Genomic DNA, 72,089 nt, shown 5'->3' on the forward strand with positions numbered 1-72,089 from the left:
ACTGAAGCCAGGAAATTAAGAACATCAGGTGTTTCTTGTGGTACAATTACTATATAAAGCAGGAGATGTAGTGCTTCAAGATAATCCTTGCACTGAAATATAAGGCATATTACTCACCCATATAACCTATTTCAGTCCACTTTGAGCAAGTCTCCCAACACGTCCTTAAATTCTGACTGCTCTCTCCAGTCTACGTCCATCAACAGCCTAATTATTCGACAGTTGCCTGCGAATTGGATTTGAAACACTCTTGAATATGTCACTCCACATTGAAATGCCAGACGTTTATTGAACGGCCACTTATCCGGAGTGAACTTCAGTCTAATTACGTTTCTAGAAACACATCAATCAAGCTATTGAGCCAGTTAATTTACCGCTGCCGCCTGGATCCCAACTCCCTCCTACATATTCTCACTCAGCACGTTTCAGCCAAGCTTCCAACACACATTGAAACTCATCAGGTTTGAGACCAGTCTTTCCAACACACGTTCCCACTCAACACATTTCAGCCCAGTTTCCAACACCATGGTGCCAGGCTGATACAGGATATAGTACAGGATTTGGGAAAGGCTCTCTTTCTTTGTTAAGAAAGTTTTTGTCTTAACATGTGCTGTAGCCTATGTCAAAATGGTGCTTCAAGGCCTAGGATTTCAGTCAATGCATCTGGCTCTGTGACAACTAAAACCATTACTAAACAATAGTGTAACAAAAACATTGCAAAGCAATCCCATACTGTTGACATAGACCTGGTGTTTTAGACCTAATCAAAGTTTAGAGGATAAAAAACCTTATATTGTCTTTTCCCTTTCAGCATAACTGTGTATTTTCAAGGTGGTACAGGACAAGCTTAGCTAGCAGCCCAACTGTCTCTCAATGTCTTTTCATTTGCACAATGCTTATGTCAAAACTTCGTTCTTTTTTAGGCTTCTTGAATTCTCTGCTATCCTCCTTTGCATAAAATACCCCACAACCCAATTTGTCATGAATCCCCTCATTTGCCGTCTCCTCAGCAGGGCAGATTATGCATATTTTTCATTTGGACAGACGGAGATGGAGCCAGGTGTTTGGCACCAGCAGAGTGTTCAGGTGTATCGCTGCGGTGACGGGACATGACGAGCGGACGTAGATGAAGGATGAGGCGTGGAGAATATTTGGGAGAGGTGTGGATGGAGAGCCCTGCAGCCCAGCTCCCTCTAGAATACCCCTGCTGGTCTGGCAAAACTTTCCTTTCACTCCTAATCAGTTCCTTTCTTGCTATAATCAGCTTATGTTTCTTAATTAGCGTGTTTAAGCTATAATGAATTAGGAGGAGTTCACAGTTGTTCTATTGTGCTGATAGCTTTAAGATAAAAAAGGATAGCTTTAAGATAAAAAATTTAAGGAACACTGAAATCACACTTTGGGTCTCGATGAACGAAATATAAAAAATCTTTACAGTATATTGTGTCATTTCTGGAGAACAAAATGACGTAACAACGGTCAGCGGAATCCAAAATAACCAATCGATTGAGTGCTGAATTCAAACTCCCCCTGAAAATCAAAAAAAAAGTGAACAGTTGAAATCGCAGGCTGTTCCAACTTGCGTGAATTTCATCACGACAACTCCTAATGTGACTCAGTAGTGTGTATGTCCCCCACGCGCCTGTATGCACTCCTGACAACGTCTGGGCATGTTCTTGATGTGTCGACAGGTGGTGTCCTGAAGGATTTCCTCCCAGACCTGGATCAGAGGCCGGGCATTTTCCTGCACCAGGAGGAACCCAGGGCCCACTGCACCAGCTTAAGGTCTGATGATGGGTCTGAGGATTTAATCCCAGTACCTAACAGAAGTCAAGGTACCGTTGTCTAGCACGTGGAGGTCTGTGCGACCCTCTAAGGATATGCCACCCCAGAACATCACTGAACCACCGCCAAACCGGTCATGATGATGTTGCAGGCAGCATAACGTTCACCATGGCGTCTCCAGACTCTTTCACTGGCGAATGCCAATCAAGCTGCATAGTGCTGGGCTGTGAGCCAATTTCCCATTAGAGGACGTCAGGCCCTCATGCCACCCTCATGGATTCTGTTTCTGACAGTTAAGTCAGAAACATGCACATCAGTAGCCCGCTGGAGGTCATTTTGTAGGGCTCTAGCAGTGCTCCTCCTCTTCGTCCTCATAAAAAGGAGCAATTACCGGTCCTGTTGCTAGGTTGATGCCTTTCTAAGGTCCTTACCAGGTCTCCTTGTGTAGTGGCTCGTCTCCTGGTATCTCGTCCGTGCTCAAAAATTTACTGGGAGACACAGCAAACCTTGTGACGGCACAATGTGCCATCCTGGAGGAGCTGGACTGCCTGCGCAACCTGAATGCGCTGCAGGTAACACCTCATGCCACCTCATGCTTATAGTGACAAGGACACTAGGGAAGTACAAAACACGAGAGGAATCAGTCAAGAAGGATAAGGAGAGAGCAACTGTCTGTGGCCACCACCTACAAAACCATTCCCTTTTTGGGGGTTGTCTTGCTGTTGCCTCTCCAGTGCACCTTTTGTCACTTTAATTTGCATCAAAACAGGTGACATTGATTCACAATCGCTTATACGTCCTAACTTGACAGATTGATATCCATGGAGTTTAATTGACTTGGTGTTATACTGTGATGATTACGTGTTCCCTGAATTTCTTGGAGCAGTACCAGTCAAAAGTTGGGAAACGCCTACTCCGACTTTATTTGATTTATTTTTTTACTATTATACTGTATTGTAGAAAGTAGTGAAGACATCAAAACTTTGAAATAGCACATATGGAACAATCTAATAAAAGAAATTGACATATATATATATTTTAGATTATTCAAAGCCTTTGCCTTGATGATAGCTTTGCCCACTCTTCACATTCCCTCAATTAGCTTCATGAGGTTGTTGTTTCATTAAACAGGTGTGCCATGTTAAATTCATTTGTGGAATTTATTATCTTCTCAGTATTGGGATGTGTATACAAAGGGTGAGAAGGTAGGGTTAGTATACAGAACAGGGGAGCTATGTTTGCTAGGCTACCTGCCAGCCTTATAATGCAATATCATCATGTTATATGTAAATGTGGGATTTGAGTCAGTGTATTGATATCTGTTTGCATTTTATAAGATCAGGTACCTAATTATGTAAAAAAAAAAGATACGAGGCCTGAACATATAGCCTATATTTTATTACAGTTTATTACAGTTTTTCAAAAGCATCATCCATCTCGATGTAGCCTCTGTACTGCCCGTCAAAAGACAGGTGGCTTTCTCGAATGCCTCCAGCTACCCTGGCAGACACTAAGAGTTGTCTAGAAAACAAAAAAAGGAATAATCTGATTGGAATGTAGAATAGTCTCATTTGACACTAATTTATATAGAACATAAATGTAGAAAATACAATCTTAATTGCAATAATGCACGAACACTAGACATAAACAAAGGCTATGACTCAATCTAGCTAGAATAGCTAATGTTAGTAGGAAAACACTTGCAGAACAAAAAACATTTACTCTCCTGTCCTCTGGTTTAGGCTGTCTTTCCCAGTTTGTTTTAGGAATACTGAATAATCTCCAACACACTTTGGGCCACGTGAGCGCTGAAACTAACACAAAAATTTTAACAACGTAATTTTCTTGGTGGGGGATGACTGACAACCAAAAACTGTCCACCAACTGGATACGAAAGACACTATCATGTCACCATTGCGCTACACACAACCAGTCAGAGTTTGTTCTGATATTGCTCATGTCGTCATGTTATTCTTACATCGCTGTATTCTGGCTCTAATATTTATGGATGGACATTGCTATTCAGCACATCAAAGTATGAAGTTCTTATCCTCCAACTCTTCAGGGGGGTCATCACTTACAGCAGTCATTGTAGCAAAATAAGCTCCCTCTAACTACTTATAAGAAGCTAGCCACAATTGCACTTAGCCACACAATTGGGTTCATAGCTTTACCTTTTTTGGCCTTCGAAAAAATATACAGTTTGGTCCGGAAATATTTGGACACTGACACCATTTTTTCATTATTTTGGGTCTGTACACCACCACAATGGATTTGAACTGAAACAACCGAGATGCAATTGAAGTGAAGATTCAAGGAGTTGAACAAAAATATTGTATGAAACGTTTAGGAATTGCAACCATTATAAACCATTAATAAAATTCACTTTTAATACTTTCTTGAGAATCCTTCACAGGCAATAACTGCTTGAAGTCTGGAACGCATTGACATTGCTGGGTTTCCTCCTTTGTGATGCTTTGTCACGCCTGTACTGCAGCTGTCTTTAGTTGTGGTGTGTTCGTGGGTCTTTTTGCTTTAAGTTTTGTCTTCAGCAAGTGAAATGCATGCTTAATTGGGTTGAGATCAAGAGATTGACTTGGTCATTTCAGAATATTCCACTTCTTTGCCTTAAAAAACTCCTGGGTCGCTTTCGCAATATGTTCTGGTTCATTGTCCATCTGTAAAGTGAATCATCGTTGTGGAAGATGGAAAATCTTTGTGATTTATCAAAATAAAACTTCTCAGAGTCTGGTATAACAGTTGATTATTTAAAGTTTTATTACGTGGCGCCACGGGAACAAGCATCATGACAAAAAGAATACAAGTACAGAGACCAACACAGAGTATGACATGACAGATTGTTCTAATTATGCATTTCAAGTTTCAAGCTTATATTATCTTCCAACAGAACAGATGACCGAATTAGCATTTGCAGAATGTACATACAAGGAACAGTAGCCACTATGAGGTAGTCTAAAAATGCAAGGTTACACAAATAGCTCCAGGAGACACAGAAAATCATAATGTTGGTTGCCCAGACAACCCATCCAAAGACTGAGATATATCAATCTGGACATTTACTATATGAGGACTTAAGTTAACTATGCTTTTCCCAATAAGGAATAGAGCTCTGTTCACCTGTAGGATGTAAGTAATAATAACCCCCTGCTGTTTAAGAGCTTCCTCCTAGAGAACAGTTTCTTATGGCGGTTTTATGGCACAGGCAGAGGTCTGTTTCTCTTACTGCTAAAAGGAGCCAAGGCCCTGCTCAGCCGACATTCCATTCATCACTCCCCCTGAACACAAGACACTGGCCTTATAAGTTGGATACAGAGAGAGGGACAAGTCTTTCAGTATATGTTTAATTGATCAAACATACAGAATACAAAACCCACCTAATAAGATAATGAATAAAAAGATGATAATATGACTTTGTCTGAAACTTAGCAGACAATATATCCCTATGCACTTCAGAATTCATCTGGCTGATTCTGTCTCATGTCACATCATCAATAAACACTAGTGACCCAGTGCCATTGGAAGCTATGCATGGCCATGCCATCACACTGTCTCCACCATGCTTTACAGATGATGTGGTGTGCTTTGGATCATGAGCCATTCTAAGCCTTCTACATATTTTTTTCTTCCAATCATTCTGGTACAGGTTGGTCTTAGTTTCATATGTCCAAAAAATGCTGTTCCAGAACTGGGCTGGCTTTTTAATATGTTTTTTGGCGAAATCTGGCCTTTCTATTCTTGGGGCTTATGAATGGTTTGCACCTTGTGGTGAACCCTCTGTATTTGATGATAATGTGCCTACCTCAGATGGCTGGAAGCTGTGAAGGGGTTTTTCTTTACCGTGGAATGTATTCTATGATTATCCACCATTGTTGTCTTCTGTGGACATACATGCCTTTTCTTTCTCAGAATGTACCAAACAGTTGATTTGGCCACTCCTAATGTTCCTGCTATCTCTCTGATTAATTTTTTTGTGCAGCCTAAGGATGGCCTGTTTGCACTGATAGCTCCTTTGACCGCATGTTGTGGGTTCACAGTAATAGCTTCCAAATGCAAATGCCATACATGGACGTCACTAGAAAATCACGGATGGGTGGGCTATGCCTTGTTTTTGTTTTTTTTTGGGAAACATCTTTTCATCATGTATTTTTAGAGAAACAACGGGTGTAAAATCTATCAAAATAAGGTTATTTTTGGTCAAAGTTGGCTAAAAGTATACCTGTCTCATAGTTTGCGTTAGACACTGATCTAATATGAGTTACATTCTATCTAAATAAAGAAATGAAGGTCCATCCATCACCAACAAAAGTCACAAAAACATCTGTACTATGTAGCCAAAATACTTTTGTATCACCTTACAGTATATTCTGTTTCTAAGTGAGATTTTTCTGAATCATTCTGAATCATTTCTAAAACAGATTGTAATTAGCCCATTCATCTCAAAATAAAGTCATTAAAAAATGTATCATAATTAAAAAATTCACATTTAACAATCGGATCTCCCTTCCTCTGAACAGAATACATTGCAATAAGTTAACTTCATACCCAAACAAACATGAATATGTAAAACGCATATGTGAAACGCACAGAACTGTGTTTTTGATGATTATTAGTGACATACAAATGTTAACTAGCATGTCATTAATGGAAAATGTAAATTTTTAGTAGTTGGTTAGTGTTGTTGCTAAAAAATACGACCCCCAATTATTGGCCACCTTACTATTTTGGTGAATTACATTATAATTTATTTTTATTTCTATTACAAATGACAGGTCTTAGTCTTCCCTGAAGTGTCTACTAGTGTCTACTAGAAACTTGTAGCTTTTGCCTTCCGGTAAAGAAGCAAAAGACTGATCACTTTGATATTACATGACGTCTGGTCTGTCGCGCAAGTCGAATTTCAAGGACTGCAACTTGTCTAAACAATTTCCATACATGACATTTTTATGATAATTATTTTTTTTTACCTCCATACATTTCTATAAAAATGTATGGATGGCTGAAAGGTTATAGCAAAACGTACCATTGCTTTGCAGTGCTATTACATTTTGAACTTGAGAGGATTTACTTCTCTGACCACTAGTAACATTAGCTACTATTTACAGAAGACACCTCGCTTCAGATGAGCGAGTTACGTTCCATGCATCAGAGTCAACTGAACATGCTGGCAAATGAACAAGATTCCTAAACAATTTCTATACAATTTGTAAAAAGTTAAAATGTGATGGAAAGGTTGACGAAAAAAGAAATCACTGAGAAAATATAGTGACTGATATATTGATTTAGTTGGAGGGGTTAATTAATATTTTAGGGGGGCTAAAGCTCTTTAACTGTAACTTGAATAGATTTTGGTAAACAATAACAATACTTGTGTCAGTGTCCAATTATTTCCGCATTATTTCCAACTGTATGTCCCTCATTTAAAATAATGGCTTTAGATAAAAACATTTTAAACATTACACATTTCGACTAGATAATGCTAAACATTGTTGGAATGCTGTTAAATAGTGGCTGGCTTTGTATGCTGTATGTGGCTAGCTTCGTGTATAAGTTAAGAACTGTCTTCTTAACTTATAAGAAAGGCCAACATATTCAAATACACTGAGTACAGGAATGGGACCGTGGTACTAACCATGGTACATTTACATCTGGATCTGGATCTACTATGTAATATTGGGTAAAGAAAGTTATACCATGGTTATCTTTAGATACAGTGGTAGAAGTGTATAGAAAAAAAGATTGGTGGGTGCACTTTTATACCCCATTACACAACTGCATGAACCATCATACTTAAATACTAAAACCATGGTACATGATTCCAGATTATGCTGTAGAATTATACTAAATGGAAGTACCCTGGTTCATTTTTGTAAGGATAAGTTATTAATCAATGGAAATGTCAAATGTATTTGAAGAACCCTTGCCCCTCGAACATTTTATGGATTCAATCCTGTGAAAGAAATCCACACATCATGGGATTATTTTGTGCTGGTTTTGTATAGAATCACTCTTCAGTCAGTTTGCTTTGTTATCAGTCATTGTTTTCTGACATTCAGTTAATTCCAAGATGATGTCTTATTTTCAACATTTCAGGAAAACATATGATTTATTATCTTGTAGTGTTCTTGTAATTACATATTCTGCTTTCTATCAATAGGTAAATAACTGGCTTTAGACTGCTAGGCACTAACTCACTGCAATGGAGAAAAATATAAGACAATTTGTCACAGTTAACAAAAAGAGATGCAGAGCCTCAAGCAAATTATGTTTAATATGTTTAGTGTATTTATAGATTTAGTAAAACAAGATGAAAAGTACAATAAGCACACCAATTTCCAGAGTGCCTTTTGAAACTATCACATAAATAGGTATGTATTGGATCATACTGCATTAAATAGAGAGGCAAAATATGTTTTATAGAGCTCAGTAAGGCACTAGTAGGCAGCACTCAATGAAAGCAAAACATTGCAAATAAACACAGGTGTTGGATGCTCATAAAAGCATTCTCAGTGTGGGACAAATTAAGCCCTTAACAAACAGTATGTATTTAGTATTATAGTATTTAGCTGGAGATATCTGAAAATAGTGATACTTCAGTTGTGGTAGTGGAGTCACCCAGATTTCTTCCCGCTTTACCCATATTTTACTAGGTTGAAAGAGAACACCTTCTAATTGTTTACAACAACATCTTGTGAGCAAATATACAGTCTATGGCAATGAGGGTTAACTGCCATGCTCAGGGACAGAACAACTGATTTTTTTACCTTAGGGGCTCAATAATCTTTCAGGTTTTGGTCAGATGCTACAACCGATTGGTTAACTGCTGCAACATGCAGTGTTCTACCAGAACATCGTTGCACACAATTCTGCATACAGTAGTACAATACACAATAGGTCATCTGGTTACCAGTGCTAGTGGTACTGCAGCAATCCAAAAGGGAACATTCCATAAACGACTATGCCATGTTCAATAGGGGTCCCAGTGTATGGGGGAAAACCTTTAAAAGGGCATGAATGTCTATACTTCATGCAGAGAGGACTGTAACATGTTCAGTATAGGGTTTATCTCTGTGTGTCAGAACTGTTAAGTACTTAGCATAGAGTGGAACTGTGCAGTGTCAGTAAGCCAGAAATACATCACCCAGAGGCCTTGTCTGGAGAACTTTTCATGACACATTTCAAGGAATATAACGATTAATGCTACTGCTTGGTGGGAGGGAATGTAAAGCATGAAGTCACTTGGGTTGGATGGAAATTTTCATAGCTGGGCACAGTTCATCAAAAAATGAACTTCGATAACTGTTAATCAGTTAAATTGTTAAAAATGTAACAGAAGTTAGCAATAAACGTTAATATTTATTATTAATAAAATTGCTCTAAAAACACCTAAAAACATCTAACAAGTGCAAATAATTTCCATTGGATTCCTGACTTCCTGACGAAGTCAAATTACATTACATTTGTCTTTTTCCATCAAGGCAAGGCAACGTTAGGTGATGTTGAATTTACTCCATTTTGGGAAGGTCTCGCTCCAGCATAAAAATCAGTATAGCCAATCCATTTCACAGATACTAGAAAGCCATTCTTTGTTGGCCAATCACAGATGATCTTTACAACACATGAATAGCTGCTTGCAGGTATTACGAGGGTTCCTGTGTGATTTCCCCCCACTCTTGACCATCTTGAGATTACGTGTAGTCTTACTGCAAAAAAATACATGTTTGACTTTCAAAATAGCATCTAGATAATCAGCACAACAAGGACTGAATTTGATCTCGTTCCCCACACCGGAATGATGCAAAATTTGGCTTAGACTCTAGAGGGTTTTAAAAGTATATTTATGAAGTTTTTGGGTTAGCGGACTTCAGTTAATGGAAGTTAAATGTAACAAAGGTTAATTAGTCTGATAATGATTTACACAGTTAACTTAAACGTTAAATCGTTAACGAAAATGTTAACTTTGTAAATTAACAGATTAACAGTGTTGTGCCCAGCTCTGGTAATTATACTGTATATTACGGTGTCTGTGTGTGTACATCATTCAGTGACACAGGTGACCTACTACAGTTGTGCTCATAAGTTTGCATACCCTGGCTGAGATTGTGACATTTTGGCATAGATTTTGAAAATATGACTGATCATGCAAAAAACTGTCTTTTATTTAAGGGTAGTGATCATATGAAACCATTTATTATCACAGTTGTTTAGCTCCTTTTTAAATCATAATGATAACAGAAATCACCCAAATGGCCCTGATCAAAAGTTTACATACCCTTGAATGTTTGTCCTTGTTACAGACACACAGGTGAAAATGGCAATTAAAGGTGAATTTCCCACACCTGTGGCTTTTTAAATTGCAATTAGTGTCTATGTATAAATAGCCAATGAGTTTGTTAGCTCTCACATGGATGCTCTGAGCAGGCTTGATACTGAGCCATGGGGAGCAGAAAGTAACTGTCAAAAGACCTGCGTAACATGGTAATGGAACTTTGTAAAGATGGAAAAGGTTATAAAAAGATATCCAAAGCCTTGCAAATGCCAGTCAGTACTGTTCAATCACTTAAGAAGTGGAAAATTCGAGGATCCCTTGATACCAAGCCAAGGTCACATGGATCAAGAAAGATTTCAGCCAAAACTACCAGAAGAATTGTTTGGGATACAAAGAAAAACCCACAGGTAACCTAAGGAGACATATCTCTGGAAAATGACAAAATGACGTTGTTTACAACGATACTTGAACAAAAGTGAGCTGCATGGTCAAGTTGCCAGAAAGAAGCCTTTACTCCATGAATGCCACGAAAAAGCCTGGTTACAATATGCCTGACAACACCTTGACAACCGTAGGATGACAGCAAGTGACCTACAAAAAGAATGGCAAACAGCAGCTGGGGTGAAGTGCACAGTGAGGACGGTTCGAAACAGGCACCTAGGGGCAGGGCTGAAGTTGTGCAAAGCTAGAAAAAAGCCCACAGGTAACCTCAGGAGAAATACAAGCTGCTCTGGAAAAAGACGGTGTGGTTGTTTCAAGGAGCACAATATGACGATACTTGAACAAAAATGAGTTGCATGATTGAGTTGCCAGAAAGAAGCCTTTACTGCGCCAATGCCACAAAAAAGCCTAGTTACAATATGCCCGACAACACCTTGACATGCATCACAGCTCCTGGCACACTATAATTTGGGGTGACGAGACCAAAATAGAGCTTTATGGTCACAAACATAAGCGCTATGTTTGGAGAGGGGTCAACAAGACCTATAGCGAACAGAGTACCATCCCCACTGTGAAGCATGGTGGTGGCTCACTGATGTTTTGTGGATGTGTGAGCTCTAAAGTCAAGGGGGAATCTTGTGAAAATTGATGGCAAGATAAATGCAGCATGTTATCAGAAAATACTGGCAGACAATTTACATTATTTTGCAGGAAAGCTGCGCATGGGATGGTCTTGGACTTTCCAGCACAATAATGACCCTAAGCACAAGGCCAAGTTTACCCTCCAGCAGTTAAAGCAGAAAAAGATGAAGGTTCTAGAGTGACCATCGCAGTCTCCTGACCTTAATATCATCGAGCCACTCTGGGGAGATCTCAAACATGCAGTTCATGCATGACAACCAAAGACTTTGCATGACTTGGAGGCATTTTGCCAAGACGAATGGGCAGCTATACCACCTGCAATTTGGGACCTCATAGACAGCTATTACAAAAGACTGTACACTCATTGATGCTAAAGGGGGCAATACACAGTATTAAGAACTAAGAGTATGCAGACTTCTGAACAGGGGTCAGTTAATCTTTGTCTATGTAGCCATGTTTTGTTTTATGATTGTGCCATTCTGTTATGACCTACAGTTGAATGTAAATCCCATAAGAAATAAAATATGTGTTTTGCCTGCTCACTCATGTTTTCTTTACAAATGGTACATATATTACAAATTCTCCAAGGGTATGCAAACTTTTGGGTTGTAAGTGCCCTATGAACTCTGATTACATTAACTTACTTGCTTTCTGACAAGAAGCTGAGATAGTGCTAATGTTCCAGTCACCAAGCCAGCTGAATCTGTATGTACTTGGGAGGCAAATTATAATAGTAATGTTAATAATGCATATTTGCGGAGTCCTTGCCCATTTTCCAAAAACATCTGAAACCCTACCTTAAAAAGATAGTTCATTGGCTTTGGTAAAGGTGTTGTCTGGGTGGGGAAGTTCTGGCATGCTTTTATTACTGCCATAATGTCATTACGTACAGTGGGGAGAACAAGTATTTGTTACACTGCCGATTTTGCAGGTTTTCCCATTTACAAAGCATGTAATTTTTATCATAGGTACTCTTCAACTGTGAGTGACGGAATCTAAAACAAAAATCCGGAAAATCACATTGTATGATTTTTAAGTAATTAATTAGCATTTTATTGCATGACATAAGTATTTGAAACATCAGAAAAGCAGAACTTAATATTTGGTACAGAAACCTTTGTTTGCAATTACAGAGATCACACGTTTCCTGTAGTTCTTGACCAGGTTTGCACACACTGCAGCAGGAATTTTGGCCCACTCCTCCATATAGACCTTCTCCAGATCCTTCAGGTTTCGGGGCTGTCGCTGGGCAATACAGACTTTCAGCTCCCTCCAAAGATTATCTATTGGGTTCAGGTCTGGAGACTGGCTAGGCCACTCCAGGACTTTGAGATGCTTCTTACAGAGCCACTCCTTAGTTGCCCTGGCTGTGTGTTTCGGGTCGTTGTCATGCTGGAAGACACAGCCACAGCCCATCTTCAAAGCTCTTACTGAGAGAAGGAGGTTGTTGGCCAAGATCTCGCGATACATGGCCCCATTCATCCTCCCCTCAATACGGTGCAGTCGTCCTGTCCCCTTTGCGGAAAAGCATCTCCAAAGAATGATATTTCCACCTCCATGCGTTACAGTTGGGACGGTGTTCTTGGGGTTGTACTCATCCTTCTTCTTCCTCCAAAAACGGGGAGTGGAGTTTAGACCAAAAAGCTCTATTTATGTCTCATCAGACCACATGACCTTCTTCCATTCCTCCTCTGGATCATCCAGATGGTCATTGGCACATTTAAGACGGGCCTGGACATGCGCTGGCTTGAGCAGGGGGACCTTGCGTGCACTGCAGGATTTTAATCCATGACGGCGTAGTGTGTTACTAATGGTTTTCTTTGAGACTGTGGTCCCAGCTCTCTTCAGGTCATTGACCAGGTCCTGCCGTGTAGTTTTGGCTGATCCCTCACCTTCCTCATGATTATTGATGCCCCACAAGGTGAGATCTTGCATGGAGCCCCAGACAAGGGAGATTGACCGTCATTTTGAACTTCTTCCATTTTCTAATAATTGCGCCAACAGTTGTTGCCTTCTCACCAAGCTGCTTGCCTATTGTCCTGTAGCCCATCCCAGCCTTGTGCAGGTCTACAATTTTATCCCTGATGTCCTTACACAGCTGTCTGGTCTTGGCCATTGTGGAGAGGTTGGAGTCTGTTTGATTGAGTGTGTGGACAGGTGTCTTTTATACAGGTAAAGAGTTCAAACAGGTGCAGTTAATAAAGGTAATGAGTGGAGAAGAGGAGGGCTTCTTAAAGAAAAACGAACAAGTCTGTGAGATTCGGAATTCTTACTGCTTGGTAGGTGATCAAATACTTAATAAAATGCAAATTAATTATTTAAATATCATACAATGTGATTTTCTGGATTTTTGTTTTAGATTCCGTCTCTAACAGTTGAAGTGTACCTATGATAAAATTACAGACCTCTACATGCTTTGTAAGTAGGAAAACCTGCAAAATCGGCAGTGTATCAAATACTTGTTCTCCCCACTGTATACTCTACATCTTTTGGAAAGTAACATCTTCTCAAGTGAAATCTTTGCTTGGGTAATGCAATATATATATATATATATATATATATATATATATATTCAGGTGCACCAGCCTGTGCTGCTAATGCAGTCTGGAGGATGGAAGAACCTCTAACATGGTTGAGCTACACACGAACATGCTTTCATCTCTGACATGACATCCTCAAGCATGACCTCTTTCAGAGGGGAGTACAGTCTGTTGGGGCTGAGTCCCAAGTGACACTTTATTACGTTTGTAGTGCACTACTTTTGACTGGGTCCCAAAGGCTATATATAGCACAGAAGGGCGCCAGTCAAAAGTAGTGAACTATAGAGAATAGGTTGTCATTTAGGAAGAATCCTAGATCCTCACATGGGCTTTTAGCTGCCCCTGTGATCTATTATTGCATGTCATTTGTCGTATCAAAACGTCTGGATTTGATTTTTCCTGTGAACTTATAATCATTTCCTGGTGCAAACTAATGGAGCTTTGTCTGCAGGCAGGCTCGTCTCTGCTCAGCGAATGCATGGCCCCTATATTATTGTGTAAGCCCCCTGAATTGAAATATCCCTGGCTTGAAATATTGACTTTAATATCTCATTTGAAAAATTCATGAAACCTTTGATGTTAAATCCATACTCAATTTAACAAAATGCCACTGGAATATGCAGAGAGGGGGTTGAAGGCATTATTGTATGTGTTTTTTTTGCTGAGAAATTTCGTTTTATAGCTGTAATACCAATCTCTCCTGTGTTTTCTTTTTAAGTCCACAAGAAATGAGAGGGGAAAAAAGAACAGAATGTAAATGTGAGCCATTAGAGGAGAAATGAAAAGAGCTCTATTGATTGGTATGTTATTCCTCTGCTATTTGCCTCATTTCCTAAATGCACTGTAATAAGGGCTCAGCTACAACCACTAACAATACCCACTAATGAATGGAACTTTAAAGAATTAGTGTGAGTGTGAGCACATGATGATGATTCACAGATGTTGCCAGCCTTTCCATCAGTGGGATGCAGTATATTTCTTTCAGTTTGTAGTCTGTGTTGCCTATTTCTTCACCATTTCCCAAAAGCACACTCATCTCCTAAAATAATGATGACGCAATCAGAACAATATTATGATTTTTATAAGGGAAAAAAACTATGTGGTGCATGTCAGCAGCTGTAGGGAGGGCAGACAGGGGTAACCTCTTAAAAGATCATCATTTTAGAATTCAAGATCATCTTGATTACAATCAAGTGGCCTTTAGAATATCCGGGTTAATACGGACCTGACAAAATCAAATTCTAAGACTTTCAAGTACTTTTTTAACACCATTTTAATTTTTAAAGGACTCTCTGTACTTAACAAGAATCTAGACAGTAAACCAGCCCATGTATTCACACTCATGTATTGAAGTATTTTTCTTTGATTTCTTTTACTTCATTTGTTAAACAATCAATGTATTTTCAGTTAATGAAGATAGTCCAAATCAATAATTTGAGAAACATGGCTCTACTATACATGGTTCAAAAGCTAGAGTTAACTTACAATAATTGTTTTGCAAGTTTAGAGTGAAAAGAACGTCTTCACGATAAAAAAGTGCTAACCACTCAATGGAATTTTGCAGAACTTGTCTTCATTTTCTCACGATGGAGCTAGAATGCAACCCAGTTAATGAAAGAGAACAAAAAGGCTTTAACACTATCAGTGAAGTCATAGCACAGGAAATTAGAAACCAAGTCTATTTTTGTCCGGTCACAATAATGCAGGTGCAGGACACAGGTGGAGAGGTTCTTCCAAAAAAGTTAGTCAACTAATGTGACTGAACATAGAAACAGGAAAACTAGAACTAAAACACACAGTGGCTGGCCGTTACAAAATGCACAATTCTGCTTAAATTAACCAATACACTGACAGAAAATATCCTCTATACAGTTGTGCCCAAAAGTTTGCATAACCTTGGAGAATTGGTAATATACAGCTCTGGAAAAAATTAAGAGACCTCTGCAAAATTATCAGTTTCTCTGGTTTTATTATTCATAGGTATATGTGTTTGAGTAAAATTAACAGTTTTTTTTAATTCTATAAACTACTGACAAATTTACTCCCAAATTCCAAATACAAATATTGTCATTTAGAGTATTTATTTGTAGAAAATAACAACTGGTCAAAAAAAACAGAAAAATATGCATTGTTTTCAGACCTCAAATAATGCAAAGAAAACATTCATATTCATTTTTCAACAACAAAATACTAATGTTTTAACTCAGGACATTTTCAGAAATCAATATTTGGTGGAATAACAGCTTTCATGCATCTTGACATGCTCTCCACCAGTCTGTCACATTGGTGTTGGATGACTTTATGCCACTCTTGGCACAAAAATTCAAGTAGTTTGGCTTTGTTTAATGGCTTTTGACCATCCATCTTCCTCTTGATCAAATTCCAGAGGTTTTCAATGGGGTTCAGGTCTGGAGATTGTGCTGGCCATGACAGGGTCTTGATCTGGTGGTCCTCCATCCACACCTTGATTGACCTGGCTGGGTGGCATAGAGCATTGTCCTGTTGGAAAAACCAATTCTCAGAGTTGGGGAACATTGTCAGAGCAGAAGGAAGCAGGTGTTCTTCCAGGATAACCTTGTACTTGGCTTGATTCCTGCGTCCTTCACAAAGACAAATCTACCCGATTTCACAGTAGGTGCGAGACACTTTAGAGGCATGCATGCCTCTCCAGGTCTCAGTCTAAATTTCATTGATGAAGGGCTTTTTTCTAGCTTTGCACAACTTCAGCCCTGCCCCTAGGAGCCTGTTTCGAACCGTCCTCACCGTGCACTTCACCCCAGCTGCTGTTTGCCATTCTTTTTGTAGGTCACTTGATGTCATCCTACGGTTGTCAAGGTGATGTCAGGCATTTTGTAACCAGGCTTTTTTGCGGCATTCATGGAGTAAAGGCTTCTTTCTGGCAACTCGACCATGCAGCTCACTTTTGTTCAAGTATCGTTGTAAACAACGTCATTTTGTCATTTTCCAGAGATATGTCTCCTTAGGTTACCTGTGGGTTTTTCTTTGTATCTCAAACAATTCTTCTGGCAGTTTTTGCTGAAATCTTTCTTGATCTACCTGACCTTGGCTTGGTATTAAGAGATCCCTGAATTTTCCACTGCTTAATAAGTGATTGAACAGTACTGACTGGCATTTGCAAGGCTTTGGATATCTATTGACTATTTACTTTTTATACACAGACACTAATTGCAATTTAAAAAGCCACAGATTCCCCTTTAATTGACATTTTCACCTGTGTGTCACCTTGTGTGTCTGTAACAAGGACAAACATTCAAGGGTATGTAAACTTTTGATCAGGGCCATTTGGGTGATTTCTGTTATTGTTATGATTTAAAAAGGAGCCAAACAACTATGTGATCATAAATGGGTTCACAGTTTTTTTGCATGATCAGTTATATTTTCGAAATCAGTGCCTAACTTTCACAATTTCTGCCAGGGTATGCAAACTTATGAGCACAACTGTATATAGGTAATATCGATACTTTGCATGGAAATATTAATTGACAATGCCAAATAATCATTGGTAAGCACATACGGTCAAGAGATTTCAATGGGTCTTTGTGGATAAATAAGAGGAATTCCCCATGCAACACAAAATTACCTATGCCACACTGTAAACCCTAATGTATTTCTTACTCTAATGTTTCTACTAAGTGTAACTCAGAGTTAGAGAAATTTTCCTAACATGCTTTGCTTCAGGTTGATATTTTGAAATTGTTTAAATTATTTTTGCATATACACTGATTGATTAATAGATCTTAGCTACACAAACATCAAACACATACATTTGTCTAACCCAGCTAACACGTTATGTAACCAGGACCAACCGTGACGTTATGGATTGGTCATGACATTACCTTCTCACAAAGTTGTGGCAACGTTATCCGAAGGTAATTGCATGACCACATAATTGGTAGTCTCACTTACCTACTGAACACATCTCAGGAATGTAATTACACGACCTACTGACAAGGTTACTACTTATGTACCCGTTTGGTAACGATCCTATGTTACTCCAACGTTATCTGAAGGATATTAATGACCACATAATTGGTAATCTACCCTACCTGCTCAGGATATAGCACTAATACGACATACTTAAATTGTAACAGCTTTTGTACCAGTTTGATAACAATCTTACGCAACCGGGAAATGTTAACTCCTATTGTCGTTGCTACAAGTACTTTGCTTACAATGTCATTCCTTGCCACCACATCGGAAACCACATACTCCAAATATTTCTAGGTTCACCTGAAGATCTTCTGAGAAACAAGAATTCCCCCCTCCCCGCAATTCAAATTAATGCTATATAATCTCCCACAACACCAGATGGAATGCATACACAAATTGTAAACTGTGCATGCGCAGATGTGCCACAGATCGAGCGTCCCGCCATAGTTAGTACTCCTAAATAGTACAAAGCCTTGCTTTCCGGTGTATCTCCATTGCTTTGCGAATGACTCCACAATGATTTAGTTGGAAAGAGTATAACTTCACCTTCATTCGGGTATTGAAATCATATTTAACCAGTGTTGCCAACTTGGCGACTTTGTCGCTTAATTTAGCTACTTTTCAGACCCCCTTAGTGACTTTTTAAAAAAAAAAAAAAAGCGACTTTTTGTGGTGTTATTGGAAACTTGTTCTTACTCTTCTCAACGAGCAGCGGGTGCCGCCATGGGCCCCTCCCCCGTCTGAAAGCAGTCACAGGCGGCCCAATCCTCGCACAGCAGATCCTCTGAGCTGCAGTCAGAGCAGGAGATGTTAACTCCTCCGCATCCAGACTGAAAATAAATTGCGCTTGCGCTCCGCCAGAGTGTCTCTTTTGGGTAACTTTTGCCGGTCCCAAAAAAAGAAGAAACGACCGAAGAAAGTTAATTTGTAGTTCTATACATATTTAGGGTGTTTTTACTCACTTTTTGTTTCTCCTACGACATTAGTTCTCTCCTACAGGCAGCGTCCATTACGTGCAGTTGGTGCAGTTCTCTTAATCCATGACCATGATATCATCTCCCCTTGTGTGTCGCTCTAAATGTAAAAAAATTCTAGCCTTTTGATTTTGACTAAAATAGCGCCCCTTTTTTGATTTGTTCTTTGCTCAGGTGATTATTTCTTGTACATGGACAACATTTGTAAATATGCATGTATATTATTTTCCCCAACGAGAGTTTTGTATGTTAAAAAAAATAAAATAATCCATTAATGATGCTAATGGCAAATTATGCAAATTAGACGATGATGTCATTTAACGACTTTTAGGACAGCCAATAGCGACTTTCCTTACTGAAGAGTTGGCAACACTGTATTTAACTTGGTAGAACTTATTTTTTTATTGACGTACACAAGCTTAACTGTACGGAATACCGTGAGTTTACAGAAAATCTTGAGTGCATTGTACCTGGCTAAGTTGCTACTGCAGCTAGCTAACGGTACTGTACGACTACATTAACAAACATCTGTTTAGTTCGTTAATCCGACAACATTTCTAGGGCACCATCATCATTTCTGGACAATGAATCTCAGGTAAGCTTATTTAACTTATTTACAAAGCAGATAGATAACTATCTGACATAGATAAAATCAGTTTGGTAGTTCCCATCGAATTACTAATGTTAGCAAGCTACAGTACAGTAAGTCAATAGGTGGCTTGGTTGTTAGCGTTTTTCCCCAGCCAGGCTGGGCTCAGTGCAAGTGTTTCACTCGCTGGGACAGAAATAAACAATCAAGTCAAGTATTAGTATATTCAAGGTGTGAGACATGCAGTAATCATTGATGTTTTCAAAGTATTTCTGATGTGTACTTTATTTCTGTAATGTGCACTAGGCTTCGGAGTGGAACATTGAAATATTAATTCCCAGCGCAAGATCATTTTTACGCGGAAAATCTGCGTGGAAGTACACAATGTTGTACACAATATTTTAACAAACATACAAAGTCCTTAATATGCATTCTCATTTATCATTGCAGCTTTCCCTGACTGTAAGAAGAACCACAGTGCAAGTATTTAAAGTAAGTTACTGTATACACAGATCATCAATAGAAATGTTACTAGATTGTTAGTGTTTTCATTCTGCAGTTTTAGGGTAAGAAAAATGTATTGGTTATAGCTTACATTCATACAATTGGCTTGTGTGTTGTTTAATATTAAGCAATATTTCACTTTTCTAGTTATCGTAATTTCAAACATTTTATTGGGGTACCAATCATTTTTATGTGAAGCATAAATAATGCAGAGCAACTTTAGCTTTTGTCATTAAGACGATGTCTCCTTAATATTTTGGTCAGTCTCAAGGAAGATATGTAGACTGAGTAATATATCATAAATTCAAGCAGCACTTCACTGCCATTGCCAGCAGCGATTATTACAATGCTTGTGTTGCACTCCGCTGTGACTGAAAGCCTATAAACTCCAAAAATGGATCTGGCACCTTTGGTGAGGATTTACATTAATAATAATAATATTGTTATACACAAGCATTCTGTAATAGATGTTGGATATCTCAGTAGAATTGTCACTGATTATACAGTGTAATTAAGCTGATACATTTTAATGCGTAGGATAATGCAAGATTTTATAGGCTGCATGCTTTATACACTGAGGCAACCATTTAAGTTAAATGCTTTTGAGTACTGTATTTTTGTAGTATTTTGATCGTTAATGAATGACAAAGTGCAAATATCTTGATTAGTGACCACTATATAAGCACAAAGATAGATATAACAGAGCCTAACAGAAAAGTTAGAGGGGGGAATTAAATCCTGGTGTCCAATGCCCTACAAGAACAAATTAAATAATAGTACGTCATACAAATGATTGCTCTATTTTTGCATTCTTTTAAACACTTAAATATGAAAAATAACAAACTGTTCTGGTGGTTCGTGGTGGCCCAACACCTTACTGAGACACTTCATGTTGGTTTTTCTTTTAATTTGTCACACGTTTCTATATTGTGTAAATACATTAAACCTATGATACACTAAATTGCACTTTATTGATGAACTAAATATAACTGTTCATCTTAAAAACATAGTTCCACATTGTCATAGGTCCAATTTTGTATGAGGACCATGACAGTCTAATTTCAAATATAGCTGCAGTCAAGGTCAATTCAGGTTTAAGTAAAGTTTCATGATTCCTGACTTAGTATGAAATCGGTAATCACAATTCTGAGGGAAGTACATAACGATGTATCTAATGATTTTTTTGGTGTGTGACTTTTCTGTACATTACAGAGGCTGTTATGCAGTGCCAAGCATGTTTAGGAAAGAAGGCTGTGGAGAACCTCAAGTCTTAAAACAGGCCCCAACCCACAGCAAACTGCAACTACCAGTAACTACACATTTTATGTGGTCATTATATTTAAAACCTGCCTGATTAATGTAAATGATCAGTTACAATACTGAATACACTGGTTTAAAAATATTTATAACACAGTTTTGTTGAATACCTGTTCCTGATTGACTAGAAGTGAGTTCTAGAATGGATATGAATTACTGATATACGGGACAGTTGGATGGACATTAATTTCAGATACAAAGGACAACTAATCAAAAAACTCTAATTATGTTTTGTGTGTTGTCATCATTGGTAAGTTCAGTGGTTGTGTGGCATTCACGTCATGATTAGGTGTCCCGTATATATCTTAGCCAGCATGGCAATGGAATATTTACAACGAACGACTGGGTTGTGTCCGTAGAAGGAGAACAAAGACTAAACACCTGGGTTGTGTCAAAGCTCAAAATTCACAAATAACATGTAAACATAAACAAAAACCCATCTTTTCTAGTTTTAAACATGTTGTGATCAGGGGGTGAAAATAGAATCAATCACCACTCAGACTCATTTCTGACAACAAGGAACAGTAAAGCTTCCATCTTTGCCTGTGTTATTATATTTTATCAGTTGGATAATATTTATTGTTTGTTTCATTTTATAGTAAATTTTTTCTTCTCTTCCTGAGTTCACAATTCTTCACCGTTTGAGAAGAAAATAACCTAAGGAGGGGTGAGGCATTCCATATTGGCTTGTGTTCTTATTAGGGATGCACCAATACCACTTTTTTTCAGGTATGAGTACTTACATTTGGGTACTTGCCGATACCGAGTACAGATACCAAGTACTTAAAGCTGCACTAGGTTTTTTCAGTAAAAAAACAAAAGTTTTCTCCTCTATAAACATGTTGTGGACCGGGTTCTGGTGTTTCCACGATATTCTCGTCTTTTCACTTGACTAAAAAGTTAGTTCTTTTCACCTATATTGATAGGTATTGTATCAATGTCATTCAGAAATGAAAGCAAGACAAACGTTGTTGTGCCATGAAATGAAATAGCTTTGTCAGTTTAAAGTTAGTCTTCAGTCTCGCTAGGAACTGCTCAATTCTTATGACTTTTCCAAGTTGGCCTATTAAGTCTATTTCAAGCTAACAAGCTATTAAAACAGCCAGTGGCAACAGGCAAAATACGAAAATCTTAAGTGTTATTGTTGCCGTCGAATGTATATAACATTTTATGGAGTTAATTTTACTTCAATAAGAACAAACAAAAGTATTAGTATTGCAAACAAAATAATTAATATTCAAAGTAAAACATCAACTAAAAAGTATTGTGATAAAAAATATATATATCTTGCAAATAAAATGGATGCATATTATTATTTGCGAGGAAATATTGTTTCTTGATAATGCGATTGCGTTAAAACGATTGTCTTTGGCTGTAGTTTTTTTAAATATATATTTTATATAAATATTTATTATCTATCTATGGTGTAACGGTCCCAGCCTGAGGGGACCGTTCCACTTTGTGTTTTCTGTTTGTCCTTGACTTGTCTTGTCCTTGTGTGGCGGCACGAGAGCTGACAAAACCAAACACCGACAACGCCACTCGGGGAATTTCACCCAAAGAATTAGTTTGAATCACCACTTCAATATAATGTTTAAAGGACACACAGGTCAGTTTACAAGAAGGCGCCAAAGACGAGGTTCAACTTTAAAAAAAGTATAAATTTTTATTACAAAATCAATGCAATTAAAAACAATCAATTTAAAAATACCTTCACACCAATAGGGGACAAATAATTAGGGCTGAGGCTTACCTGATGGAGGGGGAAAGGGGAACAAGGATGGAACAGGATCTCAGGGAAAGTCACCCGTGAACACGCAAACAAACAGTGAGCACAGCAAATAAAAAAAGGGGAGAGGCACAGCACACTGGAAGGGAGATACCACCTTCAGCTCTCAGCCACTAAAACATGAGGGGGAACACACAAACAAAGGGAGTTCACTCTTCAACAATAAAGTCAAAACAATATTGCAAAAATGAAAAGACCAAACTGGAAAAAAACTACTTCAGCCACTCTTCAGGTAGGTGGGCTAACCCACAACATTCATACACTTAGGGACTGAGACCTACATAATGGCCCCACAGAAGCAACAGAGAATGGTTGGATGGCGGGCCGCAACAATAAACCACAGTTCAAATAGTAGTCTATTTTAACATCATGTGTAGGCAAAACAAACAGCTGGTAATTGAGATGCTCGGCAGCTAATAAGACTCTCCGGCAGCTTCAGTCCAATCCCTAATGTTTACACAAAACAACAATTAACACCAAATAAAGCTAAAGAAATAACTCCCACCTCATTTACCCACATACCGTTACGCAGAGTTCGAGTCGCTCCAGAGGGAAGACGTCCCGAGAATGCAACGTGCAGACAACTATCAGTGCTACTCGCTTTGCATTATTGTGTTACTTCGGCGAGTAGGGGGAGGTGAATCTGCCAGCCGAAGATCTAAAATGTTTAATGCATAGTAAAATAACGGCCGCAAATGATTAACAACATTTAGTGCAGAGGCAGCCAAACCACCACCTTACCCAACGCTCGAGCAGACAAATCACAGCAGTCACAAGCCGGAAGTGCAGTGTGCTCCAGTCCCCAGCAAGCAAGGCAGTGGGTGGACTACTGGCTGTTTTTATACGGCGCTCCACCATTGTGATTGGCCGAAAACGCACAGGTAGTTATGAGCTAAAACTCATACTGCTACAATCTACCGCAACCTTTTCATCGTCACCTTTTCAAACGATACCCTAGACTAACTCCAAGGACGAAAGAGGGCCACTACTTCATTAGACACAGGACCATGGGGATTAAGCGCATTGTCTACTACCCCTACTGGTCTTGGCAGGTGATAGACATTAGAATGCTGGCCGGCCGTTGGCCGGGCTGTCCGACGTCTGGCCACTTCACCCATCACCGGCTGGAAGGCAGGCAGAAAGACCGGAGGACTAATAGGTCTTGCTGCTGCCTCAGTAATCGGGATCACAGAGGGGCCTGGCCCAGTAAATACCGGGGCTGATGGTAGGGGCTGTATTCGAGGGGTGGTTTGGATGACCACAGCCATGCGAGTGGGATTTACCGCAGGAACCTCTTGCCTCACAACAACCAGGTCATCCCCGGACCACTCATTCTCCGACTGAGGTGGGTCAACAAGGCGAAGCAGCATTACTTAAAGGACGCGCGCAAACCACAGCCTTCAACAGGGCACAGTTAACTTGTCTGGCTTTGGTTGGTTCGTCCATGGGTGCAATAGTATACACCGACCCTCCATCTTTGGGCACCTTAAGGACCCTGTACTGCACCGGACCGTAGGCGTCACAAAGCTTATGATGGCCCGTGCCGAAAAATCACGAAGCCAAACTAGCTGGCCCATTTTAAGGGGGACAACTCTCACTCGCCGATCATAGTTCTTCTTACGCCGCTCTGCGGCAACCCACAGCCTCTCTGTAGCACCTTCAAAGGCCAGCTGTAAGCGGGTCTGGTGCTCCTGGATCCATTCGTGGACATGTCCACCCACAGGATCCTGAACTCTACCCAACAAGAAATCAAACGGCAACCTAGGTTCCTGACCGAAAATTAGGAATAACGGAGACTCGCCTGTCGCTTGATGGGGAGTGGTGTTGTAAGAAAAGAGGACCTGTGGCAAGCAGTCTCTCTTCCGAGACACTGGCAGAGTACGCAACAAATTATGGAGCGTCCTATTGAACCGTTCGCATTGGCCATTACCGGCCGGATGGTATGGCGTAGTGCGAGACTTTTCAATGCCATAAAAATGACAAAGCTGTTGAATAAGGGAGCTCTCAGAGTGGATACGGGCCGGAACTCCAAACTTGGAGAACCACTCCACCACCAAAGCTTGAGCCACAGTAGGTGCTCGTTGGTCCCGGGTGGGGACAGCAAGTGTATACTTACTGAACACATCAGTCATGACCAGGACATTCTCCAAACCACCCTGGGTGGGTTCTAACATGGTGTAGTCAATGGCTACAATCTCGTTAGGCCGCGAGGCCAACAAGTGTCCCATAAGACTAGACTTGGCTAATCGAGAGTCCTTGGCAACTTGGCACCTCTCACAAGACTGACACCACCGAGACACGTCCGAGGACATCCCGGGCCAATAGCAGCGTTGGTGTAGAAGCTCTAAAGTCCTCTCTACGCCCTGGTGGCCGTGCTCCTGATGGACCTTAGTCAACACCTCTTCCCTTAAGGAGACAGGCACTACCACCTGCAAGACTACTTCCCCACCATCAGGCCGAAACACCTGGTGATACAAAACACCACTTCTCTCAGCCAAGCGGTCCCATTGCTGAAGCAACACCAATACAGGCCGAGATGCCCTTTGACGTTCTTCGAAGTTGGGACGCTGCTCTCGTCTCCAAAACACAAGAGCCTCCTGGATAACTGAGTCAGCCTGTTGCAGGGCATAAATATCAGACGTAGTGTAATGAGGCAGGGCCATAATGGCAGTTTAAGTTGCCTCAACCAGCATCCCCTGAAGGGCCTGCTGTAGTGGTTTGGGGAGTGATGTGCCAGGAAGCATAGCTTCCATATTTGCTGGACCAGGTGGATACTGACGTGATAGAGCATCTGCATTCCTGTTACTTCGGCCGGAGCGGTATTTGACCTCGAAGTCAAATGATGCCAGCTGAGCAGCCCAACGTTGCTCTGTTGCACCAAGCTTAGCGGATGACAACTGACTAAGTGGATTGTTATCAGTAAAAACCACACACTTATGGCCCAGCAGGTACTCCCGAAACTTTTCTGTCATGGCCCATTTGAGGGCCACAAACTCCAATCTCATAGAGCTGTAGTTCACCATGTTGCGCTCCGGGTTAGGGCTAGGGCCTCAAGCCCCGACTGGCATAGGCAATAGGCCTAACTTTACCAACTTGTTCTTGCGATAACACTGCCCCAAGGCCACCATGACTTGCATCCACCTCCAAAATGAAGGGAAGAGAAAAGTCAGCATAAGCAAGCACTGGGGCACTTGTGAGCTTGGTTTTCAGTGCTTCAAAACTGCAATGGCACTCCTCTGTCCAATTATCAACAAATGTTTGCTCTACCCTCCTCTTGGACTTGGTTGGCGCCAGGTACGCCACGAACTTATGTAAAGGGGCCGCCATCTTAGCAAAACCTTCCACAAAACGGCGGTAATAGCTGGCGAACCCAAGAAACGACCGCAGCTCTGAAACGGTCGCAGGGGGCTGCCAGTTAGCCACTACCTCCACCTTGCTGGGGTCTGTGGCCACCCCGTCACTGGATATCACATGCCCCAGGTAACGTACCTCCTGCTGGAAAAAGGCACATTTGGTGAGCTTTGCCTTGAGATTCTCCTTTTGCAGCCAACTCAACACCACTTCCAATCTCTCCAAGTGCTGCTGTATGGTAGAAGAGAACTACAATATCATCAAGGTAAAGCAACAAAGACCGATTTTGTTGATCCCCAAACAGACGTTGCATCAACCGCTGAAAAGTGCCGGGGGCATTACAGAGCCCGAAGGGCATGCGATTCCACTCAAAAAGCCCAAACGGAGTGCAGTTTTGGATCGATCTGCCTCAGTAACTGGGACCTGATTATACCCGCTGGCCTCCAACGATTCCTCGATGCGCGGAAGAGGGAAAGCATCTTTCTGGGTTTTACAGTTGAGCTGCCGGTAATCAACACACATTCGTAGGGTTCCATCCTTCTTCTTGACGAGGACAATGGGGCTAGCGTAGGGACTACTACTCTCCCTGATTACCTGTGACTCGAGCAATTGATGTATATGCTCTTTAACCACCTCGTACTCAGACGGCGGAATACGCCTATGGCGTTGCCTGACCGGCACGTCGTCTACGAGAGGAATGTCATGGGTAATCAGGTTGGTGCACCCAAGGTCCCAGTCGTGGGCAGAAAAGACGGAATTATATCGCCCAAGAAGAGACTTCACCGGACCCTGTTCCTCAGCAGACAATGATGACAGGTCCATATTATCTAACTGATCCTGCACTGTGAGAGCAGCAGTCTGAGATGCCACTGTGGCCACACCGGCCGGCACCTCTGTGACTCCGGTGGGCAAGCTGACGACACGAACCTCATCCAGGGTACCTACAATGGTGTGTGGGTAAAGCAACACATCAGTACACAGGAGTAATTTTTCCAGAGTAACTTTTTTTTTCCTCAAAAATAGTTGTTTTTAATCTATTTTGAGTGAACAGAATAAAATGTGTCCACAGAGGGGGAGCAAAATTAAAGAGTAATCTGGAGTAACCGTTAACTGTGACTCCTCCCCAAGATTGTCTCCTCTCCCTGAGTGTATTATCCGCCATTACGTTCATCACGGCGATCGCGACCGTTGCATATGTGGGTTTGGAAGAGAAGTTGAGCTTCTGCTGGACGTAAAAGTAAGTATAATTTTAAAATGTTACTACCTATTTTCATAATAATCGCTTCGTTTTTGAGCTCAAATCATTTTGCCGTGTTTTAACATTACAGAGATTGCTTTCTCATGTTAACTTGATGTGAAGTTTAACGTGAGCATTAGTGCTCGACAACGTTAGCTAAACGAGGAGAAATCACTAACGTTAATCACTTTTTAGATGCTGTGGTGCACCAAAATGTTTAGCTTAAGTTAGTTTAACCTACTGGGAAGGTGAACACATAGCCTAACCTTAACTTAGAGTTTAAGGATCACATTTTAAACGTAAATTATCTTATTTTTGTAACCAAATCAAGTAATTGACACCAGTTAAACTAGCTAAGTTAGCTTAATATCAAATATTTGTCCACTATAACGTTACGTTAGCTATCGTGACGAGCGGAGTTTTGCGCCACATGCACTTGACTCTGTATTGAGTTAGGTTAACGTTAGAATAGATGGAGGCCACATGTACTTGACTCTGTAATGAGTTAAATTAACATTAGGATTGATGACGCCATTTTGATGTGGATGAGCGCCTTAACAGAACTGTTAAACTGTTATTACAAATTAAAAAGTTAGTGATAAAAGTTAATTCATGTTGTATAGTGCATTTGGTAACACTTTAGGTTCCATGGTGGTTATTACTAGAGTGTTAGCAATGTGTTAATCGTTTTAACGTTAGTTATTCGCATAGCCTACGCATCACATGTTTAGGCTAGTTATTCATTAATGGAAGTTCCATCATTAATGAATTACTGCACATGAACAAATGATTAAGTAAGGGATAATGTATAGCGAGGAGGTTGTTATTGAGAAATACAACCCCGACAGGCTGCAATCGGGAGCCCGACGCGAAGCGGAGGGATCTTGAGCAGCCTGAAGGGGTTGTATTCTCAATAACTACCGACTCGCTATACATTATCCCGCTTATTACATGGCTACCTACCAAATAAATCATTACTTTGAAACAAAATATTGATTTAAAAAGGAGTTTATTGATAGTTTACGATTGTATTGCTTCCGCTAAGCTTCCGCCAAAGAAAATAGTGCGCTCCGTCTACGGTTAGAATCCTGTACGGTTAGAGTCCATAGCAACGCTCTGTTTTTCATGGCAACGGTCTGTTATACTTCGCAGCGGTCTGTTACCAAGAAAATTCTATAGGGTAAAGTCTCAAGTTGTGCCTACTCTAAAAGTGTCCGGGTGAAACAGCATGCTACTTTAATTTACGCCACCACAGTGGCTACTAGGTAGAACAAGTTTACCAGCCACAACACAAAATCACCAGCATTTGGCTGGTGGCTGGTGCTAATTTCCATCCATGATTCAGATAAAATTGTGGTCACAACTTTACCCATTAGACATGCTTGATTCATTTGCAACACAGACTTGCAATGGGTTAACTGTCAGAATGAAAATCACCTGTTTCTCTATCTTTTCATCCCTGATCGTTTATCAAAGGCCTTGTATAGGAGATGCAGATTTACAGTTTGAAATTGATTTAATTTGGGTCTCTGAATAAAAAAAAAAGTTTGCTTGATATGTAGTAGATAAAGTTTAACTCTATGACCTCATTTCAATATCTTTAGAAGTTTCACCTTAATTCATCCACACATCACATCTGTAGTCGTCAAGACTTGGCCATGGATATGCTGTTAATACTGATTCTGTGTGCAGTATAAAAGTACTGGAGTGTTAAATGTATTTATACCAGCATATCATCCAAGTGAAGTTAAGTCTAAGTTAAACTAGTTCAACTGAATAGGAGGGTATGTTCAACCCCTTCTACCTAAAAACTTAAAACAAATTTGTTTATTTTGTTTTCCTTGTCTCCAGGTTGGGACAGCGACATGTCTTCCATTCTGATGCTGGTTCACCTTTTGCCACCCTCAAGTCAAGGCCGCAAAACACCGGGAAAGATCTCAGCGAGAAAAGCATGTGATTGTCTTGTGAAATTCATCAAGGTGAAGCTACTGATTAAGCAGATGACACTAGTTCACAATGTTGTGTTACTGTGTGACATTGAACTTGCTTATTTTTCAGACAGGTTCTTATTTGGTTCTCCACATTGTTGTTCTTGTGCTATTCTTTTCTACTTAATACATACTTAGCAGGGTTCCAGACTGCAACCAAAATAAAAAATAGAAATACAACATTAAAAAGTCAACCATTGATGGTTTTGTGTGGATGTACAGTGAGCACAGAATGTTCACCGGAAATGAGAGAAATTCAGGAAATTAAGGAATTAAGTCATATAAAAATGAAAAAATTGAGACACCTTTTCATTGGCATTAGTGCAGCACATTTTATCATATCGCAATTGCAATGTCACGACTATGCGATTATATGATGCAAATGCAGTGATTTTATGAAATAAATTAATTTAGGCTGTCAACGTTAATGCATGTTGTTGAGGCACATCATTAACTCATCATTTAGTAATTGTTGTAATTTACACATGAAGTTGCAGTAATAATGCAGTAATTAATCATGTATTAATGCACATTAGTTTACTTGTAATATCTGGAAGTTGAAATTCAAGGCTTTTGGCTCATTGTGGTAATTAACATATTAATTAACACTATTAGTTAAAAAAAATGTATTAGGGAATTAATCCACAATGACATATTTAATTAATAACAATTAATGTATGAAGTAATATATTAACCAGATATACTCTTAATTAATTCCTAATATAGTAATCATTAATGAATAGCTTAGATAATCATGAGTTACACATTAATTCAGTATTATCTGTGCATTAGTTAAGCATGAATTAATGCTTATTAGTGCCCCCGTATTGTAAAGTGTTACCGAAACTTTGGTGGAAGACATCACTGTATATTTGATTCATTGTGTATTGTGAGTTTAACTTTTAAGTCACATTGGCACTAATGTATTTTCATTCTTTCACAGACCGGTACCAGTATCCAAGGGCACTTGGATACCATTGGAGAGAGCCTCCAGCCATATCTGCTTGTTGTTGGGCCAAGGAGAAGTAGGGTCCAGTCTTGTTTTATTGTTATTGACAAACATGCTCTACCCTGTAAGGCCTCTAATTCACTGGCCTGTGTTGATGAGCTTTTCAAAGCTCACTTTGTCTTTGGCACCTCATACTGTCAGGAACTTACCAATGTGTACAACTTTCTGCAAACCACTGTCTATGACATAGATGTTGAAACCACCAAGGTGAATCCTAGAGTGGCTGAGTTAAGAGCTAGAATGCTCCAGTGAGCAGATGATTTGTTTCATATGTAAAAGGGGGCATGCTAGTGCCAATGCCCTTATAAGGCACTTTAAGTTAGTTCATGGCCTTTGTCCAGGCAAAAGTTTGAAGTTAAAATGTGCTCAAAGAGGTTGTTCACATGTTTACCATAGTTTTTCTGGATTACGAAAGCATCTCAGCAAGTGTTGTGCGATTGACCGTTCACACCTCGATTATGGTGAAAGCTCATCCAACGCCAACTCCATTTCACTAGGGGATGTAGGTGTTTTACCAAACCAAAATTCAACTTGTGAGTCTGTACTCCCAAAAACAAATATAGAAAACAGTTGTGCAACAGTGGTAGCCGAACTTAAAGTTGTTGGTGTAGCAGAGACAACTATTAACTATGTTGTTAGTGCTCTAGAAGAAGTGGTTGGAGACGTTTATAGTCAAACACAAGAGTCTGTGAAAAAGAGCTTATCTTTAGAGGAGCCCATAAAAAGTTTGGTTGAGTCTCAAATTGATCAGTGTTTTGAAAAAATGCAAAATCCTTTTGTGGCATTAAACACTGAGAGTAAGAGAATGCAGTACTTTTCGGACAAATGGGGGAAAATAGATCCTGTTGAATATGTTCTCGGTACAAGATTTGCTACACGGCGTAATAGAACAATTGGAACTTTCGCCCAAACCATTGTTAAGGATAAATTTGTATATATACCAATTATTGAGACAATACAGTCGATTTATAAGCACCCTAACATTAAAGATATGATGATGAGGGATTCACAACAAATACCAAATTTTCTTTATGACATACAAGATGGAGAATTATTTAAGAATCATGCGCTCTTTTCAAAACAAAGACATGCTGTTCAGATCCAGCTTTTTTTGATGAATTTGAATGCTCAAATCCCCTTGGATCAAAAAAGGGAATACATAAATTAGGAGCTATCTATTTTACCCTTAGAAATATTTCCCCTAAATACAATTCGAGTTTTCTAAATATTCATTTAGTTGGTTTATTTCATTCCTTATTTGGTTTTGTAGAATCTTTCAGTGCTAGGTACTGTTGCCGCTTTTGCCTACTAGAGAAAGAAGACTTTCAGACAGAGTTCAGTGAAGATAGTCCAAAGATGTCAGTGCGAACTAAAGAACTTCATGCTGAACATTGTCAGAGTATGCAGAACAATCCCAGTCTACCTTATGTAATGGGAGTAAAAAAGTCTTGCCTTTTAAATTCGTTGCAATATTTCCACACCACTGCAAATTTTTCAGTTGATATCATGCATGATATATTAGAGGGTGTCGGACAATATGAAATGAAATTACTCCTTCAGCACCTGATTGACAATTACACCACACCAGCAGAAGTACACAGAAGAATTCAGAGTTTCAACTATGGCTTCTTGGAACAAAACAACAAACCTCCTGGTGTAGCATTAAGAGAGGGTTCCAATGACTTGGGCTTAAATGCCACCCAGAGCTGGTGTTTACTGCGTCATCTACCCATTATGTTTGGAGATCTTGTCTGTCCTAATGATCATCACTGGTATTTGTTTATTTTATTGCTTCAGATAGTCAATATAGTGTTTTCTTCAGTTATATCCACTGGTATCACTATTTATTTGAAACACCTGATTGCAGAGCACCACAGTTTGTTTAAGCATTTGTTTCCTGACAAGAACTTGTTGCCAAAGCATCATTTTATGGTGCATTACCCCAGTTGTATGCAGAAAATTGGACCATTGCTACATAGTTGGTGCGTGCGTTATGAAGCGAAGCATAACTTTTTTTAAAAGCAGTTGAAAAGCTTTAAAAACATAACAAAAACATTAGCAAAAAACACCAGTGCCAAATCGCTTACATTTGGCAAACATTTGATCCAAATGACATGAAATTAGGTCCTGGGAAAATGACTCCCTTAAATGAAATGGAAGTTGGTGCTGAGATTGCGGAGAAACTTAATGTACCTATGTGGACTAAGGTTCTAAATGTAAAATGGGTCAAGCGCTGTGGAATTACTTACCGTTTAGGATTAGCAGTTTGTGTTCAAGTTCAAAATGAAATGCCTGTATTTCATGTAATCCAGAATATTGTTATCAAAGATGAGCAGATCCTTTTGATTACAACTGCACTAAAAACGTTTTGTTTAGCTGAACATGTCAATTCTTACAAAGTTGCACATACTGCAGAAGCACCTTCTGTTTTGGAGATTAGGGATATTTTGCACCACAAGTTGTTTGATATTCTTATGTCTTATGGTTTGGATTCTGATTTGTTTATTGTACCATATTGTTTCATATAATTCTTCATCCTTTCTCTTACATTATCACTATCACAATTTTCTATTATTTTAGTATTATTGTTTTCATTATTTGTTTATTTTATGATCACAAGTGAATTAAACGGGGTGCTAATGTTTTTATTATTTTAGTATTGTTTTCATTATTTATTTATTTTATGATCACAAGTGAATTAAACGGGGTGCTAATGTCTTTATTATTTTAGTATTGTTTTCATTATTTGTTTTAAGCTCACAAAAGAATTAACTGTAAGTGTAATATTGTTTAAACAGGTGCTTGAAAAATAAAATTGAGACATGAGTATGTAGTTGTTGATTTTATTTATTTGAAGTTTTTCATTTATATTTTCTATACATTTTGAGGCTGAAACATGAATGGTTATTCTTTATTCAGTTAGTTATTCTTTACAGTTTACTCGTAATTGATGATAAACAACTCTAGAAGGGAAATAAAATGTGGCAGAGTAAATTTGAACTTCCTCTGAACAGAGTTAAAAAGTAGCAGAGTCAATTTCTTGTAGCTCTGATCTGAGTAAAATAGCATGAGAGTTGATTTAATAAAACACTAAATAGAGTTAAATATCGTAGGAAAGAGTAAAATATTATCACTAAATTGAGTATAATTAACTCGTACTCTTTTCAGAGAGGGACCAAATGTTATCTAGCATAGAGTAAAATTTTCTTCAATTTGAGTAAATTTTACTCTGGCAAATTTACTGTGTAGTACCCACATTGACAACGGGGATAGAAGCGGTGCCCCTTACTACACGCACCAACGCAGGAGATGCAAGAAGTCCAGCTGGAAGGCCCGAGCTTGGAGGCTCAAACAGCACAGTAACATCAGCGTGCTGCGCTGAACACGTGGCGGGGACGATCTTCATCGTACCACCAGGAATCCGACAAGCCTTCCTACCTCGCACCCTTATCTTACCAGCTGTATCGTCAGAGAAACGAGTGCTGGCCTGCTGACACTTTTGTAACGCCTTCACAACGAATTCTGGACCGTTGGCAACCACAGTTAAGTCAAACATGGCCAAACCATGCCGACTAAAAAGCTCTCGGTAACATCTGCGAATCACGTTCATCCCCAAAACACCAGGGACCTGAGAAGCCACACCACCAGGGGGATCCCTAACTACCAGCGCGCCACACTGCTGCAATACTTTACCACAAAGTTCAATGTCGAGCTCCAAGTAGCCAATGTATGGAATAGCCAACCCATTGGCTGCTCTGAGCTGCAACCAGTGACAAGACTGGAGCCTCTCGGGACCCCATGGCTCAAACTGCTGAAGGAAGAAGCTCCCTGTGACTGTGGAGACCATTGAACCGGTGTCCACCAAGCAAGGGACCTCAACGCCACCCATACACACATCTAGGTGGGGGCAAGATGACATCAGCTTGAAGGCTTCCCCCCGAACATTAAGAACAACTGAGCCAGTAGCTGCCCCCTCCGAACTGTGACTCAGCAATTCAGCGGGCGCTAGTTTTCCGACTCCGGAGCAGGGCGAAACAGCCCTTTAAAAGGCGGAGGAGCAGGTGCAGAGAAATGTGCACGAACAGGGGCACTTTCTCCTTCACACTACCTAGCAAAATGGCCGGGTTGCTGGCATCGCCTACATATTATGGGGCCATTATGAGATGAACGACTACGCTGGTTTGAGCTCTGCAAGCGGGCAATGCTTTGAGTAAGCTGATTGAGCTGCCCTTGCTGCAGTTTTAACATCTCCCGCATTTCACTCAACTCCGATACCGGAGGTGAATTAACAACTGGCCGAGGATCACTCTGAGCGCCAAACTGAAAACCAAGGGCTGAAGGAACAGAGTGACTCCGACCCCTAGCGCCCTAGCAGCTGGCTGCCTGCGCACACACTGTTTCAACTCGCGACGGAGGGCTCCATCAACTACATGTTCAACAAATTGATCGCGTAGCAAAACTTCTGCGTTTGGTATATCATTAGGGGCGCGCTGTTTTACCGACATCATAAGACTCATCAGCACAAGGGAGAACTCTTGCAAGGTTTCACCCTCCTGCTGCCGACAGGAGAAAAACGCTTCTTGTAAGGCCACATAAGACTCGCAACAACTGTAAAGTTCCTGTAAAACGGCAATTATCTTAGCTGGATCTTCACGTTCTACACCAGGACGGAACTTTCTCTCATCGCGGGCCTCCCCTTCTAAGTGATCAAACAAAAAGAATGCCTGATCAGATGTGGACAAACTACGCGCCCTCATACAAGCCTGCACTTCCTCAACCCATTCAGTTACCCCTATGCCTGATCTTCCCCTAAACATAGGACATTTTCGGTCACGGGGCACAAAAACCAGCCTCTCAGTGATATGGGCTCTAGCCATGGGAATGGCAATAGGTGGCACACTAAGGGGAGCGGAACTAGGTCCAGGCACAGTCGCGGCCTGTTCCAGGCGCAGCCTCTCATTATCTGCTTTCAACTGGGCAACTAAATCCCTCAACTCCTGTAACTCTCCCTCCATACTTACCCTGCCCAATAAAGGGAGACTCTACCATTAGGAGATAAGGGTTGGAGAAAGAGCACCAGCTGCTGTTTTGCCTACAACCCAGAACAAAAATGAACACTCATACACATAAGAACAAGAGACACTGGGCCACCGAGATGCAAACAACAAATACAAAGAAACAAATACAAAGTTAGTTGAACACACGTCTTGGCTTTAAATTGCAAATCCTGCTGACAACGCCAGAATGTGGCGGCACGAGAGTTGACAAAACCACCACCTTACCCGACGCTCGAGCAGACAAATCACAGCAGTCACAAGCCGGAAGTGCAGCGTGCTCCAGTCACCAGCAAGCAAGGCAGTGGGCAGACTACTGGCTGTTTTCATACGGCTTTCTTTGTTTTTGTTTATTAAAAAGGAAACACGCCGACATTCTGCGCCTGCTTCCGTCTCCCTTTCTAAAACGTGACATATGGTTATGTTACCCTGGATTTTGCACTCCATTTCTTTTTTTGCGGTTGTGAGTTTTTGACACAAGTTTCACGGTGGGCGGGTTTAAAAGAGGAAATGCATATCCATTGGTCAACCGGACTGGGCAGTATCAACAGCTCCAGTTCGTTTACACTGTAGGCTTGTTCCATTAATAAGTAGACATTCTATTGTGTATGGAACTTAATTTGGGTTTCTGTGAGTAAAAAATATACACCCAATCATGCTTTCTGATACAGATTGCTAGTCGTTTATTTGTTACTCTATGGATACTATGAAGTTGCTTTATCTAATCCCTTATATAAGATGTGTTGATAGTACTCACTGAACAATCATCTTGTGCACTTATGTTAGATATCTAACAGGCTAAGATGAAGCTGGCTAGAAAGCTGATACATACAAATGACAGTCTGTTATAATTTAGCTTGTTACCTGTGGAATAGAACAAATCCAAAATCATAATGTAAACATACAGTGGGGAGAACAAGTATTTTGCATGTTTTCCTACTTACAAAGCATGTAGAGGTCTGTCATTTTATCATAGTTACACTTCAACTGTGAGAGAAGTAATCTAAAACAAAAATCCAGAAAATCACATTATGATTTCTAAATAATTAATTTGCATTTTATTACACATAAATTGACATACGTATTTGATCACCTACCAACCAGTAAGAATTCCAGCTATCACAGAACTGTTAGTTTTTCTTTAAGAAGCCCTCCTGTTCGCCACTCATTACCTGTATTAACTGCACCTGTTTGAACTCGAACAGCAGCACTCTCGGCCACGGCCGGTGAGCCAACGCGTCCACGCCCAATGGGGCCTGTCTTGCGCTTGAAAAAAATACAACACAGGGGGCAGTGCGCGTCCTCCTGGGCGAACAGATCCACCTGCACCTTCCCGAAGCGTCTCTAGACCTCAGCCACAATGTCGGGATGAAGACGCCACTCGTCCTCCCAGGACCCTCCCCGGGACAGCAAATCCGCCCCCACATTGACGCAAAAATCCCCGGGGTGCACGCACTCCAGGAGACGTTTCGTCATGAGCATGCGAAACAGCCTCTTCGACACGCATTTGTTCAGAATGCGCAGGTCTAGAATCGGCCTCATGCCCCCCGTCTTCTTGGGCACCAGGAAGTAAAGGGAGTACAGCTCCTTCACCCTCTGCTCCAACGGGACCCGGGACACCGCCTCCTTTTCAAAGGAGATACCATTACGGTCTCTACGACTCCCGACAACGGGGGAGGCGGGCATTGGAACTGCAGCGCGTACCCCTTCCTCAGCGTCTTGTCTAACCAGCCTGGCAGTGCGCATAGCCGACATCACTCTGAGTAAAACAGAGAGATCTGGCGAGCACGCAGATAGGGAGCTGTGGCCAGTCAGACCCAGACGGAGCCGCTCCTCTCTTTCCTTTTTCTGGCGTACCAGGGCCACAGTGACCACAGCGCTGAAAAGCGCGTACTCCTGCAGCGGAGCGTTCAAGAAAGGAACCTTCTCCGGCTCCTTCAGGGAGGTCAGCGCCAGCCACAGGTGCGTAACCTGCACAACCAACATGGCTATCACCCGACCGGCCGAGAGGGAGTTGGCTTGCGTGAGCTTCAGGATGGCTGCCGAAGCTCGGGCCACCTCACTCACCTCAGCCGGGGACAACGAGGTGCGACCCTCTGTCATCCTGGCCATAGCAGCTGCAAGGAGGCCCACGTTATTCCAGGCCGTGAGTAACTGCACCGAAAGGGCGTACTGCTTCTCCGCCAGGCTGGTGGAGACACAGTCCTTCATGGACGGCAGAGCTGGTCACTTGTCGCTCCAGGTGCTCAAGCCCGGGACCAGGGAAGACGCCAGTGTAGTTTCCAGGGGCGGGATGCCCCTGCTCAGCGTCTCCAAACGACCCTCCAACGTGGTGAAGGTGAGGTGAGACTTGACCTGTACCTCATGTCATGAAGGGGGCCCCCCACGCCTCCTCTGCGTACTTCCATAGCGAGTCCTCCTCAGAGAGGAGAGAGAGGATGTCGGAGAGAAGGACCTCCTCGGCGAAGTTCGCCCGCCTGTCCTCACCTGCAAAGGGAGGACGGCGCAGGCGATGCACACTGGCTCCTCGATGGCGCCGTCGCCAGCATGCAGCGGTCCCAGACACGCACAGCACAGTGTGTGCACGTAGACCGCCGGGACCAGCTTGCTACACCAGCAGGACGACAGTGAAATCGGCAGCGGCCAGGGTGCCGGGCTAAAAGAAGCCGCTCCAGCGGCTGAAGCAGGTGAAGCCATCCTTGGCTTGTTGAAACTCACCGAAGATTGCATAATCAAACTTTCACGTGAAGAAAGAAGGGAGACAGAACAGAGTATGACGACCTCTTTTATAGCCATGGGGCAGATGGCCATGAGAGGTGTGATTTGCATACTTACATTTTCAGTGCCTGCCTGTTGGCAGAGGGATAAACCAATAGGAGTGAAGCCCCTATGGGCAAAGCTTCAAGATGTAACTGACAACTTTGCTGCTACCTAATTTTGGTCGCCAAATAACATTGTCAATAGTTTGAACCCACTACTGAAATGATTGTAACAATTACATTAAAAAAATATTTCTGTCAAAACCTGGATTGCAATGTGAAATTCGGTTTCGTTAATCCGTTAATATTTTTCTGGATAATCTTTTTCTGGATAACCTGAAGTACCCAGGTTATCCAGAAATCTCAGCAGAACCAGTGATTTCATTTTTGGAAATCTGAGAATTTTCTGAAAGTTCTAGTTTTTTTAACCATGGCTTTCTGCCAACTGGACTAGGATTTTAATCTGACAGCACAGTTCATTTTGAAAACATTAAATTAATAGTCCATGAGCTAGGTGGGTTGCAACACTTCAAAATAAGGATTTATGGGATATGTTAAGTATTCACAGTTGACTATTTTGTAACAGTAAATGAAGTGAAAATTGTGTTCAATAAAATGCTGGACACATACACATTGAGTTTTTCAACATACTCAGTTACGGTGGATGACCACTGGTCTGTCGCGCCTGCTGCCTCGGACGGATACAGTTCATTTTCTATGAATAGCGTCAAAGCGTTGTTGACGTTTGTGCAAAGCATCTCGGGGAGACTACGCGGCCATTTGAGCTGTTCCGACAAGAAGTTTGGCCAAGGTCAGTATTATGCAAATAAATCCGGCTAATGCCAGGCATTTATCCAATGGAAGTAGAGTCTTTCATAAACAAGAGACGGTCTTTCTTGTTGGTCCGTCGTTGTACTTTAATGGCACATGTGAAATATTTTCAAACCATGTGAACTGTTATTCTACCAACTGGAGGAAAAGCAAATTATAGCGGGGACAAGCACAATAATACAATTGGAGTTTTATAAAATAGCTCTGTGTTGTAAATGTGCTTTGTTTATTTAGCATTGAGTTGTTTGATTTATGTTGAAGCACCACAGAAATACGTTGCCTGCTAGCATAGTGCTCATTACAATGTGTATTTTTATTTTGCACGAGTGAGATTTTGTTTTTTGGTCGGTTTCATGTTAAATTAAAAAAAGTTTACGAAGTGATGTCAACACAGCCCTCCCCTGAAATGTTTTGAGTTCTTCTAACTTATTCGGGTTTACAGTGCAAGTAAACATTATTTCAAATATAGGCTATTGAGCCTACGTTGCTGGAACAGGTTTAGGAACTCCAATTTCAAGAAAAACTGTTGGAAAAACCCTGAAATGTTTTTATTTTATAAACGACTCATAGCTTTTAAAAATTGTATTCTCAACAAACATGGGTCAGTCAAATTCACTTGTTGATATTATCAGAATAAAGAAATATAGCTTCATGGCTAACAAATATGTGCTATGTTTCAAAAATAATTGTAGATAAGCTAGTAATTGTTAGGCAAACAAAGACCAGGATTTGCAGTACAGTTGCATGCCTGACATGAATTAACAAGTTTAAAATTGTGTGAGCAATTATGCCAGCTAACGCTAGACCTCAGTGTTTTTAAAGCTTCAGTCTAATCTAGGAGCAGTCATGACAAATAAATCTACTTATTTAATGCCTTTATGCAGTGTTTTGACAGACATATCACTGCAGTAGGGGAGGGAGAGCACTATAATCGGAAACAAGTGACTGTTTCTGAGGAAAAGCAGCTTGTCCAGCTTGTCACACTCAGCTCAGAAAAAGCTCCAGCAATTGAATCATTTTGATACTTAGAACAAGAGGTGAAATTTCACTCTGATATATGATATATTTTATTTTAATGACCTTTCAATGAGTTGATTGGAAAAGTGGGATTTTTCCAAGTATTCCTGTACTGAAATTTCGGAGACTCAAATTCAAGTACTTTACACACTTAAAGGATCTTGTGCAAACCCTGGATATTGGTTTAATCCTGGGAGAGTTAGTAAAAAGCATGCTTTTAGCAAATGTTTTTTATTGGTGAGAGAGTGCGGGAAGAAATAAGAGACAAAAAAACAAGACCACAAGCAAATGCTGAAATACACTGCGTGCTGAAGAATACATTTATCTTTAGTAATGTGTAAGCACTTCCACCCAGCCAATCAAACTTACACCATCCTCTGACTTATTTAATTTGCGGTGCAATGTGACAGGACAGGATACCACTGTGACTCTCCTTGGCTCTTTCATTAGAAATTATTCCAAGAACAATTTTAATCTAAATTAATCACCAAATCTGCCCCACTATTTCTGGGCAGACACTGGAGGGCTTTACAAATCCAAATAAAATAAAAACAACCAATAAACATCCTCAAAGTTCTGAACACCAACCTGTTTAATTCAATTCCTCTCACCCACGAGACTTGGCCTTGCCTTGTTGATATATCTGCTCTGCTTTAGTCTGGGCAATGACAGTTTGTTTTAGAGTTGCGTTTAATCTTTAAAGTAATTAGAATGAAAATAGTCTGGTGACATAGTAAAGCAAAAATATGGAAATAAACTACACTCAGTTTTGCAGTTGGTTTGGCCACCAATGAATGTTGAGACTGGGCCGGTAGTTTGAGTAGAAGTGAGAACTGGATCCATTAATCTAATTCACACTGTGGCCACGGTGCTTTGGAAATCTGGCGAGTGCATTAGGAAGTGGAAGTACTCCATTATAATCAATATAAAAGTAAAGTGCCTAAATTTCCTTGATTTCCTCAGCTAGGTAGAGTACATATAATTGAAATAATTACAGCTCTGGAAAAAATAAAGAGACCACTGCAAAATTATCAGTTTCTCTGGTTTCACTATTCATAGGTATGTGTTTGAGTAAAATGAACAGTTCTGTTTTATTCTATAAACTACTGACAACATTACTCCAAATTTCAAAATAAAAATAGTCATTTAGAGTATTTATTTTTAGAAAATAACAACTGGTCAAAATAACCAGAAAAATAAACGTGTTTCCCCCTCCTCAAATAATGAGGGAAAAAAACGACTTCATATTCATTTTTCAACAACAAAATACTAATGTTTTAACTTAGGACATTTTCAAAAATCAATATTTGGTGGAATAACCCTGGTTTTTAATCACAGCTTTCATGCGTCTTGGCATGCTCTCCAATAGTCTGTCACATTGCTGTTGGGTGACTTTATGCCACTCCTAACACAGAAATTCAAGTAGGCCGGCTTTGTTTGATGGCTTGTGACCAACCATCTTCCTCTTGATCAAATTCCAGAGGTTTTAAATGGGTTTCAAGTCTGGAGATTGGGCTGACCATGACCATGATTGGGCTGACTCCTTCCACACCTTGATTGTCCTGCTGGAAAAAACTATTCTCAGAGTTGGGGAACATTGTCAAAGCAGAAGGAAGCAGCTGTTCTTCTAGGATAACCTTGTACCTGGAGCATCCACAGATCATCACCGATCCTCCACCAAATTTCACAGTGGGTGCGAGACACTGTGGCATGTAGGCCTCTCCAGGTCTCCGTCTACTACATTCCTCTATGGTCCAATCTTTATGGTCTTTTGCAAACTTCACCCTGGCTCTTCTTTGCTTCTCATTGAAGAAGGGCTTTTTTGTAGCTTTGCACGACTTCAGCCCTGCCCCTAAGAGCCTGTTTCGAACCGTCCTCGCCATGCACTTCACCCCAGCTGCTGTTTGCCATTCTTTCAGTCTATAGCTTTGTTGTCCCCAATGTTTGTTCTTATGAACTGCCATCTATTGATATTTTCAGGATGGAAGCAACCTGACGCTCACTGTATCCCTCTGCCAAAAAAGCCAAAATTGAACCCTTCTTTTCCTCACTCACAGCTTTTCTTTTCAACTCTTTTGTCTTACCTTTGAGGTACTACTTGCACTGTTTTTGCGATCCTATTGCAAGAAGATAGTGATGACCACAGCAGGGTTTTTTTTATGGCTGCCATTCCATAAATTCTTTCCAGAACTGTATATAGTTTTATTCACTGGCTGTGTTTAAAGACATTCTCAATCCTGTAATGGTAATTTCATCGATCAGAACTCTTAAAGGAGGAAGTACAAAGACAAAAGTCTCTTGGCATAATTTATAGTTTATTTGCAAATAGAGAGACGTGTCAAACGCTTACAAAATAATCATCCGAGGAGTCTCTAACTTAATACATGACAATCATCAGTACTTATAGTGGAAAAAGGGGTGTGGTAAGATGCTGCCCATCTGTCTTGTGTCACATAGGTTTCACCCAAAGGGCAGGCTGTCCCCCACCTTATCCTTCCTGCCATAATGTTTATTGTTGTGTTTACCTAAAGAAGCCAACTGCCCCTACATCCCCCCAACGGCCACATTCCAAAGGAACAAAGGATTGATCTCTGTCTTGGTTTAAGCAGATAAAACATGGTCAGAGTACCTAATAATCCTCTGACATTATACAGACATGTTTGTCACAATCAAAGAAAGCGTTACATACCAGGCAATAGAAAAGTAGACATTTCTCAAATGCACCTTAGTTCAAAATGTCTGTAACATTCCATCCTCTTGACACCAAATCAACCCTTGGTATCAATCCTTAAACAGTTAACTCATTAGGATGTAGACTGCAACAAAACAGTACTCTTTAACAACATGACCCTGTTGATATCCTTACCCTAATAATTAGAGAACAGAACAAATCTGAAATATCTGAATCCTCATTTACATGCTTCTAGACCATTACCTGTGTATTAACTCCAAGATCACACATTTTCATTACACAGAACTATAGCATAGTACAGCAAAACATTTTCATGTTTAAATCACTGGTCAAAGGAAATGAATTCAAGTGACACATATATTGACAGTATGGGGTATGTAGCATCGACACGTGGGTGTGTAAACACCTACCACTGAATACATCCTTCAATTTGTCACTGGTACAAAGTCCTCTCATGCCAATTGCTCGATTCACTGAATATTCCTCTTGTGGTCCCAATAAGATGTACTTCCAAAGTCATCGCAAATATTCTGCTCTTCCAAACGTCAGACAGTCAGTTATGAACCATTTCTTGTCAGACCACGTAAAAGTCAGATGAATATATTGTTAAACCAGCAGAAAATACAGGACTTTTCCTTCCATTGGCTGAGATAATGAAGGATCTGAACATACTGAGTTCTGATTGGTCTATCAAGTAACCGGCTTGCTTGGTCAGTAAATCATTGTAGTCCCAGGATTTTCAAAAATGGACAACTGCGTTCGCATTCCTACAGCTGTGCATCACATCGCAGCCCTGAATTTTGCTGGTGTTATCAACAAATCTGAAGTTGTGAGATACTACTTTCTGGAGTACAATAATGCCATGACTCAGAAGCTGAATTGGACTACATGAGGAAATCCCAGTCTTTGATACTGTTCAAAACGTTCAGTAAAAATGTAGGCATTTAATTGTAGTGCCAATGGTAGAAAGACAAAGCTAGCACCTCTTGTATATAACAACTATCCACAGATTACATTTACAAAAAAAGGACAACCATGGCAGTTATGATAGCAACAATAAAAGCTGCATAGATTATTGGAGTACTGAATGCCGTGTGAATGGTAGTGAAAAGACGCGTTGTAAACAAGGTCAACAGACTAAACGCAAACAACAAAGGACTTTGTATGTAATCAGAGGATGTAATTTATTCCTACATGTATAAGGGTAAGTGTAACGTTTGATAACTAGATACAGATAATTCCTTTTCAAAAAGATGTCAAAGTCGTTTGTATTGCTAGTTATCTAGCTATAGCTACTGACATTACTGTTAAGGTTTGCTAGCTAGGTAACAACATTAACTTACCAGCTAGCTAACATTTCCTGGTTTGTAGCTTGTGTGTGATTATGCTTAGCTATTATGTTTGCACAGTAACTGACGTTACTGTTAAGATTAGCTAGCTGGGTAACAACATTAACTTACCAACTAGCTAACATTTCCTGGTTTCTAGCTGATTATGCTTAGCTATTGTTTGCATAGTCTTCACAAAACCGAGCATGTCACTTAGAATGATAAGATACCTGATTGACCCGTCATTCATCCAGGTGTGTGTGATTATGCCTAATCTATAAACCTATAGTGGCTCAGTGGCTGTCCACCTGCACTTACTTTGCTGCTACTTTGTATTATGAATCCTGCTGCTAAGATACTTTAACTTTAACATTTATACCTGATGTATCAAGTCCATGTGAACATTTTAATTACATTTTATTTGGTTTGATATAGTATGTGTTTGAGAACAACCAGACCACTTTAGCACAAGGCCAGTGTCCCCATTTGAAAACTTTAATAGCTGGGTGGGGTTAAGGCCTAAGAGGATGCGAAATACGCAGAATGGGCGTAAACAAAGACCAGCTCTCAGGAAAGTGTGTAGTAGAGTAGATTTTTAAAATTTAAAGCAGCATAAATTCATCAAACAGTATTGTTTTATATACAATTGCAAAGCTTTGGACCTTTATAAAATGTAATAAAAAGCAAAACTAATATTTTGCATTTCCGTTCAGGAATTCTGTCCCCTCTTTTTCAAGAGACCAAAAGTAATTGGACTACTGACTTAACAGCTGTTTCATGGATAGGTGTGGGCTATTCCTTCCTTATTTTGTCATCAATTAAGCAGGTAAAAGCTCTGGAGTTCATTCCAGGTGTGGCATTGGCATTGGCAAAAAAAAAGAATGCACTGTTGAGCTCTGCAACACAAAATAACGGTATACGGGTAAGTGTAACGTTTGATAACTAGATACAGAATTCCTTTTCAAAAAGTTGTCAAAGTAATTTGTATTGCTAGTTATCTAGCTATAGCTACTGACGTTACTGTTAAGGTTTGCTAGCTAGCTAACATTTACTTACCATCTAGCTAACATTTCCTGGTTTGTAGCTCGTGTGTGATTATGCTTAGCTATTATGTTTGCATGGCTTCCAAAGGCACTGGGTCACTAGTGTTTATTAATGATGTTACAGAAGCAGCTGAATGATATCTGAAATGTATTGGGATGTATTTTCTGATCAAATTCAGCAAAGTTGATTGGACGGCGGTTCACTTTACAGATGGACAATGACCCAAAACGTACTTCGAAAGCGACCCAGGAGTTTAAGGCCAAGAAGTGGAATATTCTGCAATGACCAAGTCAATCCCCTGATCTCAACCCAACCGAGCATGCATTTCACTTGCTGAATTTTCCAGATTAGCCTCTATTTCTCCTGAGGTTACCTGTGGGTTTTTCTTTGTATCCCGACCAATTCTTCTGGCAGTTTTGGCTGAAATCTTTCTTGGTCTACCTGACCTTGGCTTGGTATCAAGAAATCCCCGAATGTTCCACTTCTTAATAAGTGATTGAACAGTACTGACTGGCATTTGCAAGGCTTGGGATGTCTCATATCCTTTTCCATCTTTATAAAGTTCCAATACCTTTTTATCTTTTGACAGTTATTTTCTGTTCCCCATGGCTCAGAATGTAGCCTGCTCAGTGCATCCAAGTGAGAGCTAACAAACTCAGTGACTATTTATACACAGACACTAATTGCAATTTAAAAAGCCACAGATGTGGGAAATGTACCTTTAATTGCCATTTTCACCTGTGTGTGTCACCTTGTATGTCTGCAACCGGGACAAACATGCAAGGGTGTGTAAACTTTTGATCAAGGCCATTTGGATGATTTCTGTTATAATTTTGATTTAAAAAGGAGCCAAAAAACTGTGATAATAAATTACTTCATATGATCACTATCCTTAAATAAAAGTCTTACAATTTTTTTGCATGATCAGCCATATTTTCAAAAGCAATGCATAAATTTCACAATTTCTGCCAGGGTATGCAAACTTATGAGCACAACTGTATGAACACTAATGAGGAACAGGTGGTAGGTGAAACAGGTGTTCAGAATTCCGGTGATGGTGCTCTGGGATGAGGGCTGCATTCATAAGACAGCTGGTGAGTACTGGAGGTGGATCTGGGATGAGAACTGCGTTCGGGAGACAGATGGTGAGTACTGGAGGTGGATCTGGGACGAGAACTGCGTTCGGGAGACAGATTGTGAGTACTGGAAGTGGATATGGGACAAGAGCTGTGTTCAGGAGGCAGACGGTGAGTACTGGTGGCGGATCTTACAATTTGAATCAGTCTCTGGAACACATGGCTTTGTTTAGTTTTGCTGCAAGATCACCTCATCAGGTGCACTTAAATACATTCTTTAGAAATTACCAGTTGGAGCTAAAACAATAAAAATATGTTCAAAATTCAGTATCTAGTATTTAGAGTCTCTGGAAAAAGGAGGTGGTTTTGCTCTAGGACACCCACAGAGTTAATATACAATGGTAAGGGTAACCACAGAACACTGAGGGGGGGAAAATCCCATACATGTCAGATCTGAAAGGAACCCAAACGCAGATCCGATGAGTGCGGTGAAAATCAATTTAATATGAGGGTAGTCGTGGGCAAGCAGAGGTTCAGTACACGGGCTGGCGGCAGAGGTACACACAGGGAGTAAGCAGAGTAGTCGTGGGCAAGCAGAGGTTCGGTACACGGGCTGATGGCAGAGGTACAGACAGGGAGTAGGCAGAGTAGTCTTGGACAGGCAGGAGGTTGGCACACGGGCTGGCGGCGGAGGTACAGACAGGGAGTAGGCAGAGTAGTCTTGGACAGGCAGGAGGTCGATACACGGGCTGGTGAAGGTTGTCAGGAGATTCCTACAAGCACAGGGAAACAGAATTAGCGGGATCGACAAGCAAGTTATCTCAGGGATTTGGTTGTGAGCCGTGACACATACGGATGTGGATCAACAATCCGGCAGGGACGGGTCGTCAGGGCTCCTCAGATATACAGCCGGTGATGAGTCAAGCGGGAACAGGTGTGTGATTGGGGATAGGGAACAGCTGGTACCGGCTCTATTCAAAAGAGTGACGCCACGCCCCTTAATGCGTTGCCCTGACAACCTGGAGCAACCAAGACAGAGCACCTCAGGGAAGGGAGGACATGACAATACAGTAAGATCCGATTACAAATGGTACATGGACATTTCATTGTGTTTGATATTTCATTTCGAAACACTGACACTCCAAATCAGTTATTGTTTTGAGTCACAGTCTCACATTCAATCCACGCATTCATTCACAACATACACAAAGTAATATGGATTTTTTAAATGTTTTTGTGTGCTTTGATGACAACCGATTCTTGCAAAAATGTGTGATTTGACACTACATTCTTGGTGCACCTTTAGCGATTGGTGCATTTTCTTGGTGCATTGTTATGTTAAGTAGCTGAGCCAGTGGCGTTTAAAATTTATTTTACATAAGTATTGAATCTATGTGTAAGTATTTGGGGCAGCAGGGTAGCGTTCAAGAGTGTTGGGCCAATAAATGAAATGTCAATTCCTGTGCCAACATGGCGAAAAACCCTGTTCTTGAGCAAGACAATTAACCCTGATTGCTTCTAGTTCATTGCTGTAAATTACAATGTGTTCATAGCATACTTAGCTGGTAAAATAATGGTAAAAATTATAGAAACCATAAAATTTTTTGGTAGAGCATTATTTTAGTATGTACCAGCTTTGCTAGAGTAACTTTGGCCCATTCTTTGCAGATTTGCTCCAGGTAATTCATGTTTGGTTGAATGGCGCTTGTGGACCACAATTTTAATATGGTGTCACAGACTGTAAATGGGATTGAGATCTTCAAAATGTTGAAAAGGAAGGTTTTGAGTGAGGAACAGAAGGGTTAAAATTAAGAGACCACTCCTCAATCAAAACCTTCCTTTTCAACTTTTTTGGAAAGGAAAGAAAATGGTGCAGTGGTCTCTTAATTTATTTGCTCTTCTTGATCTGAATTCCACCCAAAGTACAGAATGATACTGATTAATCAATGCTGAAGTGGTCTTTTTACATTGAAAATTATAATATACCTGAGCATCATTATACACTTCCTTTTATGTGAGATGTAAATTTCATCTCCTTTTATCCTCAGGATTTTACTGTCAAGAATGTGTCAGAACTAACACACAAGTTCTTATATAGTGCACAGCTTTAACGAGTGCCCTTAGGGCTCTGGTTAAAAGTAGTGCACTATGTTCATAATGGGGTGCTATTTTGGATGTACCGCTAATTTGTATAGTCTAAATTTGCATCAACTAGAGCAACCCATTTACATAATTACCATTTTGAAAGCAAATTTGACACAAAATACTATACTCAACACCAGGGTGAGAATAATTATGAAGTGTTTGATACTTAATGTACTTCAATCTTTTCTTTCAGAATTCCACATTCCTAATTAGCATAGGCCTACTATAGTAAGCCTACTACAGGTAAAATATAGAACTATATAAAAAAAAAAATATTACATTCTCTTATCTTGGCTGTGTGACTGTTGTCAATTAACATTATGATTACTACCTGGATTTTTAGTCTTGGTATCTTTAATCATGTCATAATCTGAATGAATATAAGATTTAGTAGGACATTCTTAATTTGAAATACAGATTATATCCTTGGTACTTGCATCATCACCTTGAGCATGTATGGTGATGGTGTATGTTGGATAATGGCACAGATAGTAGCTAACATCCCTAAAGCCTTTTCAAATACTACCGACACTATACAAACAAATTACCTTTTTCGATAGGTCTACATTGTCTACTTCATGTGGGCTTGATGTGGAGAATGTAGACATCACTTGAATATCAAGTGAAGTTTGTATTGCAATTTAGTGATGCTTCAATATGTTATGTTTTAGATGTAAGTTTTCCGTGTGTTTGTGTATGGGTGTTTTGTGTTTCTATACTCGTTATTTAACAAATCAAGTGCGAGGACAACCATGCACTACTCTATAGCACAAAAAATAACTAAATGATCAGGCATTCTGAAAGAACACACGATAGAAACACACAACCTAATTAGCTAGACATGAGTCTCCCTTTATTCTTGGGACTTTCAAGAAGGCAAGAGTAAGAACTAGGGAAGAAACTCTTATTTTATATTATATCATTACTCTCTTTATTTCTTTGGTGCCTTAAGCATCTAGATTAACTTACAGTTTCACAGCCTGAAGACTATGTTATAATCTGTGTGAAAAAGTGAGATGCTTGTCCTCCCTCTAACAGCAGGACCTGTCCTGCACAGATCTTGGCACTGCCTTTGGGCTCTGGCCTAAAAAAAAATTCCATTAGGGAACGTGGATTTCTCAGAAAAGGCTAGGTCTCAGATCTCCACAAGGATAGAAAGACAAAAGTATGTGTTGTCAAATATAAAGTATGAGTAACCTGCCAAGGGCTTTGAAAAAGATATTCCCGAGGCCATTAATCCATTGGCAAAACAGTGTGTGGAAATATAAATAAAACAAAAATGTAAATATAATTATTAAATACAGAAATTTGAAATATATTAATAAATATACTATAATTATTAAAATAAACATTTCTTTTTACACACATTATATGTAAATATAAGGCAAATTGTCACCCACACAGCACAATCTACAGTGTTATTAAAGGGTAGGTACAACTCACCAATGTAGATTTTTTTCAATTAGTTTACTCTAAAAAAGAAATCCAGCATTCTGACATTTCAAAAAATAAAGTGTAACTTTGTGTTGCGACTTTTAATGTGTATACTTGCAAATCAATATGTAACATGTGGCTATGTTAAATGCTAAAGACCCTGTTAAATGTTGTTAAGACAACTATGCCAGCCTTAAGTGAAATCGATCATATCCAATGGATTGTGGAGGAGATTAAATTATTTATATGGTCTATGTACAATCTACAGAGAATATCATTGCATTGTGGGGAATGTACTGTAACCTGGACAGTGGGTGTAGAGGGAGAGAGAGCTCTGCTTGCCATTGATGGACTGTAGGCTTGTATCTAGGAGAGTGGTTGTATAGTGGGCTCTGCCAGCTTGGCATTGTAGCCTCTCCACAGGACAGTTTAACATGCTGCACGTTCTCTGTCTCAGCTCAACATCATCCTCTTTCCAGGGACAATCACCTGCAGAGTGACACATTGTCTCTCTCTCTCACTCACACACACACACACACACTCAACACAAATGTAACTTCTATTTTACTTTGTCCTGAAAATATACCAATAAAAATATATATTTTACCTAATCCTTGAAGTTAATAATGTTCCAGAAGGACTTTTTTACCTGCTGTCCTCCATTACAAATATCCAAGTCAAATATTTAATTAACAAAAATAAAATTAAATATATTTGACTTGGATATTTGTAATGGAGGACAGCAGGTAAAAAAGTATATTTAATTAACAAAAATATAATTAAAGCAGGTGGACTCGTCCATCACCCGGGCTGAAGTCACAGAGGTGGTTAAGAAACTCCTCGGTGGCAAGGCACCGGGGGTGGATGAGATCCGCCCTGAGTACCTCAAGTCTCTGGATGTTGTGGGGCTGTCTTGGCTGACACGCCTGTGCAACATCGCGTGGCAGTCGGGGACAGTGCCTCTGGGATGGCAGACCGGGGTGGTGGTCCCTCTTTTTAAGAAGGGGGACCGGAGGGTGTGTTCCAACTATAGGGGGATCACACTTCTCAGCCTCCCCGGGAAAGTCTATGCCAGGGTTCTGGAGAGGAGAATACGGCCGATAGTAGAACCTCGGATTCAGGAGGAACAGTGTGGTTTTCGTCCAGGCCGTGGAACACTGGACCAGCTCTATACCCTCTACAGGGTGATGGAGGGTTCATGGGAGTTTGCCCAACCAATCCACATGTGTTTTGTGGATTTGGAGAAGGCATTCGACTGTGTCCCTCGCGGCATCCTGTGGAGGGTGCTTCGGGAATATGGGGTCCTGGGTCCCTTGCTAAGGGCTGTCAGGTCCCTGTACGACCGAAGCAGGAGCTTGGTCCGCATTGCCGGCAGTAAGTCAGACTTGTTCCCTGTGCATGTTGGACTCCGGCAGGGCTGCCCTTTATCACCGGTTCTGTTCGTAATTTTTATGGACAGAATTTCTAGGCGCAGCCAGGGGCCGGAGGGTTTCAGGTTTGGGGACCACACGATTTCGTCTCTGCTCTTTGCGGATGATGTTGTCGTGTTGGCCCCTTCAAGCCAGGACCTTCAGCATGCACTTGGACGGTTTGCAGCCGAGTGTGAAGCGGTGGGGATGAAAATCAGTACCTCCAAATCCGAGGCCATGGTCCTTAGTCTGTGGCTACAGGTAATAAAGCTCCTACATACTATGTAACACCTCACTCCAATAAAAATATAATTTTGGTTTTGCAGCAATGTCATTTCTCCTGGTCAGTACAAAAGGGCCATTGTTCCTGTACTCTGCATGCCAGGTTGAAAACTGACTGTAGTTGTGGTCCAGTATGAAATGGGCATAGTTTAGGTCTCTTCCGGTCTCCAGTCACGATATGCGTGCTGTTCCGTATCATTATTAGCCAGCCAGGCTCTAGCATGTGTTATGAGCTGCTTAATTTAAGCCCCTGAAATGGAATACGTTAAAGTAATTTGCTGAAGCCGGAGAGAGCATACAGGCTCTTTATTTTAACCAGTCTGCAAGATGCAAATTTGAATTAATAATCCAGAAAATTGTTAGGAACTACTTCTCAGTTGCTCAGGCTTCCAATATTGACTTTCCTTTCCATGCCCTTATTCTCCCTCTCTCCTCTCTTCCTCTCCTCTAACACATTCTCCTCTTCTTGGCCTCGGTAGGTATTCATTAGCAAGAAATAGTTATAGTTCTCTCTTCAACCAGCATTGCCCAGTAATGGTGGCCTAATGATAGGGAGTCTCATCATGTCGACCTAAGCTGGGGCACCAGTTACCTAACCTAACTACAAATCGTCCTGCCACCAAAATATGCTCTAATATTCATAAAGAATGCTGAGTGCCAGGGTTGCTTGGGTAATGACTGGGGCTGTCACACACATATCTTGGGGGGGCATAGCGAAAGGGACCCACAATGCATCTGATGGGAATTTATTCAAAATATAGTTCAATATCAGCTGCCACCCCTCCACACCCCATCATCTTGTCCCTCATTGCATTAATGTAGCAGGGCCCACATTCATAACTGTCAAGAACCTGTTCATCTGGACCCTGGCTTTATTTAGTCAAATACAGAAAATGCTTTTTTCAGTGAGGAGAGAAGAGGGGAGAGTACAGAGGGGCACTGATCTCATAAATTTTGACACCTACTTATGATGATATATTTTTTTGGGGAAATGGGGTGGTTGGAGGGAGAAGGGGAGTCAGTAAAGGATAATGCTTAGATGGGTTGAAGTTAGAATGTCTCCTCTCCTATAGTGCCCCTGAGTGAGATATGAAGGTGTATAATGTTCATACTCAGACAGATGTACATATTCACGAACGCTGTGTTTGCCATGACGAATGAACATTGCAATTCAATAACCACAGAAGTGAATGAGAGCTGGGAAGTAGGAATACTCAAAGGAGAAAAGGAGGTATTGTGTGTACTTGTGTTCACACGTTGATGCCAACTTTGTGCACGAACCTGCCAATTAGTGCTGTTAAAAGGTTCAAATAATACCATGGCATTAAGCTTATCAACTGATATATAAAAAGACAATTAATCAATCTGCTTATTCCAATCTGAACTGTGATGTACAATTCTTGCTACACAAGAAATGCTAAATGTACTGTATGGCGCATTGACCTGTTAGCCCTAGCTCTGCCAGGGCTAATACAATCAATAGATCCTCTCTTTTGGAGTCCGGTCCTGGAGTGGTATTTAGATATTAAATTGTCTGTTTTTAGATGCATCTAAAGTAATTAATGTTTTTATTTTTTTTGATAAATAAAATATTCTTACTGCACTTTTCTACATGTTTTCTGTTCAGAACCACATTTGTGTTGGATTGTAGATGTTACATATAGTGGTTAAATAATAAAGATCCTGCTTGAATCAAAGGAGAGATACATTCAGTTATTTATTGGAAACATGCAGCACAGTTGTCTTTCGGTGAATGTTCCACTACATCGTCTCAACGTATAAATGGTTGCTCACCGATATGTGCATGGGGTCTACCTAGAACTATGCATTCATTCTGCAACCCAGAGGCCACTATCATTACACACCTTAAGTCCAATGGCTAATTACACTGTCACAAGCTTTGAGAGTGTAATTCACTGTCACAAGCTTTGACATGATTTCCTATGTACAAACATTTCTGTCTCAATGAAATGAAGAGCGTCTTTAGTAATAATTTCCATTATGCAAAGCAATATAATTTTCATTGACGTGGTTTTGTTGTTGAGAACAAGCTGTGTCACTGATAATCGTATGTAGGCTATATTAAAACAAGATTGCCATAATCGGTGTTCTGCATGTAATCTTGAAATCATTCCCTTTCTACATGAAGTTGGAAAAAAGCTGGGAAACAACTTGTAGGCATACTGATATTCTAACCATCCACACGGACTGTTCTCTACATTCGGTAGGAGCAACACCTCCAACACAATTCGTTCCACTCACTTTTTTCCCAACAGAACATCTCCCTTTGACTCAGTCTTTCACGATTGCGGTCTTTCCAAAATTCTCTGACACCATGAAGACCTTTTTTCCAATATACACTGCTCAAAGAAATTAAGGGAACACGTAATCATCACAGTATAACACCAACTCTGAGAGAGTTAAACTTCAGAGATATTACAAAGAAACAAAGATAAATCATTTCAGAACTTTTTCCACTTTTAATGTGACCTATAATATGAACAATTCAATTGAAAAACAAACTGAAAAATAAAAACCTTACAATAACCTGGTTGCATAAGTGTGCACACCCTCTTATAACTGGGGATGTGGCTGTGTTCAGAATTAACCAATCACATTGAAACTCATGTTAAATTGAATTCATTACACACCTTCCATCATTTAAAATGACCTGCCATCATGTAAAGTGACATTTTCTTAGTTGCATCTCAGAGAGCTTCCAAAGCATCAGAAGGATCTCATTGTTTAAAGATATCAGTCAGGAGAAGGGTACAAAAGAATTTCCAAAACTTTAGATATACCATGGAACACAGTGACAGTCATCATCAAGTGGAGAAAATATGGCACAACAGAGACATTACCAAGAACTGGACGTCCCTCCAAAATGTATGAAAAGACAAGAAGAAAACTGGTCAGGGTGGGTTCCAAGAGGCCTAGAGCAACATTAACCCTTTCACGCGTATGATCACACCAGTGTGATCAGGCTAGAGTGGTCCCTGAAGCGTACGATCCCACTGATGTGATTAGAATGTATTGTTTAGAACGCACCATTAGCACACCTAGCTACAAGTAACGTAACAATGGCTGGTCAGATTGTGCTGTTATTTACTCACATTTAGCTCAAACATTGTTTATAACTTTATTTCCTGATTGTAATTGTTTCAAGACCACATTCAAATAGAAGAAATAGAAAGAAGTGTTACTTACGTACCAACAGACAGCCAACACTAATACACAAAAACGAATTATATTAGCGACTACTATAGAGCATCTTAACATTTTCTGGAAGAGCTGACAACCGATCAAAACCATTGTAAAAACCTTCTAGAAGTAACATTACCCGTTATGGGTGCCGCTATGCTTTTTATATAGTTTATTCATTTTCACTGCACTGAATTACAGGTCGCTTTGTTAGCTAGCGGTTAGCTGACTTTTGCTAGCGGTTAGCTGACATTTGCTAGCTAGCTACAGTTATACATCAACCAGCTTTTGCAGCTCTTAGAATTCGAGTCAACGAGAGAAGCTTGCAATGCAATGTATTTGGTGTTCCTTACCTGGCAAGGTGACTATTCAAATGCTGGAATTCTGAGTGAGTACTGAAATCACGCGCAAAAAAAACTTACACTGGGGGTTCGTTAAGGATTATTTGAAACTCACGCGTGAAAAGGTTAAATGAACTGCAGGAATTTCTGGCAAGTACTGGCTGTGTGCTACAAGTGACAACAATCTCCCGTATTCTTCATATGAATGGGCTATGGGGTAGAGTGGCAAGATGGAATAATTTCCAAGCCCAGCTGGAAATGATTGGATGTTTGGAAAAACATCCAAGCCAAGCTGAAGTTTGCAAAAACAAACATCAAATCCCCCTTTTTGGCCATAATTCCAAAAGGTATGTTTGGCCCAAAAACCACACTGCACATCACCCAAAGGACATGGTGGCAGCATCATGCTTTGGGTCTGTTTTTCTTTAGCTGGAACCTGGGCCTTAGTCAGGGTGGAGGGAATTATGAACAGTTCCAAATACCAAGCAATGTTGGCACAAAACTTTCAGGTATCTGTTAGAAAGCTGAAGATGAAGTTCACCTTTCAGCACGACAACGACCCAAAGCACACATCCAAACTCACAAAAGCATGGCTTGATGAAGAAGAAGATTAACGTTTTGGAATGCCCCAGCCAGATCCCAGACCTGAATCCTATTGAACATATGTGGGGTGATGAGGGTTGTGCACAGGAGATGTCCTCGCAATCTGACAGATTTGGAGCGCTTTTGCAAAGAAGAGTGGGCAAATATTGCCACGTCAAGATGTGCCATGTTAATAGATTCCTACCCAAAAAGACTGAGTGCTGTAATAAAATAAAATAGGGCTTCCACAAAGTATTAGTTTAAGGGTGTGCACACTTATGCAATCAGGTTATTGTGAGTTTTTATTTGTTATTGTTCGCCCTCAAAGATTTAATTTTTTAAAATTAAATTGTTCACGTTATAGGTCTCATTAAAGGTGGAAAGAGTTCTGATATGATTTATATTTGTCTCATTCCTTTACATCACAAGAACCTGGCATTTTAACAGGGGTGTGTAGACTTTTTATATCCACTGTATTTTCCTCAGAGATTCCTCATCAGATTATTCTGTAAGCTTCTGACGCATCTCTCTACTTGAAAATAAACTCCTAATTGTGCCAAGAGAATTTTGTCTCTGTACTTAATCCTTAAAGAGTTCCTATCGATGGAATTACTATCACAGTGTGCGCTACCGTATCAGTGAAGACAAACACAATCCTGCCTCATAAAGTTGCTCGTATTTCACATACTCCAATTTTCTGCACTTCAACTTGAACTGCTACATCTGTTTTCTTGCTAGTGTTCTCATAGTAAAGTTTTCTTTGTATCTTTGCTCCACTGAACTCTGCAATTTTACTTTCCATCTCAGGTCTCATCCATTAGGCTGTTGTCGTGTTATGGTTTGGAATGGGTGGATAATGGTGTCCACACAGGTTTGCTTTTGCCTGGTTTTGTCTGTGATCATGTGTTGCTCTAACCAGCCCTTGTCTGGCTGCTACAACCCTTGCCTGTCTTCGCTTGTGTGACCACTGTCACCAGCTGTATTTGGCTACTCCCGGTAGATGGGTTGTCTTTCTGTGGAAGTCGGGCACGAGCCACTCGGCCACGCTTGTTTGTTGGCATCATGTGCTTCTGTAACCTGCCACCAGTCCCAGGCTCAGCTGTGCAAAGAGTTTTGGGCCAGGTGTGTGCTATCTCTTTTTGGCAGTTGAAACTTTGTAATTGACTGTGGGAAGAGTGGTTTGTAAATCTCTTAATGTTACCCTGGTGTCCTTAGAGATTTCAATGAGCACCTTTCGGTGAGCTCTTGGGCAGAAGTTGAATGATCTGTCTTCTACACTGCATGCACAATTATTAGGCAGATTTATTTTATTGTTGAACAAACACAATGGGCTCAGTCAATCCAAAATATAATTAAACCTCAAACCTGAATGTTTAACAAAGTAAAAATAAGTTCTGATCTTTCTCAGGGGAACACATAATTGTACACAGTTATTAGGCAACAAATAGTGTGCAGAATCTTTTAGGCAACTAAATTACAAAAATTATTTAGTTAACACAAAATGAAAATTAAATAACATTTCTGGCCTTTCAAAGATATTCTGTGACCGATATACAGTGAGGGAAAAAAGTAATTGATCCTCTGCTGATTTTGTATGTTTGATCAGTCTATAATTTTAATGGTAGGTTTATTTGAACAGTGAGAGAGAATAACAAAAAAAAAATATCCAGAAAACGCATATCAAAGCTGTTATACATTGCATTTTAATGAGTGAAATAAATATTCGACCCCATTGCAAAACATGACTTAGTACTTGGTGGTAAAACCCTTTTTGGCAATCACAGAGGTCAGAGGTTTCTTGTAGTTGGCCACCAGGTTTGCACACATCTCAGGAGGGATTTTGTCCCCACTCCTCTGCAGATCTTCTCCAAGTCATTAAGGTTTTCAGGCTGACGTTTGGCAATTAGAACCTTCAGCTCCCTCCACCGATTTTCCATAGGATAAAGGTCTGGAGACTGGCTATGCCACTCCAGGACCTTAATGTGCTTCTTCTTAAGCCACTCCTTTGTTGCCTTGGTTGTGTTTTGGGTCATTGTCATGCACCCAAGAGCTGCAGCCGGCTTCCCCAGCTGTCCAGTGGTTGCCGCCACCGGCTTCCCCTGCTGCCCAGTGGTCACCACCGCCGGCTCCTCCTGCTGCCCAGTGGTCACCGCCCTCTCCAGTCCCGGCGGCTCTGCCTCCTCTGCCTGTTCCGGCGATTCCGTCTGCCCGCTTTTCCCAGTTTCCTTTCATCTTCTAACACATCCCAGATTTGTCATGTGTCTTGTCTCTAATGATCGCTTACACGAGGTCCCAATTCAGTCATTAGTATGTGTTTAAATGTTGCTCCTCTTCTCCCCTCATTTATCGGTCATTGTTCCCAGTCTTCGTTTGTTCACGTCAGTGGTGAGTGTCGATTTGCTGCATAGCCAGTCCTTTGTTTTCATTTCGTGTTTGTTTAAGTGCTCAGTGTTATTTTCAATTATTATTCCCATTGACTGCCACTGCCGGCGCCTGTTTCCTTCCTCTGCACCACTACACCATTCGTGACACACATTTTTCTTAAATCAGCATGTATGGCAGCCATTCCATTCCATTGTCTGTTAAATTGCAACACAGGCACACCTCATTCTACTTAAAGAGGTACTGATTAGGAGAATACCTGAACCAAATCTAATTTAACAAGAAAAAGTATAAAAACCACTACTGTGGTCATCACTATCCTCTTGCAATAGGACCAGCTGGATGGCAAAAACAGTGCAAGTAGTACCTCAAAGGTAATTTGAATAAATAAATAACCATTCAGCCTGACAAAAGAGTTGAAAAGAAAAGCTTTGAGTGAGGGAATGGCAGAGGGATACGGTGAGCGTCAGGTTGTTTCCATCCTGAAAATTCATAAGAACAAGGTCAAGCAACAGACATTGTGGATATCATAGCTGCAGACGGGCAGAGGGCAAAAAAGACTGTCCACTGAGCGAGATGACCGTCAACTCATTCGAATGTCACTCAATCAATCAAATTTATTTATAAAGCCCTTTTTACAACAGCAGTTGTCACAAAGTGCTTTACAGAGACACCCGGCCTGGTGGAGAGCATGCCAAGACACATGAAAGCTGTAATAAAAAATCTGGATTATTCCACCAAATATTGTTTCTGAACTCTTCCTAAATTAAAACATTAGTATTTTGCTGAAAAATTAATATTAATGTTTTCTTTGCATTATTTGAGGCCTGAAAACAATGCATATTTTTGGTTAAATTGACCAGTTGTTACTTTCTACTAATGAATACTTTAAATTACATTCTTTTGGGAATTTGGGAGTAATTTTGTCAATAGTTTCTAGAATAAAACAAAACTGTTAATTTTACTCAAATACCTTTAAATAGTAAAACCAGAGAAACTTTTTCCAGAGCTGTATATATATAATGTATGTGTATATCCACATATAAATACACCAAAAATGATTTTATCAAATTACTAAATACAAACCCGATTCCAAAAAAGTTGGGACACTGTACAAATTGTGAGTAAAAAATTATTTACAAATCTCATAAACTTATATTTAATTCACAATAGAATATAGATAACATATTGAATGTTGAAAGTGAGACATTTTGTAATGTCATGCCAAATATTGGCTCATTATGGATTTCATGAGAGCTACACATTCCAAAAAAGTTGGGACAGGTAGCAATAAGAGGCCAGAAAAGTTAAATGTACAGATAAGGAACAGCTGGAGGACCAATATTCAACTTATTATGTCAATTGGCAACATGATTGGGTATAAAATGAGCTTCTCAGAGTGGCAGTGTCTCTCAGAAGTCAATATGGGCAGAGGATCACCAATTCCCCCAATGCTGCGGCGAAAAATAGTGGAGCAATATTAGAAAGGAGTTTCTCAGAGAAAAATTGCAAAGAGTTTGAAGTTATCATCATCTACAGTGCATAATATCATCCAAAGATTCAGAGAATCTGGAACAATCTCTGTGCGTAAGGGTCAAGGCCGGAAAACCATACTGGTTGCCCGTGATCTTCGGGCCCTCAGACGGCACTGCATCACATACAGGAATGATACTGTAATGGAAATCACAACATGGGCTCAGGAATACTTCTAGAAAACATTTTCGGTGAACACAATCCACCGTGCCATTCGCCGTTGCTGGCTAAAACTCCATAGGTCAAAAAAGAAGCCGTATCTAAACAGGATCCAGAAGCGCAGGCGTTTTCTCTGGGCCAAGGATCATTTAAAATGGACTTTGGCAAAGTGGAAAAGTGTTCTGTGGTCAGACGAATCGAAATTTGAAGTTCATTTTGGAAGACTGGGACGCTATGACATCCGGACTAAAGAGGACAAGGACAACCCAAGTTGTTATCAGCGCTCAGTTCAGAAGCCTGCATCTCTGATGGTATAGGGTTGCATGAGTGCGTGTGGCATGGGCAGCCTACACATCTGGAAAGGCACCATCAATGCTGACAGTCAAATGCAAGTTCTAGAACAACATATGCTCCCATCCAAACGTCATCTCTGTCAGGGAAGACCTTGCATTTTCCAACATGACAATGCCAGACCACATACTGCATCAATTACAATGTCATGGCTGCATAGAAGAAGGATCCGGGTACTGAAATGGCCAGCCTGCATTCCAGATCTTTCACCCATAGAAAACATTTGGCGCATCGTAAAGAGGAAGGTGCGACAAAGAAGACCTAAGACAGTTGAGCAACTAGAAGCCTGTATTGGACAAGAATGGGACAACATTCCTATTCATAAACTTGAGCAACTTGTCTCCTCAGTCCCCAGACGTTTGCAGTCTGTTATAAAAAGAAGAGGGGATGCCACACAGTGGTAAACATGGCCTTGTCCCAACTTTTTTGAGATGTGTTGATGCCATGAAGTTTAAAATCAACTTATTTTCCCCTTAAAGTGATACATTTTCTCAGTTTAAACATTTGATATGTCATCTATGTTGTATTCTGAATAAAATATTTGAAATTGTTTTTAATTATTAGCCCTTATCCTTAAATTTGTATAGTCTGAAGTGATTATCCTTGACTGGCCAGTACATGATTCAGTTCTTACCAAGTTGATCGCAAAACCAAAGGAGCCTACTAAGTATACACAGATTGATGATACACTGACAAATGCCCCAGATTACTAAATGCAGAGGAATGTATTGACTGTTGCCATATTTCATGATTCTAATGTGTTAGAATTCAGAGAGCGGTAACGCACATTGTCACTAAAAGGAATGTCAGACTTTTGGGAGAACAAGGATTCCAATAAGACCTTGATCAAAGTCACATCGACTGCATTCGTGCTATACAAGAAGCCAACCTAGCACTAGAGAAATTTCAGTAGTGTTTTACCATCACTAATAGATTAAAAAAGAGTCAATAACAGCTCCAACCCCTGGTTCAATTCTGACATATCTGATTCTGTTTCTCCAAAGAAAATTGTCATGGGCTACCTGTAGAAAAACAGCTTCTAGTTCCGAATAGCAAACTTTAAAGCAATTATAAATTGTATGTATAAAACTGGTTGAAAAAGCAAATTCAGTAAACGTATAATTTGAATCTGGCAAAATTCTGGAATATTTTTTTTTTTTAAAAGTAATACTGCCTCACATCTCTGCTTGGCCATGGACACTTGTTTAAATCTATTTAATTTTATGAAGCCCTTTTCACATCAGCAGTTGTCACAAAGTGCTTTTACATATACTCATGAAACTCAAAAAGCAAACAACAAGTGTTAATTAGATTATTAGATTAGTTTCAACTTTGTCATTAATCAAGTACAAGTACAGTACAATGAAATGCAGTTAGCGTCTAACTAGAAGTGCAAATAGAAGAGGGTAGAAAATGTACAAGTACTAAATATAATGTATGTGCAAGTGGGATGTATAGATGTGCAATGACAGCAAATTGAATGTGCATGTGCTACTGAAATGCAGGGATAGCAGCAATGAGGTTCCCGAGGTAGCACCTGAAAAACGTCCTTATCATCGTGTCAGTGAAAATTTACAAGTATAATGTATGTTACAAGTGGGATGTAAAGATGTGCAATGAAGGCAAATGCTAGTACAAATGACAATTTTAAATGTGCAATGAAGGGAAATTGAAGGTAGCATGTGCAGCTGAAATGCAGGGATAGCAGCAATGAGGTTCCAGTGGTAGACATGTACATGTACCAACTGAAAACGTCCTTATCAGACTTTGCAGATTCATAATAGTACAAGGTGAGTACTGTGGTTGGCCTTTCAGCAGCAACGTGAGTGGTGTTGCGATGGTGCTAAATCCCCTGAAGAACCAGTAGTAGAAGTTGGCGAATCCGAGGAAGGCCTGTAGTTCCTTGATGGTCTTATGGACTAGCCGTAACCACACCACCTCCACCTTTAGCTCCTCCATCATGACGCCCTCCAGAGCGATGCAGTGTCCCAGGAAGGAGATGGTGGGCTGATGGAATGAGCACTTTTTGTCATTGACGTAGAGCTGATTGTCGAGCAGATGTTGTAGAGCAGCACGGAAATGGGCCACATGCCACGTAGTGGCGGATGTGTCCCTGCTCCAGCGTTTCCCTGATGTACAGTGGGGAGAACAAGTATTTGATCCACTGCTGATTTTGCAGGTTTTCCTACTTACAAAGCATGTAGAGGTCTGTAATTGTAATCATAGGTACACTTCAACTGTGAGAGATGGAATCTAAAACAATAATCCAGAAAATCACATTGTATGATTTTTGAATAATTCATTAGCATTTTATTGCTTGATATAAGTATTTGATCACCTACCAACCAGTAAGAATTCCGGCTCATACAGACCTGTTAAGAAGCCCTCCTGTTCTCCACTCATTACCTGTATTAACTGCACCTGTTTGAACTCGTTACCTGTATAAAAGACACCTGTCCACACACTCAATCAAACAGACTCCAACCTCTCAACAATGGCCAAGACCAGAGAGCTGTGTAAGGACAGCAGGGATAAAATTGTAGACATGCGCAAGGCTGGGATGGACTACAGGACAATAGGCAAGCAGCTTGGTGAGAAGGCAACAACTGTTGGTGCAATTATTAGAAAATGGAAGAAGTTCAAGATGACGGTCAATCTCCCTCAGTCTGGGGCTCCATGCAAGATCTCACCTCGTGAGGCATCAATGATCATGAGGAAGGTGAGGGATCAGCCCAGAACTACACGGCAGGACCAAGTCAATGACCTGAAGAGAGCTGGGACCACAGTCTAAAAAAAAATACATTAGTAATACACTACGCCGTCATGGATTAAAATTCTGCAGCGCATGTCCAGGCCCTTCTAAAGTTTGCCAATGACCATCTGGATGATACAGAGGAGGAATAGGAGAAGGTCATGTGGTCTGATGAGACAAAAATAGAGCTTTTTGGTCTAAACTCCACTCGCCGTGTTTGGATGAAGAAGAAGGATGAGTACAACCCCAAGAACACCATCCCGACCGTGAAGCATGGAGGTGAAAACATCCTTATTTGGGGATGCTTTTCTGTAAAGGGGACAGGACGACTGCACCGTATTGAGGGGAGGATGGATGGGGCCATGTATGTCGAGATCTTGGCCAACAACCTCCTTCCCTCAGTTAGAGCATTGAAGATGGGTCGTGGCTGGGTCTTCCAGCATGACAACGACCCGAAACACACAGCCAGGGCAACTAAGGAGTGGCTATGTAAGAAGCATCTCAAGGTCCTGGAGTGGCCTAGCCAGTCTCCAGACCTGAAGCATCTCAAAGATCTGGAGATGGTCTGTATGGAGGAGTGGGCCAAAATCCCTGTTGCAGTGTTTGCAAACCGGGTCAAGAACTACAGGAAACGTATGATCTCTGTAATTGCAAATAAAGGTTTCTGTACCAAATATTAAGTTCTGCTTTTCTGATGTATCAAATACTTATGTCATGCAATAAAATGCAAATTAATTACTTAAAAAACATACAATGTGATTTTCTGGATTTATATTTTAGATTCTGTCACTCACAGTTGAAGAGGACCTATGATAAATATGACAGACTTCTACATGCTTTGTAAGTGGGAAAACCTGCAAAATCAGCAGTGTATCAAATACTTGTTCTCCCCACTGTATGTCTCCATGGTGTTGTTTTCGGCCACTGAGAGAGGGTAGATTCGGGGTTGCACGGCTACTGGTATGAGGTTTGTGGTGCAGTCACCGGGACGGTGAGGAGGGAGACACTTGGCTTTCTCGCTGGAAAACATCCCACCTAATCTGCGTACTCTGTTGGGATGTTGGCTGGGAGGGTGCCCTCCTGGCTGTGCACCGATGTAGCTCCACACGTGATGGACAGGCAGGTTTTTCGACAATCCAGTGACCATCCCTGGATCTTCTGCTTACTCCAGGCTATCATGGGGTTGTGTTTCTGGACCCACGGAAGACCCAGGATGATAGGGTGTATGGACCACGTCATCACCAGTAATTCCAGTCTCTCTCAATGGCAGCTGTTGATGGTGAGAGCGAGCGGGCGGGTCACGTGGGTATGGGACCACACAGGATGGCCATCTAAAGCCTGGATGGGCATTGAGGACCTCAAATGGTGCAACGGCACGGATCTCACCCCGTGGGGTCAAAATGATCACAAGAACGGTGAGCAAAAATCCCAGAACCACACAGGGGGACCTAGTGAATGACCTGTAGAGAGCTAGGACCAAAGTAACAAAGGCTACCATCAGTAACACACTACGCCGCCAGGGACTCAAATCCTGCAGTGCCAGACGTGTCCCCCTGCTTAAGCCAGTACATGTCCAGGCCCATCTGATGTTTGCTAGAGAGCATTTGGATGGTCCAGAAGAGGATTGGGCGAATGTCATATGGTCAGATGAAACCAAAATATAACTTTTTGGTAAAATCTCAACTCTTTGTTTTTGGAGGAGAAAGAATGCTGAGTTGCATCCAAAGAACACCATACCTACTGTGGAGCATTGGGGTGGAAACATCATGCTTTGGGGCTGTTTTTCTGCAAAGGGACCAGGACGACTGATCCGTGTAAAGGAAATAATGAATGGGGCCATATATTGTGAGTTTTTGAGTGAAAACCTCCTTCCATCAGCAAGGGCATTGAAGATGAAACGTGGTTGGGTCTTTCAGCATGACAATGATCTCAAACACACCGCCCGGGCAAGAAGGAGTGGCTTCGTAAGAAGCATTTCAAGGTCCTGGAGTGACCTAGCCAGTCACCAGTTCTCAACCCCATAGAAAATCTTTGGAGGGAGTTGAAAGTCTGTGTTGCCCAGCGACAGCCCCAAAACACTGCTCTAGAGGAGATCTGCATGGAGGAATGGGCCAAAATACCAGCAACAGTGTGTGAAAACCTTGTGAAGACTTATAGAAAACTTTATCATTGCCAACAAAGGGTATATAACAAAGTATTGAGATGAACTTTTGTTATTGACCAAATACTTATTTTCCACCATAATTGACCAATAAATTCATTAAAAATCCTACAATGTGATTTTCAGGATATTTTTTTCTAATTTTGTCTCTCATAATTGAAGTGTACCTTATTACAGGCCTATCTCATCTTTTTAAGTGGGAGAACTTCTACAATTGGTGGCTGACTAAATACTTTTTTGCCCCACTGTAACTGCAAAACAACGATTAGTGTGCTTCAACAGTCCATCGCAATTTCATCCACTTGGTATTGTTCTGTCAACTCCCAACAACGAAGACAATAGATCAGTCCTGAAAACTTGTGGATTTCAGAAGTTGCATCATTAGAGTGAAGCTTACATCCCATTAATACAAGTTTCCATATTACTCTATGTCAAATTTCCCTTTCCATCCAGAACTGGCTTGGTTGATGTTTCATTCCTTGTGCTATTTTTATATCTGATAGCACTTGGCAGTAGAATGAGATTTGGTTGTCTGATCAGACTTGACATTGCTTTAGCCAAGTCAAAAATTTTGTTATCTATGCTATTCCATCATTAAACTGTTAGACCTTACATCAAACAAAATAATTTTCAAATAAACTAATTAAAAACCAATCCTGTGAATGGAAGATGTAAAACATAACAGATGCCAATGCTCTGTTATAAATATGTAAACAGAAAATACATTTTTTATGTAACTTTTATAAGTACCAATTTGATTTGCTTTGAGCCTTAAGCCCACACTCTTTCCAGTCATAATCAATTATCATATCATACATCCCCCCTGCCTTCACTTCATTAAGTCAATAGAAAATGACACCATGAGTGAAGGCAGAACATTGACAAATACGACCACAGGAAGCGCCATCCTGAACCTGTACTGGCCATCTTTACAGGATGGACATGAAAAATAGAAAATTGGTAATCGGGATGGATCTAGAATCCATTCGATAAGGAGCTGCATATTGTATATTAATCAAAAACAACAAAATCTAAGTGAACTTGTCGAAGGCAAACAATAAAAAACATGAAATGGTCAGCATGGTCACTTGTGTGAAGGAATCATAAACTATATAACCCAATGACAAATGTATTTTAATGCAAAACAGCTCTTAAAGTTGATGTCACTTCAGTACCTTCCCACAGTACTCATGTATTTATAAACTCCAGTAGCTTGGTGGCACATAACTAACTAAATAAACGTATAGACTTCTAGGGGTAAAGCTGTTTACCTATTATTGGAAGAGAGAAGAAACTCCAGCCCATATTACAGTGGTTTACCTAGTGCGACTGTATTATCAGCACATACATTTAGCATTTCTTAAGGTTATGGGCCAACTACTTCATAAGAAACACAAACATAACATATTGACTAACCTCCTAAATTGTAGGGACATTTTCCAACTCATTTGTTTCATTTGTAATTTTATTCTAAAATAGTGTCGGTCAGCCAAACATTAAAATATAACTTTAATGCACATTTTGACCATGTCTGTTGGAAGACATGCACATTTTAATGCACATTTTGACAATTTTCTTCAACTTAATTGACATTATATCCTATCCAATGCTTTTGAAGATAAAAGTAAAGTGTGCTCCCAGATCTACACAGTAACTAAACGCTATTGTGGAAATTCCACAACATTCATAAAAATCATGACTAAACTAAAAACCACCCAGGGCATATATGACCACCCAGGGCAGTGTGTGGGGGGAATTGGCTCAAGCACTGCCCCCTGCCCTGCTTTGAACCCAGGGTGAGAATATTTTTGTCAGTCAACCTTTTTAGAACTGAGACAAGTAACTAACTTGTCCTTTAAAACACAAATGTAATCTCAGTGACTACAGAAACACAAAAAACAAACATATAAAAAAAAATCTTAGTTAACCAGAGCCAACTCAGCATTTGAAATTAAATATTTCATTTTAATGTAAGGGATAAACCCGCTTTTGGCTGTTTTCATACTTTTATTTGCTATAATTTCACATAAGACCATAATCTCAATCTTTTGTAAAAATAAATTGTGCACATATTCAGTGCACTTCAAAAAAAGTATTACCCCTTGTGTATTGTTTCTCTCTCATCAGCCATCCTGCGAAAAGGCATAGAGAGAGAACACACACACATTCCAACTTGGTGGACAGACCACCATTTTTAAAAACCTACAGGCCCTACTGACATCAAACATGACAAAATGAAACGAAAACATGTTATTCACCATTAAAGTGCTTTTCGAATTAATATTCAATTTTATAAGCTTTGTTATAATCAAGGGAAGTGATCAGGATTCCCCGATAAGTTCCAGCCTTTTTCAATGTAGGTATGATAAATTGAATAGGGCTGGAACTTATGAAAAAATTTTGGAAATACATGTAGAACTCTTGATTATACAAGCTCACGTCAGTTCCTGGTATCGCCAGGAAATCCTCCATCTTTGATTCCTGGATCCCATATACAGTGGGAAGAACAAGTATTTGACACACTGCCGATTTTGCAGGTTTTCCCACTTACAAAACATGTAGAAGTCTGTCATTTATATCATAGGTACTCTTCAACTGTGAGTGACAGAAAAAAATCCAGAAAATCACATTGTATGATTTTTAAGTAATTAATTTGCATTTTATTGCATGACATAAGTATTTGATACATCAGAAAAGCAGAACTTAATATTTGGTTGCAATTACAGAGATCATACGTTTCCTGTAGTTCTTGACCAGGTTTGCACACACTGCAGCAAGGATTTTGGCCCACTCCTCCATATAGACATTCTCCAGATCCTTCAGGTTTCGGGGCTGTCGCTGGGCAATACGGACTTTCAGCTCCCTCCAAAGATTTTCTATTGGGTTCAGGTCTGGAGACTGGCCACTCCAGGACCTTGAGATGCTTCTTACGGAGCCACTCCTTAGTTGCCCTGGCTGTGTGTTTCGGGTCGTTGTCATGCTGGAAGACCCAGCCACGACCCATCTTCAATGCTCTTACTGAGAGAAGGAGGTTGTTAGCCAAGATCTCGCGATACATGGCCCCATCCACCCTCCCCTCAATACGGTGTAGTAGTCCTGTCCCCTTTGAAGAAAAGCATCCCCAAAGAATCATGTTTCCACCTCCATGCTTCACGGTTGGGATGGTGTTCTTGGGGTTGTATTCATCCTTCTTCTTCCTCCAAACATGGCGAGTGGAGTTCAGACCAAAAAGCTCTATTTTTGTCTCATCAGACCACATGACCTTCTCCCATTCCTCCTCTGGATCATCCAGATGGTCATTGGCAAACTTCAGACGGGTGTGGAGATGCGCTGGCTTGAGCAGCGGGACCTTGCATGCGCTGCAGGATTTTAATCCATGATGGCGTAGTGTGTTACTAGTGGTTTTCTTTGAGACTGTGGTCCCAGCTCTCTTCAGGTCATTGACCAGGTCCTGCCGTGTAGTTCTGGGCTGATCCGTCACCTTACTCATGATCATTGATGCCCCATGAGGTGAGATCTTGCATGGAGCCCCAGACCGAGGGAGATTGATCGTCATCTTGAACTTCTTCCATTTTCTGATAAATGCGCCAACAGTTGTTGCCTTCTCACCATGCTGCTTGCCTATTGTCCTGTAGCCCATCCCAGCCTTGTGAAGGTCTACAATTTTATCCCTGCTGTCTTTACACAGCTCTCTGGTCTTGGCCATTGTGTAGAGGTTGGAGTCTGTTTGACTGATTGTGTGGACAGCTGTCTTTTATGTAGGTACAGTTAATACAGGTAATGAGGGGAGAACAGGAGGGCTTCTTAAAGAAAAACTAACAGGTCTGCGAGAACCGGAATTCTTACTGGTTGGTAGATGATCAAATACTTATTTCATGCAATAAAATGAAAATTAATTATTTAAAAATCATACAATGTGACCTCTCATGCTTTGTAAGTAGGAAAAGCTGCAGATTCGGCAGTGTATCAAATACCTGTTCTCCCCACTGTATCATGGTTAAACAATGGTTTACTTGGGCCTTCTAATTTTAGGGAAAATGCGTTCCAGTTCCTTTTGTAGGGCATGCCCTATTAACACATCCATTTTCATTAACATAGTCCAATGTGCGATTTTGTCCATTCCTGCACTTATTTGATCCCAAGTCAAGCGCTGTAGGTAAGTGAGGGTTTTACTATTTGTAATACAAATATAACTTCATGATTAGTTTGCTTTCAACAATGGTAATGTTTACTAAATTGTCTATTTATTTTGGGTAATTATTTTTTTACTTAAATCATGCAATTTTTTCCAGACTCCTATCTCGCCGTGGCATTTGGGATCGCCTCTGATTCGTTTTTTTATTATTTTTTCAAAGCGGCTCAGGCATTGGCGGTTCAATATCTGAATCAGATGAAGACCCGGCATCCAATTTGTCGATTTTGGGATCTATTTCTGATCCTTCATCTGACTCCAGCTCATCTAAATCTTGCAGTATCTGCAATGCTGTCAGGGCATCAAATCGTCGGGTTTGATTTGCCATTATGAACTAAACGCTGTAAAAACTTTCTACCCCCATCATCACAATTCAGTCTCATGAATAGGTCTGTCTGGGTTGATGGGGGGTTGTTGCCCATTCATCCATTGACGTCATTGCTTTTCCCTTGTAAACATCATGTTTGCATTTTCTTAATCTTCAGTAAAAGAGGCACAGAAAAATCTAAGAGAGACGATATGATGTGTGTGCGATATAGTTTAACTTTTTCTTCTAAAATAAAAACAGTAACTTGATATACCTTTGTTGAATTGATTAGTGGAGACTGCTAAAAAATATCCTTGGTATTTCGTTTAGTGAATAATTATTTTGCCTAATATATTTGTAAGTTATATGTTGTGGAGCTCCACCCCCTAAATGGGCTTTAGCTCCTAGGGGTTTATCCTGACCGCGTTAGAGGCCGTACTGAAAACTCATTATGCAAGATGCGACAGCCAATCAGGGCACGCCTGCCCCTATATAGGCCCTGTGAGCCCAGAGAAAGCCCTCCCTTTTTATTTAGCAAACGCTTGCTGAGTTCTACTCTTTACTTATTCTTTTGCTTCAGCCTGAGAATTTTTGTCGTCCGCATTAGTTCAATGTCTCATCATGAAGAAATGTTTCGCCTGCCATTGCGCCGACCTGTCACCGGATCAGGACTCTCACCGTTTGTATGTTTCCTACCTGGGACACTCCTACGCAGGACCCGACTCCCCTGACTCAGAAAGACACCTGTGGGTTGTGGTGGTGGGCCTCGCGCGTCTCCCTCTCTCTGGGGAGAGCTAGATGACGACCTCTCTTCTGCTGCTTCTCTGTCCGCCCCCTCTCCATGTGGCGTTTACGGGCATGATTGAGAGAGCAGCGCTACATATTCAGCTGCCCCTGCCTCCCCTGCCGACACTGAAGGAACCTTCTGACATGTCCTTTGGCTCCTGGGCGGAACATGTCAAACCGGTGGACTCCCCTGTGCCTGAGGTCCGTGGTTTTAAAGCCTTCGCCGAGGGTTCCTGTTCCGCTACGGCTTCCACCAGAGCTCTCGTGAAATCCTTCGCCACCTTCACCAGGGTCGAGGGTAGGCAGACTCCCATCAGCTCGGCCATCCCTCCTTTAGAGCCCGAGTTGGCCACGCATTTCCTGCCTTCCTGGGGTTGGTCAGGGAAGAAGCCTGCCTTGCCATCCACCAAGGACCGCTGCACGGGGCAACTATTGGATCAAGTTTACGTCCTGGGATCACAGCCCCTGGGCGCGGCAAACAAAGTTGCTCTCCTCATGTCGGCAGCCACCCGTATTTTAGACCGTACACCTACTCCATCAACACATGATGTCGAAGAGGTAGCAGGTAATCTAAAGGCTATCCTCCACCCTAACCAGGCTCAGACAGTTTGTCCCGGATGTGCAGTGGCTTCTTCTGTGGTCGGACACCATCAGCTTTGGCTGTTTCTGTCCTCCTTACGCGACGCCGATTGTGCACCCCTCCTGAACGGACCTCTATCCCAGGAGGGCTTATTAGGCAACACCGTTCACACTGCCATAGCTTCTTTCAAGAAGACAGACCAGGGACGGAAGGAGTTCTCTTCACCTCCCCCTGGCTAGCCGCCCTACCCATTCGGCCTCATGATCCTCTGCTCATCGCCCAGGCTCTTCTGCTAAACGATGCCAGCGCCGTCAAGTCTCTGCTGCCGCCTCTTCTGCTGCCTCGGCGCCTCTTCCTCCTACTGCCGTTGCACCTGCTCCTCCTCCCGTGCAACGCAGGCAACCCCCCCACAGACTGGATACTTCGTGGCCGTCTAAGAAACCCAGACCGTCCTGACTAGGCGTGAAGCGGGCTACGAGTGTCAACGTTGCCCTCACGTCCCCGCCTCTTCCTCCATCAGCAGAGTAAGGAACGAGTCTGAATGCGTCGCTGATTCAGTCCGACTATCTTTTCCTTTCAATAAACAAGCTAAATGTTGCTTGTGTGTAAGTTGTGCTTTTGTGCAGACTCAGGCAGTGTTTGAGCCTGTTAAGTCACTTGTACCTTTTGCATGCCCTAGTTTGCCTCCATTGCTGGCTATTAGAGTCTCAGCGAGCGCTCTTCTCTGTCTCTATGCCGGTCCTTTTGGATAAGAGCAGTGGCGCGAATGAGCGTCTTTTCCCTCATTCTCGCCCTGCAGCCTGCAGGTCTTCTAATGTTTTTGCTTGTGCACGCTCAATTCCTTCCCCTTTTCAGTGTAATGGTAAGAAGTATGTTAGCTATGTTCAGGGTAGTGAGTGTTCTCAGGGAGTTATAGGTATAACTACTCTCTCCTCTCTAGCCGCCACCTCCAATTGACATAAGCGCCGGCTAGCAGGTTCAGAGGGGCTTCTCATTCCGCTGCCTGCCAGTCCCGAGCGTGTTTACATGGGCTACCAAGGGTCCTGAGAGTTCACTTGGTGTTGCAGACGTAACTACGGTGGCTTCTCAACCCTCTTGCTATGACGGGATAAAACGGCAGGTAACGTCACCGGCTCTTTCCTCCGTCTCGCTACCTGTTCCTTCTGATCACCCCATTCCCATCTGCACTACTCACCGTCTCCTTAGCAATGCGTCCCCACTCAGGGTGCAATGTCCGCGTATGCAAATGCCGGGTTGCTCACTCACTCAGGTTCCTATGAGTGAGAG

The 72,089-nt window shown here is 40.8% G+C and overlaps 1 protein-coding gene across 2 annotated transcripts; it reads left to right on the forward strand.

Moving 5' to 3' along the window:
* The first annotated feature begins 18,993 nt into the window (after positions 1-18,993).
* Positions 18,994-33,028, forward strand: LOC109615529. 2 transcript variants are annotated; one of them, XM_029121421.2, is made up of 5 exons: positions 18,994-19,215; positions 19,660-19,701; positions 20,926-21,022; positions 29,259-29,386; positions 30,339-33,028. In XM_029121421.2, exon 5 carries the CDS (start codon positions 30,661-30,663, stop codon positions 31,570-31,572), a length of 912 nt encoding a protein of 303 aa, XP_028977254.2. In that variant the 5' UTR covers positions 18,994-19,215; positions 19,660-19,701; positions 20,926-21,022; positions 29,259-29,386; positions 30,339-30,660; the 3' UTR covers positions 31,573-33,028. The 2 variants fall into 2 exon arrangements, with proteins under 2 accessions (XP_028977254.2, XP_028977255.2); XM_029121422.2 differs by lacking the exons at positions 18,994-19,215; positions 19,660-19,701; positions 20,926-21,022 and adding exons at positions 27,048-27,119; positions 27,299-27,407.
* Positions 33,029-72,089: the final 39,061 nt, after the last annotated feature.

Source organism: Esox lucius, chromosome 8, assembly GCF_011004845.1.
Source record: "Esox lucius isolate fEsoLuc1 chromosome 8, fEsoLuc1.pri, whole genome shotgun sequence".
Lineage (NCBI taxonomy): Eukaryota > Metazoa > Chordata > Actinopteri > Esociformes > Esocidae > Esox > Esox lucius.

What these genes read in the sequence shown, in the direction of transcription:
- LOC109615529 (XM_029121421.2), top strand. Translation starts at nt 30,661, where the DNA reads ATGATTTGTTTCATATGTAAAAGGGGGCATGCTAGTGCCAATGCCCTT.